General features: G+C 53.0%; 1 protein-coding gene across 5 annotated transcripts; it reads left to right on the forward strand.

The window, feature by feature from the left end:
- Nucleotides 1-1568: 1568 nt before the first annotated feature.
- On the forward strand, nucleotides 1569-59420 carry TMEM63C (transmembrane protein 63C). 5 transcript variants are annotated; one of them, XM_058567429.1, is made up of 24 exons: nucleotides 1569-1700; nucleotides 19733-19793; nucleotides 23947-24175; nucleotides 24699-24778; nucleotides 25225-25306; nucleotides 29898-29935; nucleotides 35655-35797; nucleotides 37228-37276; nucleotides 39824-39932; nucleotides 41769-41842; nucleotides 42453-42533; nucleotides 42646-42769; nucleotides 43555-43688; nucleotides 45133-45255; nucleotides 45708-45861; nucleotides 47155-47261; nucleotides 48205-48291; nucleotides 48852-48917; nucleotides 50645-50807; nucleotides 51072-51177; nucleotides 51579-51746; nucleotides 53553-53662; nucleotides 55131-55199; nucleotides 58071-59420. In XM_058567429.1, the coding sequence occupies exons 3-24, from the start codon at nucleotides 24026-24028 to the stop codon at nucleotides 58269-58271; spliced, it is 2418 nt and encodes an 805-aa protein (XP_058423412.1). In that variant the 5' UTR covers nucleotides 1569-1700; nucleotides 19733-19793; nucleotides 23947-24025; the 3' UTR covers nucleotides 58272-59420. The 5 variants fall into 5 exon arrangements, with proteins under 5 accessions (XP_058423412.1, XP_058423413.1, XP_058423414.1 ...); XM_058567430.1 differs by having other exon boundaries at nucleotides 24013-24175; XM_058567431.1 differs by having other exon boundaries at nucleotides 19736-19793.
- Nucleotides 59421-64209: the final 4789 nt, after the last annotated feature.

Below are 64209 nucleotides of genomic sequence, written 5' to 3' on the forward strand. Positions count from 1 at the left end.
ACCAGGCACTCGTATCCGCGGCTGGGCAGTGCAAACTGGTTCATCCTCTTCAGAGGACAATTTTGCACTATCAGAATTCAGACCCAGATCCAGATCCACCTAACCTTCGACTCCTTACCCCTAGGGACTTCTCCTACAGCGAACCTCACACACACGCACGAAGATATATAACCAGAGATGTTCATTGCTGCTTTGTTTGTGCAGCAAAAATGTAGAAACAACCTAACCATCCATCAACAAGGATACAGTCACATAAATTATAGTGCATTTTTCAGTGGAACACTAACTATGAGCTGCTACAAGAATAAAGGATTGTGTTGGTATGTGTAGATGTGTGATGTATATTAACTAATAAAACAAAGAGTATCGGGAATATGTTCCTGATTGGGTTTAAAATAAAGATGCAGGCATAGATATATATTTGTCAATATTTATGGAAAAATTCTTGAAGGACACAAACAGGAAACTTGACAGTGTTCATGTCTGGGAGCGGAACAGAGGTCTGGGATAGCAGGGAGAATTTTCATTGTGTATTATTTTGAATGATTTGATTTTTTTTCCCCATAAGTACGTTATTTTCAGAATTCAAAAAGAATATTTAAGAAGAAACCAATTATAAAGGGAGAATACTATTTAAAATGCCTCACCCTGAAGTTTCTTTTTAAATTCGTTTCTCAGTGGGTCCACCTCTTCTTACGTTCATAATTTGACATCTGCAAGGGCCCAAGAGATCGTTCCAATCTTTGTTTTGTCCATGAGGAAAATGAGACCTAGAGAGGTTTCAGCAAGCTTCCTGGGGTCCCCTGGCCAGTCTGTCTGCAGAAACTGGGCTCCTATGATGCTGCTTTCAGGAAAGGGACCGATGACCCCTCTATGCATGATCAAAGCTTCATCCTTGGACTTCTTGGCCCTTCCCAGCCCGTAGTCCAGCGAGTCTTATTTCCTGTGCACCCACGTGGGGAACCAGTTAAAATGCAGATTCCCTGGCACCTTCCTGGAGATTCTGATTCAGTTGGCTAGGGTAGGGCCCTTAAACCTGCATTTTAGCAAGCCCTCCTCCCCCCGAGATGAGTCTGAAGTCCTACCTGACGTCACCTGATGGTTATGGCCATCTCTGATCTTCCCAGCTCAGCCCTGCTGACAGCATCTGTGTATCTAGGCTGAAGCCCCCCACCCCAGGGAGGAAAGTGAGGTGCTCCGGCTCACCAGAGGGAAGAGGCAGAGCAGACCTAGGTGCGTGGACTCCCAGTGCAGTGTTCTGTCTACGGTCTCCCTCCCCTGGGGCCCCTGCTCTGCTGACATGAAGGGTGGCTCCCGGGTTGAGCCACTCCAGGGGTGCGCAGCTGGATGTGGAGGTGGTGGGCAGACTGGGGGTCACGGCTGCATCTGGGGTGCCCCTCCCCGCATCAGAGCTCCCGAGGCCTTGTGGGAAGATGCTGACAAGCGTGTTGGACGTAGGAGGGGCCTGGCCTGCTTGGGCTGGGGGAGGAGCCACGGGGAGGCTAGGGGAGGACGGAAATCCATGCCCACCTGCACTGAGAGTGCTTCCTTGTCTGTGCCATAGAGCCTTGGAGGAGCCACCTTCGTGGTCAGGAATCGAGTGGGGACGCGGCTGGGCCACCCAGAAGCACCTGAGGACTGATCAAGAGGAGGGAGGGCCCCTGACGGCCCATCTGCCTGAGCCCCAAACCCCAGCCCAGGTGGGTGCTCGCTCTTGCCATCATCCACCCAGCAGCGCTAAGCCCCTAGCACCAGCTCCTCCCTCAAGCCTAGGAAATGTGGCCACACCACTGCCCTTGGCCTGTGCTCCTCCCTGACCCCTCCTAAACCCACGACCTGACAGGAGGGGGCAGGAAGGGCCCAGTGCCCTCTCCAAAGGGCACTGTCCCAGGTGACCCTGGCTCCTGAGGCCTGGGAAGCGGGCCGAATACTCTCTGGCTCTGGTTAGGATGCCCCTCCCCACAGAAATACCGCAGGCTGGGCTGCCAGCTGGGCTCCTGAGTGGCTCTTGCCAGCTGACCCCGGTTTGGGACAGGCCTGGGACCCAGCCAGACACGGCTCTTCCAAGAGTCCCCTGCCTCTCGACACTTCTTCCTCGGGAAAGGATCACGACAGATAGTGTCTTCATAGACTGTCAGAGCTGGAAGGGACCTTAGTAAGATAGCCCACCCTCAATCTCTTTTTACTTCTCCAGCATTGCTTATATCAATAGTGTTTCAAATCTTGTGGCTGAGCATCTCGGAGGAATCAGGTGTAATCTCGTCAGTGCAGCACGGAAGCCCCTGGGTCTCAGGCAGCCCTTCCTGGGTTCAGCTGCCTCCTCGGATTTGTTGGGGAACTGGCTGCTCCTGTGCACGGAAAAACGAGAACAGTGCCAGGCAGTGGTAGCAGAGGCCAGCTGTGTAAGGAGGGCCTCCACCTGCCTCTGCCCCGGCTCCTCTCCTCTCCTTCCACCTACCCGGTGACTCCTAGCAGCTCATCCCCTTTGTGAAAGGGACACCGGTGGTGATCAGACGGCCAAAGCTAGAGGGTGTTAAAGCCGGGTTAGCATCCAAGTGAGGCTTTCCTCCCTATTTAGGTAAGTAAATATGTTATTAAATAAAATCAAGAAAGGGTCAGATAGTCGAGGGCAGCTATAACTGTGATAAGATTTCTCTATTTGAGAGTGTCTCTAAAATCTCTTTTCCGTGAAGAGAGTTATCCTGTATGGGCTGTGGGCCAGGAACATGGCGGTTGTTGCTAATGTCCGTAAAAGTCGTCTTAGATGTGGTTCTTTTCTGTGCAGATCAGAGTGCTTGATGTTCACATCTCCCTTACATTTCCTGGTCCGGCCTTGTGAGAGCCCTCCAGGGCCAGGCGTCTTAGCCACAGGCAGTATTTCACTTCTGTCCCTCCGGCCATGCCCACTGCCCCAGCTGTGCGGACTCTTGTTCCTCCAGTATGATTACTGTGAGAGGCAGCATCGAATAGTGGTAAAGAACTCAGGCTCGAGAGTTGAGCTCAGATAAGTTCAATTCCCAGCTCCGCCGCCTACTAGCCTTGTAATCTCTATGTACATCAGTCTTTTCGTCTGTAAAACGGGATAACAACAGTACCGTAGGGTTACAGATCGAAGTTAATAACCATAAAGCACTGGAAACATCTAGCACTCAGGAAGTGCTTAACGCACATTAGCTCTGATCATTATAAAAGCTTGTTCTCCCCCAGCCACGCTCTGCTGCCTGACTCACCTCCCTAAAGCACAGTGCCATCGTCTCACTACCCTGCTCTAAAGTCGTCCATGGCTCCCTGTTTTCTATTTAGTGATTATGCTCCAACCTGCTCTTAAAGAGCCTCAAAGACAGAAACTCGATCGTTTTCCTTCCATGTAACCAGGAATTTGTAATGTTTGCTGAGAGAGAGGGCTTCCATCTTCCAGGTGGTTGAACTACCTGGAACTACCTGTCCTAAGGAACAGAGGTGCAGGCGCCTACAGCCCCACAGCTGGGGTTTGCTCCGAGCTCCTCTGCCTCCCCAGCCGCGGCCCGGCCCTGAGCCGCCGTGGATGTGGGGCTGGCTCTGCCCACAGGTGTAGGTGTGGTTTCCCTGGGTTCGGCTGGGGATCAGATGCAGGGAGCCCTATTTTTAACTCCGGGCCTCATGGTGCACATCAGAGGGAGGAGGGGACGCCGGGCCACAGGCCAGAGCAGGCAGTGACCACAGTGATAATTCGCACTCTCCAAGGAGTTCAGGCCAGGCGGCAGACGTAACATCGTTGTCCTCATTCGTCACTGGGAGGTGGCCAAAAGCTCTGCTCCCGTAGCTCAGGCGGGAAACCCAAGGGCAGCAGAGACCACCTGTGATCTGGCGCCTTGGACAGAGAACTCGGCTGGCTCCACTCCCCGCATCTCAGCTGCTTCTCTGGCAGAAGGGAGGCCGTGTGCCGTGGAGGAATGGGCACTGGGCTGGAGTAGGACGGACCCGTGTTCAAAACCAGGCTCCTCACCTGGCGGGGGAGGCCTTGGCCATGTCAGTTAGCTTCTCTGAGCCTCTATTTTTCCACCTATAAAACGGGAGGATAATACCCACTGCACGGGGTTGATGGGAGGCCAGAATGGAGGGAAATGTGCAGAGTCCTGTGCGTGCCCGTGCGGTGGCCCTGGGTAGCTTGCAGTTAGCCTGATCGGTCCGTCAACACCGTTCTTCCAGGCCGCCGGGCGGAGAGGCCTCAGGCCTGCGCGCCTCTTGCTCTGCCTCGCTTCGCCTCCACTCCAAGACGAAGGAAAGGGTGGTGTTTCTGGCAGGGGAGGGGAGGAGGAGCAGCCCGAGTCTTCCCAGACTCCTGGCGGGGGTGAGGGGCGCCGCAGGGAAGAAGCAGATAGTTCTGTCTGCTTTTCTCAGACAGTTCGCCACTCAGCTGCTGCCAAGCTCAGGAAGCCAGGAGCGAAGTGACAGGGAGGGAACAGACCAGACACGCTGGCTCATGCAGAGCGGTATTTTTCTCTTGATTCATTCAACAAATGAACGAATTTGTTGGGATTCCAGGCACTCTGCTAGGCCCTGGAACATTCAGCAGCAAGTAAGACAGACGTGGACCCTGCCTTCCTGGAGCCTTCATTCTAATGGGGTGGGGGCAGACGGTAAACAGCATAAACTGTGGATGAAGGATGTAAGAAGGCGATCAACGCGATGGAAAAACAGAGAAGGAAAGGAGGATCAGGAGTGTCAGGGGAGTTGCTTTATTAAATAGGGTCATCAGGACAGGCCTCGCCGAAAAGGTGACATTTGAGACGCCAATTACCTGCTCCCCTTGGGAACTCCTGAGAAGCCCATGCGCTCAGAATCAGGGCCAGGTGCCTTTCATGAGATCCTAGCATAGGAGCAAAATCTAGGAGCCCCTCTAGTCCCAGCCCAGATAATGTCATGCTCTTCCTCCGAAACCTTCAATAGCTCCCTACTGCCTATACAATTAACTACAAATCATTCAGCCTGAGATTCTGGACCTCGTGGTCTGGCCCCAACCTGTCTGTTATCTTACCAGATCCTTCTCACTCCACCTTGGCAACCAAGCCAGACTACGTGCCATTTCTGGACTAGTCTTCTATCTGCTTCCCACCTCCACTCGTTTGTCCCCTCTGCCCAAACTGCCCCTGTCCCCAACTGGTTTCTGTCGGCCTAGAAATCCCACCTGCCACCTCCCTGAAGACTTCCCTAGCCTCTTGGGGCTGTGGTCTCTGAGCCACATCACTCTGGCTTGTTCCTCTCTCCTTGCGTGGCCCTTCCTCTGCCCTGGGCATAGGCACTGGTCTGTCTGATCTCTCCACCTGCTGGAAGGGCCCTGGGCAGAGCCTGCGGCTCTTCATCTCCGGCAGGTGTCGGGCTCAGTAAACATTGGCTGAGTTGAGTGTGCCCAAGCACAAAGTCCCCCAGCCACACTGGGACAAGCCAGCAGGGAGCCTCTGGCCCACTCAGACAAAGAAGGCAGAAGTGGGAGGTCAGCAGGAAAGGAGAGAGAGAACTCAAACATAAGTGAGACTCAATGGAGGAGCTAGTGAAGGAAGGGAGAGAGAAATCCCCACCATATTTTTTCCAGAGAGACAGACTGTCGGAGCCATAAGGATGGGTCTCTCTTCTTCCCCAGAAATAGCCACTGTTTCCTTCAGCATTCCAGGCCCATGCTTCCTTGTCTCTAACTAGAATACCTCTTGCTGCAGCTGGAGCTCATTTCCTCTGGTTCCATCCTCTGGATTTGGGTCACTGTTTGAGTCCTCATTCAGCACTGATCAGAGTGGCTTTCCTGACACCCCCCCCCCAAGAAGCAGGAGCGAGGTCATCATGAGGCTGACCCCTGGCCTGGGGGCTTGTTGAGGGAGCCAGCGACCCCTAGAGCCACACAGAGACTGCCTGAGGGCCAAAGGGTGGGGGTCACCATACGTCCTGGAGGTTGTACCCGTCGTCCTCAGCCTCTCTTCAGGGCTACCCTTCCTCAAAAGCAAATCTGTAAATAGAGGGCCCCCACCGCAGTAGCACTGTGACTCTCAGGCTCCTCGTGTTCCGGGCCCTCTCTGCCCCCAGGCCCTGTGAAGCCATGTGAGCCAGACCTGCAGCCTCTGCCATCTGGCTTCCACCCATCGCTGGAGCAGCTGCAACTCACAGAGCCCCCTCCCTTCGCCTCTCTCCAGCTCCCGCCTTCGAGGCAGCCGGTGTGGCTCCTGCCCTATTTAGACAGATGGGGCCAGAGCCTCGTGTCCCTCCCATTTTTGCTGCCCCAGGGGTGGTGCGTTTCCATCTGGGGGACCCGAACTCTCCCAGATGTAAGCCCTAACACAGTCTGAGCCCACCTCCCTCTCCGCATCCATGCATGATGGTCTCCTCCTGGGGTGTCCTGCCCCTGGCCTCCACATGGCAGCTCCTTTTAGGTCAGAAGCCCCATATGTGCTGGAGGCTGGGAATGTGGCTGCTGAAAGCAGACTGTCGGGCTCAGATCTCCCTTCAGTGACAATAGTTCCCATCTTGGGGTTGTGAGGGTTAAGAGAGCTCCTGCTTGCAGTCTTAGCACAGCGCCTGGCAGTAAGCCCTCAGTTAATGTGACGACTGCTAGCCATCCTTTAAGAGTTCCTTGACTACCACCTCCTCCAGGCAGCCTTCTGGATTGCCCAGGGCTCAGTCAGGTGCTCCTCCTCTGTGCTCCCAGCACACCTTCACCAGGGCTCCGGAGTGCACTTATGCGGTCTTGTCATGGTTTCTTGGAGGGTCTGTGTACCCATGAGAATCTTCTGCCTGGACTATAAGCACCTTGAGTGCAGGGAACAGAGTCTGGTGCATTATCTTGCTGAATAAATGATTTTGTGAGTGACAGGTGGGCAGCTGGGAGAGACAGACTGAGACAAGAGGATTGAGCCTGCCTGGCTGATTCTTCTAGAGCCTGTTCTAAAAAACCAGAGTGCCCACACCGTGGCCTGGGAGCGGGGGAGGAGGCTGAAGAGGACTCCCCATCCCATTATATGGTCTAATGCAGTGCTTCTCGAAGCAAGGTCCCCGGCCAGCAGTGTCAGCATCTCCCAGGAACTTGTTAGAGTTGCAAATTCTCAGGCTCCACCCAGACCTCCTGCCTCAGAAATTCGGTGGGGGGGTGGGTGGCAGTGGGGGGCGCGGCGGGGTGGGCCCAGCCATCTGTGGTATAACCAGCCCTCCAGGTGATGCCAGTGCACCGGAGTTTGAGAACCTCCGCTCTAGTGTCTAAAGTTACTCAGGGTCATAGGAGGCAGAGGCTCTCTCGGGAGTCTCTGCTCTGCTGAAAGCTTCCAACGGCTGCCAGGCTGGGCCCCGGGGTCGGGCTCCTGCTGGACCCACGCTCCTGAGCTTGAGACCCTTTTGCTGACAGGGCAGATGCATGGGGGACACTCTCCCTGCAGACCTCCCTTTTCCAGGTGGCCCTAGACCAGAGGGGCTGCTGCTCCAACCTGGCCTTGATGCTAGTCCGTCCCCACTGTCATTGACCAGCGTCCCCTTGAGGCCAACCCCTGAGCCGGGCCCCAGGGTGGACATCTGGAGTGTTAGGGCTGAGAGAGACCCTAGAGATCATTGGCTGTAGACACATATGCTCACACAGACAGCAAAACACACAAATATGCCCACACACAAATGCATAGACTTACACAACACAACATGCATACAGATGAACGCATAAACATGCACGCACCCAGAACACACACAGGCACCCCAAACCCAAATTATGGTCACAAACACATTCTCAAGCACACCCAAATACCCCCCAAAACATACACAGATACACGCACACAACACATGGTACACACACCCCAAAATACACAAACACAAATGCATAGACCCATTGTATTAGTTTCCTAGTGCAGCTGTAACAAATTACCATAAACTGGGTGGCTTAAAACAACAGACATTTATTCTCTGGTAGTTCTGGAGGCCAGAAGTCTGAAATCACGCTGTTGGCAGGGCCCTGCTCCCTCTGCAGGCTCTAGGGGAGAATCCTTGCCTCTTCCAGCTTCTGGTGGTCGCGGGCAACCCTCGGCCTTCCTTGCTTTGTGCTGCATCACTCCAGTCTCTGCCTCTGTCTTCACATGGCCTTCTTCCCTGTGTGTCTCCATGTAGCCTTCTCATCAGGACACCCATCATTGGATTTAGCGCCCATCCTAATCTAGGATGACTTCATTTTAACTAATTATGTCTGCAGAGACCCTATTTCTAAATAAGGTCAGATTCTGTGGTTTCAGGTGGACATGAATTTTGGAGGGACTCTATTCAACCCAGGACATCCACACATCCCAAAACGCATAGGGACAGAGACAGACAGACAGACAGACAGAGAGACAGACACACGTGCCCCCGGCAGGCGAGAACTCTGAGATCCTGAGGGGAGCAGAGGCCTCGAGGTCTGAGCGCCTGTTCCTCCTCTCTGCCCAGCACGAAGTGGGTCACACTCTGCTGTAGTATTTATCAGCCGGCGTGGCTTCGCATCTCGGCTTTGCTGTTTTTGTTTGGTTTGGTTAGGTATGCACAGAGCACAAAATTCAAAAAAAAAGAGAATACAATGAAAATAAGTCTTGCTCACCCTGCCTCAGCCTCCACCCTGTTCCCCTCCCAGAAGGCCGCCACGGTCAAGAGTGTCTTGGGTCTCCTTCCGGAGAAAATCCAGACGCAGGCAGGGGCACAGGAGGGGCATTCTCCGTGTGCCGTCTGCAGCTTGCTGTCTTCACTGAAGGGAGCATCCGTTCCTCTTCATTCTGGTTGTCTGCTTTCCTGTTGTTCGGGTCTCTCCCACCTGACCCAGCGCTCACTGAGGGCAGATCTGCCTGCTGTTATCTTTCCTCCCCACTTCCTAGTCCATTGCCCACACAGAGCAGGTGTTCAGTTAAGGCTGGTTCTATCTACACATCAAGGAATCATCAACAGCTGGTTGGGTCTGCACAGGCTGGGGCTCAGCCTCCCGGCTGCAGAGCCTCAGGTCTCCTGTCTCCCCCAGTGTGTGGCCCCGTCCACCAGAGCCCAGCCTGGCGGCAGAAGGAGCTGGGGTGGCATGGCACCCAGTAGCATCCTGCCTGTTTGCTCCTGCTGCTGGGCACCTTCATCCCGGCTCTAACTGGGCTGACTGGGATGGATTGGGGCCTCTGCCGAGGCTACATTTCCCCTCCCCTCTCAGTCCACTCGGGACTCCTGCAGAGGAATCCGTCAGGAAGGAGGCTGGGGAGAGAACACTGCTGCCGGCATCTTAGCCCAGGGGCGAGCAGGGAGGGGGCCTGCGGATGACGAGCCCTTTGCCCAGCCTGCTAGCTGAAGGTTTAGTCTGGACTCGTTACCACGGAGACGGAATTACGGCAATAACTCAGGGTGGAAGTGAAGCCTGTGGCTTCACCCGGTTGTGGTGGGAATGTATTTGCTCCACAACCTTCAGATATGAGATGTGCCACATTTTTTTTTCTAAATCAAGATGGAAATGGATGCCTCCGTCCAAGATTTCACCATGCCCTCAATCTACTGATTGAGCAGAGCCCCAGGAGAGGGAGGGAGGTGGGCAGGGGCCGCCCAGCCCTGAGATTGGAAGCCAGGGAAATGTCAGCCAGCAGCAGCCTGTGCTCATCTGTGGAAGGAGGCCCTTCGGTTAGAGGATTCGTAAGAGCCCCCCCCACAGCCTAAACACTCTAGATCTGAGGTCACAGGGGCCAAATGAGCCCTACTGCCAGTCATTCGTTTCTTCAACAAATATTTGTAAAGCACTAAGCTCTACCCAGCACAGCAGAGAAAATAATGAGCAAACACAGCCATGGGCTCTGTCATCAAGGAGCTTTCCGTCCACTGGGGGAGTGAGCCATTTGCTGTGTCATCCTGTAAATAAACATCAAATGTACCAGACACTAACAAAGAAAATAATACTTAACTGTGTCAGGCCATTGCTATGTGCTAGGCACTGTTATAAGTGTGTCATGTGAACTGGTCATGTAATCCTCACACCCACTCAGTAAGGCAGATGCTACAACATCTCCATTTCACAGATAAGGAAACTGAGGCACAGGGAGGTTAAGACATGGAGCTGGTAAAGAGCAGAGGCAGGATTTGGACCCAAAGTGTCTAGCTCTCCCTAGGGACCCACACCTAACTGCCACACTATGTCTGTCTCCCAAGATGCTCTGAGCGATGGAATGTGAGGCATGGAATGTGGGAGCTTGCCCTGGCCTGGAGTTCTTCCCTAAGGAAGCAGAAACTGAGCTTAGGTTAACTAGTGGGAGAATGAGTTAACTAGTGAGAGGGGGAACATTCCACGTAGAAAGACTAGCATATGCAAAGGCCCTGTGGGAAGAGGGAAGGTGGCATGCTCCAGGCACCAAGGGAAAGATGAGGGAGGCCAGGGGGTGAAAATGAGGGGAGATTTGGGTGAAATGAAGCTAGAGCAAAAGGCAGGCCTTGTTGGCCAAGTGAAGGAGGGCTACAGAAAGCCTTCCAGCTGATTCCACCACAACCCACAGACTCTTAGCCAAGGCCTTTCTCACTCTCCTTCTACAATGAGGTTGGTAAGGGCAGAGACACATCTCATTCTCCTTAGCACTCACTACCCTGTGGAGAATGCAGGGTAGAATAAGTGAGGATTAGGGGAGGAGGAGATTGCTGCGACCTGGGGTGCTCTGAGAAGGCTGCCTGGAGGAAGCAGAGTTGAGCTGGGGAAGATCACAGGCCTTTCCACAAAGGAGAGAAATGGAGGGAGCAGAGAAAGCTAAGGTCTTTGAGGGGACCTCAGCTGGAGCTGAGGCTTCTGGTAGGGAGATGGGGGAGGTAAGACTGGGGGAGGGGTCCCTGGGGCCAAGAGGCCTCCCCCTGGAGCAGACCAGGAGCCAAGAGCTCAGCTGTCAAAAGGAGCAGGGAGCCAGGCAAAAGCTCAGGCCTTGGCTTCAGACCCCCACCTCACCTACCTTACCACTGCTAGCTGTGTGACCCTGGGCAGGCTCCTCACCTCTCTGGGCCTCAGCGTTCTCATTTGTAAAATGGGGACAGTCATCACCCCTGTCCTGACAGGGCTGTTGGGGGTCAGGTGAGATGATGCCTGTAAACACACTTCATGACCTGGAAGAAAGTGCACACCAGGGTCCCCGTCAGGCACCTCAGAGACAGTCCAGAGGCCAGGCCCATTTCAGGGCCCCCACCCCCACCCCAGGAGCCTGCTATTTCTCTTTTGTTTCTTCCCCATAGGAGTCCAGGTTTAGACCACCCTCCAAATTGCCTATAGGGGCCTCAGCAGCCACCATCTTCCACTGATTGATTAGGGGTGGGGGGGGGGGCTGAGCAGGTGGCACGGCAGGCTGGCCCCTGCTTGTGCAAGCGAGAGCTGTGCTGAGGGTGGGCCACCAGGCCCCTCCCTGGTCTTCCTGCACCTGGCCCAGCTAGACCCTGTGGGGGAGGGGGAGGAGGTGGCGTCAGATTTAGGCCTTGGATCTTCTTTCTGAGCATTAGCCTGCACAGAGACCACCGGGCCCTCCACTGCCTCCCCCCATCGACAAGCGTGAGTGGGAGCTGGTCAGAATGAGGGCTCTTGAGGAGGGAAGGAGAAGGATTGATGCAGAGGAGGAAGGGAAGCTGATTGTATGTATGCCTAGAAAGATCAGGCCTTCCTTTCGAAATATGACTTTTTCTAATTATAAACACGAATACATGCTCTTATTACATAGTTTTTCAGATTGAGAAAAAATTTTAAAAGACCCCTGACAGAACATGGTCCCACCACCCAGAGATAATTGATCTTTTTTTCTATAGGTATAATTTTGTTTTTTTATTCTTTCTTTCTTTCCCTTTTTTTTTTTTTTAGAATTGAGATCATCTAGTTTAGCCGCATTGTATCTTGCTGTTTTTACTATTTTGTCTTTTAGTGCAAACAGGAGTCACCCCCCCTCCTCCCGGTATCTCCCTGAGTCACTGTCTGGCTCCCAGGGACCTGGGCGTCGATGACATCCCCACAGCTGCCTCTCGCTCCTGCCTCCAGCCCCATTTGAGCACTGTTATGGCTGCTCACTGACTCAGGGCCATGGCAGAAAGTCTTGGGCCCCTGGGTGGGGGTCAGGGTCTGGAGGGCATAGGAAGGAACTTTCCTAGTGAGGAGAGGGGTCCCAGAGCTGAGATGGGTGGGGGGAAGCCGGCCACCAGCTTCCAGCCTGGGCGCAGATGGCTACCTTCTCCCCTTGCTGCTCTCCAGCTCCCCCTGCCACCTGCAGCCTTGCTTCCCCTTTAGCAGAGAGTCCCTTAGATGTAGTACAGATCCGGGAGGGGAGCCTGTCTTCCTGTACCCCAGAAATACAGCCCTCCTGGAATGGGCAAAGCAGCTCTCTCGCCGGTTCTGCCTTCAGAGGCTGTATGATGTAGTGAAGCCAGACACTTAGATGCCAGTCCTGCCTCTGCTCTCTCCAGTCGTGTGACGTTAGCCCGGTTACTTAACCTCTTTGAACCTCAGTTTCTCTACCTGTAGAATGGGGATACTGATACCTACCTTTTAGGCTGCTACCTCTAGCTTACTTGTGAGGCATAAATGATGGTCACTGGAACAAGCATAAGAAGACACCCGGTACCATGCCTGGCCCATCACAAATGTCCACATCTTCTTCCCCTTTTTCCTCCTGAGGCCTTCTCAGGGTCTGTGCCCACTTGGGCCTGGAGTGCATTCCCAGAATTCTCTGTCAGCATTTACTTTTCTCCATTTAGCTTCTGTCTTCAGCCTGGGGGTTTCATTCCTGTTTGCTGGGTTTGCTATTCTCTGCCTTGGGGGTGACATATAACAGAGTGATTAGGAGGGGGGGGCTGGGGAGTCGGATGTGGGGCTCAGGTCCCACTGCTCCCTGGCTGCCTGACCTGGGCTACTCACCTAACCTCTCTGTGCCCAAGATTCCTCATCCATAACATGGGATAATAACAGAACCTACCTGTTCTTTGTATAGGAAGCAAAAACCACTCTAAGAACTTTAAGCAAAATAGAATTTAATACAGGGAATTACGTGCTCACAAAATCATCAGAGGGTTAGAATCTGGGTCTTCAGAACAGAGCAGAACTGACCCACCAGACAAACCAGTCCTCAGCCACAGCCAGGATGGGACTACTGGGGCCGTGAATTCATGTCCCCTCACCTGCAAGCCGGGAGCCTCTGCAGCCTGTACCATGATTGCCTCTCACCGCGCACCCCCCCCAACACACACACACACACACACACACACACACACGCACGCACACTCTCTCTCTCTCCCCTGGAGCCAGAGATCGGGCATTGATCTGCTACATTGATCTGCTTCCCCTCCTCAACACTGCTTGTCAGCAGAACACAGCCCAAGCATCAGAAAGATGGCCTCCTCCTCCCTTCCGCCTTATAAATCTCTCTCCTGTGCATCTAACTGATGAACTTGATCTGTATTCAGAGCCCCAGCTGCAAGAGAGTGTTGGAAATGTAGTTTTAAGCTTTCTAGCTTCTGCAATATAGGAAAGCACACTAGAAAGAGGTGGAGATGGATGCTGAAGGCCATCGACTGTATCCGACATGCAATCTGATAGACTCGTTGACCCAGATGATGCATTAAGAGACTTGGCACAGTGCCTGGCACATAGTACTCATTCAGTCGACGTTAGCTGTTATCCTTATTATTGGGCCGGGGCACCAGGGAGCACCCGCTGACCCTGCTCACAGAGCCCCTGCAGAGAGAGGCAGTGGCAGAAATGCGCTGCTCTGCATGGTGCTGTCCACGGTGCTGAGCGTCCGTCTGTGGGTCCCAGGGCTGGCTGCCTTGTTATTTTAGTGGGCCTGATGGCAAGGTGGAACCCCAATCTACTCACCTCATGCTGGGGCTTCAGGGGGGATTGAGTGGGCTATTTAAGGGCTTCTGAGGAAGGCTGACCTCAATCCTAGGAATGATAGAAAAGGCAACAGCCAACATTTGGGGTACTCCTAGTTTACAAAAATGCCTCTATGCACTATCTCCTTTAACTCTCCTAACCGCTCTGTCATAGGCAGGATGGACATAATTATATCCATTTTGTAGAGGAGGAAACCGAGCAGCAAGAGATTAAGTAGCAGCTAATAAATAATAGAGATAGATTCACACCCAGTCTCCTGACCCAAAATCATATGCTCCCTCCACTCCATGATGTGACTTTGGGGAGCAAGACATAGTAACCAACGATGTGCCGTGGGGAGGCAAAAATGAGTGACTCGGGTACACTCTGCACACTATGAATATCCAAATTCATACCCCAATTTTATTAGTTCCTGCCCCTGAGTTTGGCCCTAGATAAAGGACCATCTGTCTTTCATTGAGGCCTACTACATGCTGGTCATTGTGGGAGAACCTGGAAAGTATAAGAAAAAGACATGAGGGGCCGGCCCCGTGGCTGAGCGGTTAAGTGCGCGCGCTCTGCTACTGGCGGCCCGGGTTTGGATCCCGGGCGCGCACCGACGCACCGCTTGTCCGGCCATGCTGAGGTGGTATCCTACATACAGCAACTAGAAGGATGTGCGACTATGACATACAACTATCTACTGGGACTTTGGGGAGAAAAAGGGGGAGGATTGTCAATGGATGTTGGCTCAGGGCTGTCTTCCTCAGCAAAACGAGGAGGATTGGCATGGATGTTAGCTCAGGGCTGATCTTCCTCCCCCCCCAAAAAAAAAGAGAGAGAGAGAGAAAAAGACATGGGCCCTGCCATCAAGGAGCCCACAGATTTGTTGGGGAACTGGCTACTCATGTGCACGGGAAGATGAGAGGATAGGGCCAGGCAGTGGTAGCAAAGGCCACCTGTGTAAAGAGGGTGAGGACAAGATACAGACCAAGCTAGTCATTGGAGGAAGGCTTCAGGGAACAGGATTTGAGCTGGAGCGGGGGTGTAAATGCTGAGACCAAGGCCCCAGCTGAGCCCAGGAGGAAGTGGCTCAAGCTCAGTCAGGGCGGGGCCAGCAGCTCTGAGAGACAAGGGGTCAGGACAGAGGGCAGGCATGGTGCCCCATGAAGAAGTGGCCAGGCCAGTGATATCTGCCAGAGGGGAAAATGCAAGAATTTGGGGATTCCAGTGAAGAGGAGGTATGGCCCTCTGTGGATGTCTAGCCAACTTTCTACAGACTCAGAGGGAGCTGGAAGTAGGGAAGAGAGATCTCCTGAGAGGAGACTATAAGGACCAGTCTCATGAGCTGCCCCAGTGCACCATGATTTAAGGGGCACTGAGCTACCATCCCTTATCCCAAAATCTCTTCATCCTCCCTCCTTATTTAGGGGGAGTCAGAAAACCTTCTGGATCTTCTATAATTCCCGATTTAGCTGCAAATAACTGGGAATCTTAAGCTAGTGTTTCCCTATCTTGGCCTCACGTAAGAAGTGACTGGAGATTCTCATTCTTCAAGTCTGGAGTGGGATGTGATTATCTGGATCCACTAAACTTCCAGGTGATTCCAGTGTCCCAGAAAACTCAAGTTCTAATCTCAAATCCACCACTTTCCCCAGCTTTAGGCAAATCTCTTAGCCTGCTGGCAACCCAGCTTCTTCATACATAAAGTTGGGCAAACCATCTTTTGCTGTGAAGATATGGGGCGATTGAGACTCAAGGGCAGTTTAGAGCAAGGAAGGGCTTACTGATACTTAGGGGAAGATTCCTGGCCAGCTGGCATGGTGGGTAGGGAAAGACATTAGGCAGAGTGACACCCCCTTCCCAGCTTCTCCCTCTCCTCCAGAGTACCCAGCCGCCTAGCAGTGAGAGTGAACCTGAGCCACTGAGCTGATGTCCTGGAAAGGGTGGAGGGGAGACCTGAGAGCAGGGGCCATGGAAGGATATGAGGAGAGACCCAGACAAGAAGGGGTGCCCATGGTCAGGAACTCCAGTTTATTTAAGGTCCAGAGCCATGGAAATAATGTTTCGTGTTGTTAACAAAACGGTGATGAATTATTGAAGAAACTGAGAAAGCCAGATGGCAAGGAGGGTGGGCAGGTGCTGTGGCTTTGTGCACTCTGGGGGTCACAGGGTTGAGAGAGGAGTTGGGAGTGTCACCCCACCCACAGCTTCTTCTCCTAGGATGTAGCTTATGGCTATAGTGATTTTCTCTCCAAATCAAAGTGCAGGCCCTATGGACCAGCTCCTGAGAACTCATGGGGAGGCTGGAGCAGAGTGGGCTCTGGGCAGTGCCAGGAAATGCAGGCTGTGTGGCTGCAGGCTGTGTCTCTAAGATATCTGGAATCCTAGGTCCAGCCTGGCCCTCAGACACCTCCCACTGAAACCCCTCATCTTACAGATGAGGAGACTGTGGCCCAGAGAAGGGAAGGCACCTGCCCAAGGCCACACAGGTGGACCAGAGCCCAGCTTTCCTGGGGCCCCTCAGTCAATAGTACTTTCCACTGCACTATCCTGAAAGGCTGGGAAAGGTTCTATCCCTGGACTGGGGCTTGAGCGAGGTCTTCCCCTTCCTCTGCCCCCTGCCCAGCCCTGCCAGCCCAGCAGAGGCCTAAAGGGCTCAGGAAGTAAGTAGCAGAGCAGAGGGTTACCAACTGCCCAGGTTCAAGGGACAGCTCTGTCACTTACTAGCACTGTGACCTTGGAGCAAGTTATTTAACATCTCTGGGCCTTAATTTTCTCTTTCATCTAAGGATGATCCTAGTACCCTAGGGTACTTGTGAGGATTAAATGAGCTAGTACTTAAATGGGAAGTGTTTATCCTATGGTAAGTGCTCAGTAAATATGTTTGCTATTAATAAAATTGGCCCCTCCCTAGGGCCTCCTGGACCACCCTAGCTCTGGGATTTGGTCTCTTCACACAGAGGACTTGGCGTTGAGATGTCCAGCTCGCCTGGAAGGATAAGTGGGGAGCAAAGTGCTGGCCTGGCTAGTTAGGACAGCAGTAGCTGAAGCCAGGCCAGGTCTTGGAAGCCTGGGAATGAGTGATGGGTCAGAGCAGTGATAAAGACAAGGCTAATTCTTATCAAAGCCTTTGCCCAGTTGCCGAGGAACAGTTGGCCCAGGCCTAGGACCACTAAGCCTCCAGCTTTTGCCATGGGAGGCTAGAATGGGGGAGAAATGGGAGAGGAGGAAGGCCACGCACTCCCCCATGAGATAGGATGTGCAGCTGAGGAGAGGACTTGAGAATCCTGACTCACCAGCCAGCATTAACACCATCTCTTGCTGCCCCTCCTTGGCCCAAGAGCCAGGCTGACACTTGCTTTTCATGCACAGGAAGAACAGAGGCAACAGCCACCTACAGGCTGCAGTTTGAGGGGTACTGGACCATCCTTCCCACACTTCACATCTCTCCTCTTGCCTGTTCCAGAACAGAGTAGGTGGAAGGAGGCTAAGAATGGTCCAGTCTGGGCCCCTCACCACCATCTCACAGATAAGCTGATGACGATGATGACAGTACTGGCTAATACTGAGCACATGTATTTCTCAAGCACTGTGTGAAGGGCTTTATGTGAATTATCTTATTTCATTTTCACAACAACGCTGTGAGACTGTTATTATCCCCACTTTCCAGATTTGAAAACCGAGGTTCAGAGAGGTGAAGTCACTGTTCATGGTCACACAGCTAGCAAGGGTGGATCTGGAATTTAAGCCCAGACAGTCTGGCTCCAGAGAGCCTGCTTCTCCCCACTGCCCTGCACAGCCTCCCTGTGCTCTGTGTGAAACTCAGACTCCAAAGAGAAGAGTTCTCTGAGCCCCCGTCACTGGGCAGGTTATGCCCCTGCTCCGTGTTCCTTTAGCATGTTTAGATTTCAAGTGTCCTTCTCTCCCGTGCTGATGCTTTGATCCCCAGAAAGCTTTCTGCCCCTCTCCCTCACACCCAAGAGCTAGCTTTCCTTCCAGAAAGAAGGAAGGTCCAGGCATGGCTTAGGGGTGAGAACAAAAGGCGGGCGCTGCTCTATGTTTCCACGGCAACAGCCTCCCTCATTACTGCCTCTGCTTGCTGCCGAGAAAGCTGAGGAGGGTGGCGAGGTGGGGGTGAGGCTTTCTTCTCTCTTTTTCTTCCTCACCTCCCCGTTGGGCAGGGCGGCCAGGTGAACTGAAAGCCTGCGCCCGACCCAACCCCGCTGGATGGATTTCCCCCACTCCGAGCTTAGAGGCTGGGACCTTGTAGCTGGGGGTCCTCCCAGGCAGAACAGCAGCGTGGGCCAGGTCTCCTAACAGCATTCCTCTCCCCAAATCCCAAAGGCTGTGAACTTGCTGAAAAGGACCTCATGTTTGTACTTCCAGGGTCTACACAAGGCCTGGCAAGAGTACTTACACAATGAATTCTTGTTGAATGAATGAATAAACAAGTGAAAGACAAACCAGTGATCCATCCTACACGCTAGCCATGACTGTTCCTTTTTACTTTCCCAAAACGCTATGCTGTCTCCCCTCTGGGCCTCTGCCAACACGATTCCCTCTGCCCACATTTCCCCACCACACTGTGCTGATTCCCACACATCGTCACGTCTCTGCTTGGAGGTCACTCCCTCGCAGAAGGCTTCTCTGACTGCTCCAGAGTGGTCCCTCCTCATGGCTCCCTTTACCTGGCTATCAGGCTGTCGGAGTGTGCGGCAGCGTGTACCTTGCGTGCTTGCGTGTCTCCCCAGTGAGTCTGGGAGCCTCGTGCCGTGGGAACAGGGTCTGCCAGGCCCCCAGAGCCTGGCATGATGCCTGGCTCCTGGTAGCTACTCAACCCTCCTTTGTGGAAGGAAGGAAGGAAACGAGGGAGGGTGGAAAGAAAGGAGGGAGAGAGGGATGCTTTTGGAGTGAGGGAGAATGAGAGAGAAAACAGCAGCATCTAGTACTCAAACCTTCTTAGAGCCAGATGGAAGCCAGAGCTCTTCACAGCCCAGGACCCCATTACCTTCCCTCATCATGCAGAGTCTTAACCAAATAATAACAACAGTCACAAGTGCTATGACTGGGTAGCAGTTCACCAAGCACTTTCACATCCTGGGCCTGGTTCTGGTCCCCAGCAGCCCTGAGAGAGGCTTGTAAGCTGAGCCCCTCATTTTAAAGGTGAGGATTCAACAACGGTGCTGGGACAACTGGGTATGCACATGCCAGAAGACAAGCTTAGACCCTTACCTCACACCAATGCAGAAATTAACGCAAAGTGGATCATAGACTTCAATGGAAGAGCTAAAACTATAAGATTTTCAGGAGGGCAAGCCCGTGGCTTAGGGGTTAAGTGCGCGCGCTCCGCTACTGGTGGCCCAGGTTCGGATCCCGGGTGTGCACCGATGCACCGCTTCTCCGGCCATGCTGAGGCCGTGTCCCACATACAGCAACTACAAGGATGTGCAGCTATGACATACAACTATCTACTGGGGCTTTGGGGGAAAAAAAAAGGAGGAGGATTGGCAATAGATGTTAGCTCAGAGCTGGTCTTCCTCAGCAAAAAGAGGAGGATTAGCATGGATGTTAGCTCAGGGCTGATCTTCCTCACACAAAAAAAAGATTTTCAGGAGAAAATCTTTAAGTCCTTGGGTTAGGCAAAGGTTTCTTAGATACAATACCAAAAGCATGGTCCATAAAAGAAAATTTGATAAATTAGACTTTGTCAAAATTTAAAACTTTGGTGCTTCAAAAGACACCATGATGAAAAGACAAGCGACAGACTGGGAGAAACTATCTGCAAAACAGGCATGTGTTGAAGGAGGAGCATTCTGAGCCTAAAAATGAGGAAAGGGCCTCTGAGGGCTGATGCCACCAGTGAAGCCGCCCTGGGTCCCTAAATCTCATGGTCTCTCCACTGCATTTGTTCTTTTGCAGCAGTCCCGTAGCTGACTGGGCCTCCAGGCGTGACTTGAACCCTCACTGAGAACTGACTCAGGTAGGAAAAGCCTCACTAAGGTCTTCTGACTCGCGGGCTTCGCCTCACTCCCTGATCTTCCACCTGCTTCCTCAGCACGGGCTCCCCCCAGTGGCCACCAGCAGAACTGTAGCTTCCTGTCGCAGTTCACCCAGAGCCTGCGGCGGCTGAGATGCCTGCCCACTCCACCAAGAGACCCCAGGAAAGCCACTGCTGCTACTCTGACCCTCTGGCAGAAGGCTTACTGTTAAAATGTACCGTGTTCAATGTAAACTATTATAAGTTTACATTTGGCTAAACATGTTAGTGTAAATGAGTTAACCAGCGACCTGGGGTAATAAAACTGTGGGCAGCCTAGGCAGAAAGAGGGGAGCAGAAAGTAAGAAAGCTTAAAAAGACAGGCAGGAGACCCCCTGCTCCAGTTAGATGCTAATCCAGAGGGTACAAGGGTGAGTTCTTGTGCTCTCCTTCCTTGTTCCGGGACTAATCTCATGATGCCCTCTATCCCTATTTTTGTGAGTTAGCACAAGGAGCCCCAGACTCCCAGGCCACCTCCCCTCTGCAGTCCCTTTACCTTTATTCCCTTCCTCATCCCCATCTCCCACCCCTCCCCAACTCCTGAAACCATTCCCCTGTGCCCCCTGGAACTCCACCCGCTTTCCATTTGACAAATATCTATGTGATACTTCTTGTGTGCCAGACGTTGTTCTCCACGACTGACAAATCTCAATCCACTTATTCCTCTTAACAGCGCTGTGAAGTGGTACTAATTGCTAGCACCATCCCCATTTCAAGATGAGTCAACTGGGGCTTGGAGACCTTAAGTAGCTTGCTCGAGGTCTCCAGCGAGCAAGTGTTGGAACCGGGATTCAGTGTCACAGAGCCCACGGTGCCCAGAAACACCCCAGCCCCTCGGTACCTCATCTTCTCACTGGGAACTGAACCCCAAGACTCCCCAGGACCCCAGGACCCTTACCGCCCTCTCAGGGTGGTTTCTGTTTCTCTTCAACACCACTGGCCTGGGGCTGGGAGAGACATCTTTCTAGCCCCTCGTTGCAACTTCCAGGCTCTTCTTCCTTCCTCCCCACTAAAGCCCCCAATCTTGGACCCGCAGGTGTCAGCCTAGACATCCTGCTCCCTATCTTTTTTACAGGCATCGACTCCTCCCCGAGATCGCTCCCCTTCTCTGAAAAGTTAGTTCCCGCCTCACTGTCACTTGGTACTGTTCCCCTCTTCATTCTAACTGATTTCAGTCTCCACATATCCCCAAAGATGATCCTTCCAACACACTGTCCTCTCGGTTCCTTGATCCCCCTGCTCAGCCGCTAACTCCATGGTCATGCCCCAGACCTTATCACTACCCATAACTGCAGTTGCTTCTTCATCTCGGTGTCACACAGCTCATTTACCAACAGCCGCTTCCTATCTGTCAGCTCACACCCTCTAGTACTCAACAATCCTCTACCCCCTGGAACTCCAACACCTTGCAGTATTCCTCACCCATCTCAACTCTCATCTCTCTCCTTACCTGGCTCAAATTCTATGGCCAATCATTAAAATTACTCCCTTGCATAGTCCTTCAATCCTTGTGTCTCATTCTCATATTTGCTTGGGAAAACCTCTACTCCAATTGAATGTAACTCTGCCTCTTCCACACCTGCAGCCACACATCTGCATACAGCTGGGGAAATGCACAGCGAGTCTCGCTGCTCCTGTTGTAAATTCAAGACCTGAACCTCAGTGGTCGTTAGTGCTCCCTGGCAATCCTACTACATCCCCCTAGTCCATTCACTTGCTCACTCCTCTAGACTTCTATTTCTACCTTTTTTCCTGTCTTCAGACATACCACACCTGCCCACCGCCAACATCATGCACTCATCTGAGACCTTCTTCCCTCTTTTACGGGGAAAATAGACGTGGTGGGAGAGAGCGTTCACAGCTTCTGCCAGCACACCTGCTTCCCCTCCTGCTGCCACGGGTCAGCTCTCTGGCTCTCGCTGAAGGCCATCTTCTCCACCTGTGCCCTAATTCTCGACCCCTCCCCTATCTTCACATTGCTCCCGCGATCCCCCCTCTCTCCTACATGCCCACATTTTTATTTTCTACTCGATCATTCCCATCAGCATGCAGTGTGCTGCCATTTCTCCATCCTAACCACCTCCAGGTCTTGTTACTCTCCCGAAGAGTTGTTCATGCCCTCTGGCTCCAATCTCTCTCGCACCTATTCTAGTCTGGCCACTAATAACCTCCACATTGCTTCAACTCTGCTAATTCTCCGTTGTCATCTTACTTGACCACATCAACACAAGTGGTCCCTCCTCCCTTCTGGAAACGTTGTTTTTATTGGGCTTCCAGGATGCCACCCTTTCCTGCTGTTCCTCCTTCCTCACTGCCTGCTCTTCTCAGTCTCTTTTTCTGTTTCCTTCTCATCTACCAAGCTCTCTAGATTGGAGCATCCCAAGGCTCAGACCTTGAACCTCACTCTACACTCACTCCTTCAGCGATCCAGTCTTGCGCCTCGAACAGTCGTCTACATGCTGATGACGGTGACAGTTATGTCTCCAGACTTCTGAATTGTGAACTCACATATCCAACCTCCTGCTCGACATCTCCTTCGCACGTCCGGGACCCAACTCCTGATCCCCCACCACCCTGCACTTCACATCGTGTACTTCCTGTCTTTCCCCTCCAATAACAGTGCCTCCGTTGTTCCAGTTGCTCAGGCCAAAAACCCCAGAGTCATCCCAGACTCCTTTCACACTCCCCACCCAATCTATCAGCAAATCTTGTTGGCTCCACCTTCAAAATATTTCCAAAATCTGACCACTTCGCCACCTCCACTGCTTCCGTCCTGGTCCAGGCTACCATTATCTCTTGCCTGGATTGCAACAAATTCCTCCTAACGGACCTCTTTGTGTCTACTTCTCTGCTTGCCCCTGCCCCCATTTATTCTCAATGCAAGGGTCTAAGTGATCCCCTTAAAACCTGAGTCATTTCATGTCACGCCTTGGCTCAACCTCCCCCTCCCTGTGCCCTTGGCTCTCCCCTGTCCAGCCCACTGGCTGGTTATTTGCTCTTCCTCAGTGCTCCAGGAAAGCTTGCACCCCTGGGCCTTTTGCTCTGCCTGAGTGCCCTTTCCCCCATAGCTGCGTGGTTTGAGAGGTTTGCTCCCTCTCTTCAAGTCTTTGCTCAAATGTCATCTTAGTGAGGCCTTCCCCAATCACCCTCTTTACAATTCTAATCTCACCCTCGTCCTGCACTGCTTCTCCCACTAGAATCCCATGAGGGGGGGTTTATTTGTCTTGTTCACGGATGCATCACCAGCCTTCATCTGGCACGGAGCAGTTGTTCACCAAATATTTGTTGAGTGATTGAATGAACAAGCCTGCGTTTCTTGAATGGGAGTAAAGAGTTTCTAGGGTGAGATGAGGGCTGGAACCAAAACGAGTGATCTTTTGAAATCAGAACAACCTTGCAGATAAGTCCGAGCAGCTACCAGTCACCTCCAGTTTTCGCCTGCGCTTTCCACTGTTATCCATGCCAGAAGAACACTGATGCCAGCGACCGTGAGCCCTGCATTCGAGTCTTACCAAGATGCTCAGGCTCAGGATTGGCTCAGGCCCCGGGGCAGGTGCTGATCTCCCTGGTTAGGTCGAGGTAAGACAGTGACGTTTACTGAGTCACTGCTCTGTGCCAGGCACTCTACATCCCTACCTAATTTAGTCTTAGGAGCCATTGCCTGTCCTGGAAAGTGGATCGGAGCATCGTAGGATGTTAGAGATGATCATCTTGAGCCCTGTCTGCACGGCATCCCATGAATGCAGTGGTTCCATCCTCCAAACCAAATATTTCTGCTCTGAGGCCTGACCCACCTTTGTGAAGTTTCTTCATTTATATACAAGACAGGCTTCATGAAGGTAGAATTAGGAAGACCCATGTGGATGTGCATTTTACAACTCTTTTTGTAAGCGGATGAAGTGGTCAAAATAAGAACTCTCGCAGGGAATCTGGGCTCTTCTGTCATCACAGCCCTGGGCTGGGGGGAAGCTGTTCTCTTACAGGGTAGGGCTGCGGGCCATCTCAGCGCTGACCTGCTGCCTTGACCAGCTACAAGCTGGCACTGGGCACTGGGTCTGACGCGCACTCAACACACCTCCCCCCAACTCCCCGGTAGGCTTCTGCGTTTTACATAGTGAAGGGGAGCCCTCGCATCTGAGCTGGACACCCCGCTGTTCACCAGGGAGCCTCCCAGCATGGCTGTCTCGCCAGGCGACCTGAATGTGGTGGGAAAGACCAAGAACATGACGGTGGATGACTGCTTCCACTCTCGGAACACGGTCCTGCAGGGGCAGCCCTTTGGGGGGATCCCCACTGTGCTGTTCCTCAACATCACCCTGTGGGTGGTGAGTCCGGGGCACTGCGGGGGGCAGACAGGGATGGAGCAGTGGCCGCGGTTGTCCAACTGGACGCCAGCCACAGTGGCGGGAACTCCCTGAACGTCAGTCCTGCCCAGGGCGGCCGGGGTGGGTGGGCCTTGGGGAAAAGGAGGCTGGAAATAAGGGCAGAATTGCTAAGATTCTCTTTCATGCGCCATTGTTCACAGGCCCACTGGCCAGTGCCCTTGGGCCTTCCTCTCTCCCTTTGCTGATTTCTTCGAGGAGTATTCTTGTCCAATAGTTCTAAATGCCCTTCGTGCCACCAGCACCTTCATTCAGCGAACTCTGAGCATCTACTCTGTGCCAGGAAACTGCTGGGCACTGGGCATCCAGAGTTGAAAAAGGCATGGCCCTACCCTGACCGAGCTGGCCACCTCGTGGGGGAGCCCCAGGGAGCCCCGGGGCCCTCAAGAACAGGGCCGGCTGAGGGCCGGCTGAGAGGAAGGCATCCATCCGCTTTTTTGCCCCATCTCGCCTTTCTGGCCTGTAGGTCATCATTTTGATTTACTCCTTCCTCCGGAAAGCTGCGTGGGACTACGGGCGCCTGGCTCTGCTGATACACAATGACAGGTGAGGAGAGACTGGGGACCAGGATGAGCGAGCTGCTTGCTCCTGTGGGGGACGTGCCACCATGACCAGGACATGGCTCTGACCAGTGCCCAAGCTGCAGCAGGTGTCCCATCAGCAGGTGGTATATCGTCACCCATCCCTGCCCCTGCTCTGGCCCTCCCTGCACGAAGGGACTTGGAGGGCAGCCATCTCTGGGCATGAGGCCACTTTTTTCTCAGATCTCAGACTTTCTGGATCCCATGACTCCCAAGATGCATTAGGCACCTGACAACAGGGGTGGTTATTGTCTGTACCCAGAGCTGTGTGCTCAGCAAACGAGCTGAGGCGTGTCTGCTGCTGGGCGAGAGGGGACTGCAGCCCTCGGCCCAGGGAGCGGGAGAGACCGCAAGGCCGGCACCTGAGGCCTTTTCTCTCCTTTTCTACCCACTGCCTTTCCGGGCTGGCAGCCTGACCTCGCTGATCTATGGGGAGCAGAGCGAGAAGACGTCCCCCTCGGATATTTCACTGGAGATGGAGCACAAGGACAAGGTGAGTGCTGGGTCCTGGCTCTGGGCAGGCAGCCCTGGCAAGTGCTGGAAGGAGCATGCTCATAATCAGGGGCTGTGCAGTCAGCCAGACCCAACCACTTGTAGCAGTGTGACCTGGGACAAATTCCTCAGCCTTGCCAAGCCTCCATATCCCCATCACAAAGATGGAAATATTAACCATCCCCACCTCCTAGGGTGCCAAGTAAGCGTTAGCTAATTCTAATATTTTCAAGGGATTTTTGAAACTAATTTTCTACTCTTCTCAAACCTCCATCTGTTCTCACTGCCCCAAGCCCCCACTCTGAGCCAAGGACTCACCTCCCACTTCACATAGAAGATTCGAGACATCAGGCAGGGATTCCTTCAACCTCCTGCCACCCAGCTCCTCCTGATGGAGCCCGGTCTCCTCCTTCCGTCCTTTGCCAGTCCTCCGCCTGAACTTCTTCATTTATTCAGCCAGTTGCTGCGGCGCGCCAGCTGTGTGCCAGCCACAGGTCTGGGGACTGGGGACTGGGCAGTGAACAAAACAGACCAAGTCCTGCTGCCTGGCACTTTCTTCCCGGGTGAGAGACACTCAGACAGATGCAGATGGGACGCTGGTAAGTGCATGAAGGAGGCGAGGCGCAAGGAAGGCACTCAACAGTGACGGAACAGAGCTGGAGTATTATAGATGGTGGTCAGGGATGGTCTTGGGCATAAGATGACGTTTGCGTGGGGACCTGAATGCAGAGAGGGAGGGAGCCGTGAGAACTTCTCTTGCACAGCACACCCCCCATGACTGTCTGTCTCCTCTGCCCCGTCACCGCTAAACTCCTGCAAGAGTGGTCTAGGCTGGTTGTCTCCATCGTCTCACCTCCCACTCACTCCTCAACCCCCTCAAATGTGGCTTCCAGCCCCACCACTCCACCCAGACAGCCCCCAAGGTCATCAGTGGCCCCATGCTACGAAATCCGATGGACTTTCCTCGGTTCTTATCTCATCTCTCAGAAACATCTGACCCCATAGACCACCTCCTCTTCTTGAGCAGGCCTTTCCAGTTGCTTCTACAACATCATACTCTCTGCATTATCCTTCTGCCTCTCTGTCTATTCCTCCCCTGTCCCCTTTGCAGGTTCCTTCTCCACACGTGGAGTCCCCACAGCTGATCCCAGACTCTCCCCCTCTTGCTCTCCACTCTCTGTTTCCCGGGCAATGTCATCTACACTCCCGACTTCAATCGCCACCTCTATACTCATCCCTCCTGACTTCCATCTCCAGCTAAACCTTCCTCTGGGCCCCAGCCCCATTTGTCCGATGGCCTTCAAACTATCTCCACGTGGAAATTGTAAAGGTGTTGCTGATTCAATATGTCCACAGCAGGCCGTGATCTCCCTCCACCTCCGCCTGCCCCTAGATCTCCGGTCTCAGACTCTTCCCACCACCTACCCAGCTACGCCCCTTGCTCTTGCCCAGCCCCCAAGCATGGCCAGTTCATTACCAAGCTGTGTGCTTTTACCTTCCCAGCTTTGTTTCTCTCCCACCATCTCCCAGTCTAAGCCTCCATCAGTCTCTTGCTTGATGATGGAGGTAGCCTCTAACTGATCTCTTTAGGTCCACACTTGCCCCCTGCCCCATCCAGAGCGATCTCCATGAATAGGGACACCCATTCCCCCATGTAAACCTTCAGTGGCTTCCTAATGCTCTTGGAGTAAATTTGCAGCTGCCTTGCCGTGGTCTCGTGGTTTGGCCTCTTGCCTACCTGTTGTCTACCTTTCTCCTTCCAACTCCCCCACCCCCAGCCACATTGCCCGTCTTTTAGATCCTCAAAAGTGCTGCCCCCTTTCCCCTACAGGGCCTTTCACCTGCTCTTCCCTCTTCCCCTTCCCCTCTGGCCCCTCTCTGAGTGAACGGAATCACCCTTTGTTCAGATTTCAGCTCGAGCACCACTTCCCCAGGGAGCCCTGTCCACCCCATCGGGGTCCAGATCCTTTGTTATACACTCATGGAAAATGTATTACTCTTCTGTGGCGCTCCTAACCCAGGCCGTAATGATACACCTATGCGATTGGTCTGGTGTGTCTGCTTCCCCCAGCGAGAGCAGGAGCTGACCTGGTCTTGCTCGCTGCAGTCCTAGCGCCCAGTCCGGCCTGTCATGTAATTAGCATCTGATACATATTTTTCGGATGCAGTGAGTCAGTAGAACCATATTCCTTTTGTTATCATCCCTCTAAGAGACCGGGTCCCCTTCCCGCCAGGATCTGCCCCGTACAGAGCGGGGAGCTCAGACAAGCTCATCCCTTGGGGCTTTCTCCATAAAATACGGACAGTCACACCGGCCTTGCAAGGTGGCTTTCAGGTTTATTTTTAGAAACGTCACTTTAGTTTGGGTTTTTTTTGTACAATGACAAAAAGGTCATTTTATTTTAAAAATATCTAAGAAGATAAATCGTTATGGCAGCGATGGGGCTGTCAAACTGAAGAGTGTAGAAGTTAGACAAGGAGGGAGTGTGAGGTGAGGTGGCCCTGCCGTGCTCCAGCCAGGGTGGTGGGGCCTCTGCCAGGCTGAGTGGTGTGGGCAAAGCAAAGGGGGTCTCACCATAGTGCCCCAAGCAAGTCAGAGCAGGGGTCATTGCCCCCTGTGGCGGGAGTGGGGAGGATAGGGCCACCAAGATAGGTGCAGTGAACTGATCGCTGCCACTCGGTCTTGTCAGCAGAGCTGGCTCCTGGGGGCTGGTGACCGTTTCCTGCAGGGGCGGGGAGAAGAGGGGAGGTGGCATCTGCTTCTCAGGCCGCTGTGTGTGTGTAGCATGTGTGTCTGTGAGAGATGGGGCGGGGGAGATGGTCCACACATGCTCGTTCATAGACACATCTGTGTCTATATGATTTTCATGGGCACATAGGCCATACTTCTACTCATGACCTCTGCCCTTTCCTGGACATCCTGTCCTGTGTGAATTCCAGGGCGTGTACGGGCCATGTGTGGTGTGCATCTGTCTTGGAAGGGGTGGACGTGATTCCCGGGAAGGTGTGTCCTCCACCATGCATAACCACTAGAGGCCATCAAAAAACCTACTTGCTCCCGTAGTAAATTGCACCCGTTTGCCCAGAGGTGGGCCGTGGAGAAAGACTCCATGCAGGGAGGGGTGGCTGGACTCTCAGCCCAGCTCTTGTCTAGCAGTCCACCCCTCCCTGGAGACTTTCCCAGTCGCTGCTGCCACCATCGTGCTATTCCCCTTCATCATTCTGACTCATACCTGGGCATCTGTTTTCCTTTTCTTTCCCCAGGATATAGCTGGGGAAATGGTCCCACCCAACGTGGACACTCCCCAAGTGGGCATTCCCACTGTTGGTCAACCCAGCACAGGGAGGGGGACTTAGAAGGCGGGCCTTATGCTGAAGGGAGCAAGAAACTTCTTTCTGTTTCTTGCTTGCCTGCCCCTGCCCCTGCCCCTGCCCCTGCCCCTCATTGCTTCCTTTTGGGATATACCCCTTCCCCAATCTGTGTGGTTCCAGGACTGTCAACCAGGTGGGCCTGCCTGGTTCACTGATGTGCTCGCGACCCAAATGGGGCCAATCAAGAGGTGCAGCCTTTTCCAAGATTTTGCTAAACCCTCCGGGATCCCGGAAGGAAGTGTGCACCAGGGTAACTTAACTGGCTACCAGATCTGGCAGCTTTTAGAGCCCTGGTCCCAGCCCCCTTCATGCACACTCTTCCCAGGCTGACTCCCTCTTTAGGCCCTCCCTGCACCTCCATGGCCAAGGCTGCCTTTGCCCACCACCTAGAAACTCCAGATAGCAAGACCCTGAGAGAAAGCATAATCAACAGGACTTTCAGGTGCAAGAGAAGAAGACCAGCTCAAACTAGTGTTGAAACAAAAGGCTAAAGTGTGGCTCGAGTGTGGAGAAATCCGAGGGAAGTGGCTGCTTCAGGTACAGGTAGATCCAGGAAGGAAGTCTAGCATTACCACCAGGATCCCCTCTCTGGTCTTCTGTCCTCTGAGCTGGCTTTTTTTCTCAGACAGGCTTCTGCATGTGGTATCAAAGATGGCACCACGCCACTGCAGGCTTCGTGGTGTTTACGGAGGTGCAAGAACTCAGAGGGGGAGAGACCCACTGTCCCAACACCTGTATCAATCCCCTTAAGAGAATTTTAATTGGCCTTACTTGGGTATGCTCCCATTGGTCAACTGACCACTGGTGGTAGATGCCTACTTGATGGACAGCCCCCCAGGCCATATGCATGGGGTAGGGGTATTTCCCAGAAGGAAGCAATGAGGGACAGACAGAAAGCAACAAATGTCCACCTCAGAGAGTCCTTTCTCTCTCTCCAGTCCAAAGCCCACCTTCTAAGTCCCCATTTCCTGTAACAGGATGCCAGGTGGCAGGAGTGTCAATTCACTTCTCTCTCCACAGTCACCAGTGATTCCAGACCGAGCCCGCTTCCTTCCAGGACACAGGCTCTTTCTTGCCCTCTCTTGCCAGGAAAGGAGGCCCCGTCTGGACATAGCCTCATTCTGCCTCGGACGACCCACCAGCTGCTGCCTGGGCTACCAGAGCGGGGTGGGGCAGGCCCGGCCTGGATTTTCTCACACTTTCTCCTCCTTTTTCCCCAGGGCTTCTATTCCTGGTTCTTCAACACCATCACCATGAAGTAAGTGCCTGAGCTTTCTGGGCTCGTGACAGCAGCGTTGCCTTCTTTGGGGGAGGCCTGGGGTCAGAGTCTCCTGCCCTTCACTGCTGGGCCTGGGCCTGAGTTCTGTACCCCACCCTCCACTCCCCACGCCCCACTGACCACCTCAGCGCAGCACAGGCAGTGGATGCTTTTGGGGTTACATTGGTGAAATGGGAACTGGACGTAGCCCACAGCCCATTTTATCTCTGCCACAGCCCTCAGGAAAGGACCACTTTCACATGCTTATAAAAATGCTTTTATGAACTCCACACCAGGGAAAAGAAATCCTTCCTGCATTGCTGTTTGCGTTATTTCTGTGAACATCATTCATCATATTTGTTGAAATGGAAAAAAAAAAAAAAACCAGCAGGCAGAAGGGCAGGCTTCCTCTCTCAGCCTCAGTGCCTGATTACAGAGAGACAGCCCTTGCCCTCCTCACCTTCTGCATCTCATTAGTGCCAGACCCCACTTGGCAAGGAGACAGACCCCAGGTCTCCTGTTTTCTTCTGATTCCCCCATACCAGCCAGACACTTCAGCTGAGGATACACTTATCAGAGCTCTATGCCCCCGTGTGTGTACACACATGTGCATACACATGTGCGTATGCACCTGCATGCACTCAGGCGTGTGCACACATACACGTGTGCACACAGCTCTGCCTCCACCTCAGAGTCCTGTACGTTCCTGGGCTCTCCCTTCTATCCCTCATCCCTCTCGCCCATCCGGCAAACCCCTCCTCCAGGGTCCCTTCTTGCCTGGCGATGCGTGCCTTAGGGTGTAGCCTCGCCGCTCCTCAGAGGCCACCTGCACCAGGGGGCCTGACTGGGCCTGCTATTTGCTTCTTCACAAAGGTTCATAGGACACTTCCTCCATGTGCCTCCACGTCCGCCATTCAAGGGCCTTGCTGGGAGCATCCATACATTGTCCCAAGACCCTGCCCCACCCCCATGAGCCACACTGGGGCACCTCTCTTCCCCCAGACCTGCCAAAGGACCGGGGCCCCATGGGGGCACAAGGCACCCTGACTGGGCCCTGGGAATCCCAAGCGGGACTTAGGACCATCGGCCTCTGGTGTTTGAGCCCCAGCCCCACTGAGGGGACTCCCCATGGCCTTGGCCTCCGGTCTTCCTTCATCATTCATCAGAGTCCCCAGGAAGTGACCCAGCTAGTTCGTGTGTGGTTCAGGGATCCTAGCCACATGTGGGGGGAGTGGAGAGGAGACTTTTATTTCCTGGCACCTTCTCTGGTTTTGCTTTAATTTTTAAAACACGTGTGAACTCACATAAATACATTTTAAGAGAAACATGAAAGTCCACCTCCTGTCTCTCATGCCCCTCTTCAGAGCCCCCTCTGCAGAGGCAATCCCTGTCAACGGTTTCAAGGGAATTTTACTTTTTACCTTTCAACAAGCATTTACTATTTTTGCATTTTTAAAATAACAAATAATGTGTATGAACATTTGGAGCTTATTACCCCGAGAGGCTGTATGGGCTGGCTGTAGGTTCCTGGGCTTAGCAAATTCATGAATGATGAGCAGGGGTGTGATGGCAAATTAGCCAGCCCTTTGCATGGGAAAGAGGGAAGGAAAGCTGGGACAAATGGAAAGCAACAGTCCCATCTGCCCACACTGACCACATCCGTAGGTCTGGGAGAAAAGGCATCGCTTAGGAAAGTTTGAGGCCTTCTGGATTTTTTCTGCTGTCTGCTGACATGTCAATGGGTATATACAGGGCAGGAAAGAAAGGGTCTGTGTTGGGGGGAGTAGCGGACATGCAAAACATAAAACTTCGTGTGCTAAGTGTCTGTGGTGTGCATGTGAGTGTGAAATGAAAGATGCGTGTCACTGCATTGGTGCAAATCTGTGTGTGCAGCTGTTCGTGTGTGCACACCTGGACCTGCAGATCAATGGGAGATCAGTGTACACAGCTGTATGTGTGTCTGTGTGAGGATCCTCTTCCCCCACCCCCACCCCACCCAAAGGCCCCTCCATCAGGAACACATCATCCAGGAAGGGAGGAAGGCTGGACGTTGCACTATGAATCCTGTGCCCTTTGGGAGCAGTGTCTAGAAAACAGCTGAATACATTTACTGAGCAGGGACAAGGAAGCCAGAGTCCCAGTGCACAAAGCCCATGCAGTCCAGTTGGAGAAGCAAAAGTAAACAAGACTCACTACATATAATTCATAATGGGGAGGTTATAATTGCTGTGCAAAGGGCATTTGGGAGAGTGAGAAATTAATTCCAACAAGAGGGTTCAGGAGAAGCATAGTTTTGAGCTGGGTCTTGGAGGACAGGAAGAATTTGTACTATTGTGATGTGGCAAGCCCATCAGAAATAAAGGACTATGTGAGCAAAAGTTTGAGGCAGAGATGGCAGGGAGTGTCCAGAAATGGTAAATGTTCTGATGTGGCCAGAGGCAAGAGTACATGGCAAGAGAGGGGCTACAAGATTGGGCCGGAAGGACCAGCTGGGACCTTGACTGCCACACTGAGAATCTTGGGCTTTGATCTAGAGGCAGTACAGAGCCAATTACTATTTTTGAGCAGAAAACTCAGGATGATGTCTGCTTGTAGACAGGAGTATGAGGGGTGAATGGCGGTTGGGAAAGTCCAAAGGCAAGGTGAGCAGCTAAGGAGGCTATGCCATTGTCCAGCTGAGAGGTGGAGGCCAGTGTCCAGCCGAGAGGTGGAGGTGACCAGGGAAATAGTAGGGAGGAGGCACAGGGGAGGCAGGTCATGGGGCTACAGTCAGTGGTCGTGGTTTCCACCTGGCTTCCACCTGGTTAAGAAAGAAGGAGAAATCAAGGTCTGATTTCTGGGGAGGATAGTAATGCTACTAGTTGGGAGATAATGAGATATGATGATGAGATAAAATGAGTTGGGAAAATGATGAGATACGGCCAGGGCAAGCATGTGAGTTGACCAGCAAGCTGTTGAAAAAACAGGATTAAAGCTTAGGAGAAATGTGGGAGCTAGAGATTTAGACTTGGGAGATGGGTACACAGAGGTGGTAGTTGAAGTCATGGAGCAGATGGGTCACCCAAGGGGGCAAGATCAAAAATAGCCAAAGGGAGAGCGTAGTTGGGGCAGGAAGAAGAGGTGGCGTCCTCTAGGGCCTGGGCTCATGGGAGCCAGGCAAGTGCGAAGCTCCAGAGAGGCTGTGGCCAGCAGCCTCCAACATTCGGAGGTTGAACGGAATGAGAGCTGAGAAGAGGATGTCGCTTTGGTGATTTGGGTCTCCATTGGGAGTGCAGGCCCAGGATAAGGAGATGTCCAAGAAGTAGAGGCAGAGAAGGAAGGTCACCTTTTTCAAGTGGTAGGTAGGAGGACAGGGGTAAAGATATTGGATAGAACTTGAGGGGAAGCAGGCCAGGGGGTGGATGCTTGAGGAGATTCTTATTTTATTTTGAGTAACACATGAGCACTTGACCCTGGCTGTAGTTTAAGGGGAAGAAGTGTGGGTGAGTGTAGAGAGAGGTAGATGTTAAGTCAAAGATGAGAGAGAAGGACAATGGACACAGCAATTCTCCAGAAAGAGATAGAGGAGGGAAAAAGATTAGGGCAGAGATGAGAATTCATTGTTGAGGAGGAGGTGATTGGCTGGACCGTCACGGTGGCAGCATTTTAAAGAATGGCGGGAAGAGGAAAGAAGTGAATAGAGGAATATAGACAGACTCAGAGATACAGTCTTCCCTCAGACTGTAATCTAGGCTGCTGCATACAACCTGAGCTTCTGGTGGAGCTAGAGCAATGGGCCCAGTGTGGGAAGCAGGAATTGCCTTGCCAGGAGGGAAATTCCTGTGTTCTTGGTCTCTTCCAGCCCTCTGCTCCCTCCACATGATGGGAGGCTCTCTCAGACCTCGCCCCGCCTCAGCCACACTGTTTCTGTCAAGTGACCAGATCTTGGCACCCCAAGCCCACAGCAGGACGCTCCCCTGTTCTCCCTCTCTGACACGCAGCCTCCTCAGCAGTTCTCATCCACTCCATTCTTGGGATTTAATTCTCAAGTCTAAGGCAGGAAATATTTTAAGTGCTTGCAGTTAAAAAAACCAAGAGCTATAAATTCCCTAAATGGGGATAGTGAAAACCTTGAAGATATGCTCTTTGTAGTATTGTTTAAAAATAAATCTGAATCCTGGACTGAATACTAGAAGCTGCACACAACCTACAAGCCTGACCAGAGGACAAGGGTGAGTCAGCCATGGCATGTCCACCAATGGAGTAGGGAGGCCAGCATGGCGCTGGGCGTGAACCAGTGCTCCATAAACGGAGGCCACTGTCACCATTATTATTGTGCAGCCAGGAAAACATTTTGACAAAATGTAAAATGCTCAGAAAAGGCTTAAGATTAAGTGCTAAGCAAAAGAGCAATTCACCCAAATGCTGTTTACATTACAGTCACTGAGTTAAACCAGCACGACGACAAGAAGCTAAAGGAAATTGGCCAGAGTGCTTCATAGTCATTGTCTTAGGTTGGATGAGATTGTGGGTGAATGATTCTCTTCTCTTTTGTATTTTCCAAAGTTGCTATAATAAGCATGTGTTGCCTTTAGATTGTTTTATTGAAGTATAACGGACACACAGAAAAGGGCACAACCAATAAATGTCCAGCTCAGTTATCACAAGGCAAAGCCTATGCGACCACTGTCCTGATCAAGACCTAGGACATGGCCAACGCCCCGGAAGCCCTCCTCCTGCTCCCTCCCAATCCCCATCACCTCCCCCTCTCCAAAGGGAACCAGTATCCTGACTTGTAACTCTATAGTTTAATACTGCCTATTTTTGAACTTTGTATATGAAATTATACGGTGTATATTGTTTGTGCCTGGCGTCTTTCACTCAGCGTTGTGTTTGTAAGGTTCAGCTATGACTGGTCATTCATTCTTATCTCTGTAGAGTATTTCATTATATATATATTACATTTATTCCTCACATATATATATCTCTCTCTCACAATTCTGGTGTCTAGTCCACCTTTGATAGACATTTAGGTTGTTTCCAGCTTGGGGCTGTTATAAATCATGCATCTATGAGATTCTTATACATGTCTCTTGATGCATATGTGCATGTATTTCTGTTGGATATAAGCCTAGGACTGGAATTGCTAGGTCATGGGGTGTGCATATACTCAATTTCCATTGATAATGCCAACTGTTATCCAAAGTGGCTGTGCCAGAGTATGTACCCATGAGTGTGGGAGAGCTCCCAGTACCCCATACCCTCGCCAACACTTGGTATTGTCCAACTTTCTAACATTGGCCAATCTGGAATTGTGGAATGACATGTCATTGTGGTTTTAAGTATTCCTTTTTAATTTAAGGAATTAAAAGAAACAACATGTTTAAAATGTAGGATGCATCTTGACATCACTAGTGGTTTGTGGGGTGCCTGCACCCTAGCAATCACTCAAAATGTTTGAAGAAGCAATAAAAGACTGAATGAATGCTTGATTTCAGGAGTGCTTCTGGATTCCTGAGTGTGTGTCTGTAATATAGCCTCTATCTTTGCTATGCCTGTGAAATTCAGTGAAATATATTCAGACGTAACAGAGGCTTTGAGAAGAAGGGTGATGTTTCTAAGAAAAATTAAAACGTGAGGGTAAGGTGGTAATCTTCTCTCCCTTTCCTCTACCTCCCCCAACTTAAGCTGTGGCCACACTGGCTCCTGAGGAATGTCCTTGTCCGTGTGTCTTTTCCAGGAATGAAGATCTGATTAGCAAGTGTGGAGACGATGCCCGCATCTACATCACGTTCCAGTATCATCTCATCGTCTTTGTGCTCTTCCTCTGCATCCCCTCCTTGGGCATCATTTTGCCCATCAACTACACTGGAACTGTCCTGGGTAGGCAGAGCTCAGCGGGCCCTGGGCCTGGGCCACTAGACCTAAGAGGCAGCCTGGTAGGCGGGACAGAGCTTAGGGCTTAGGCGTCTAGAAATCTAAGTTTTAATTCTACTTCTCAAAATTAGTTATGTGACCTTAGGCAACCCGTGCTTCAGTTCTCTTATGTGGAGACTGGAGATGATACCTCCTTCATCACAAATTTGGCCCAGGGCCTGGCACACAACAGGCACGTGATAGTAATTCAGTCTGGAGCTGAACGTTTATCCATGACCCCACACCGCACCTGGCCGGGTGCTCGCGGAGGCCCTTTTATGACATGTGACCCACTGCAAAGATCCCTGAACCTGATTTCTCCCTGTACCCACTTACAGACCATAAGTGCAGAATTTGTCTCCTAAAGCGTCTACCCACACTTGTTACAACAGGGTGAGTCCTTTTGACAAAATAACGTCGTGAGCAAGGGCTTGGGCTTCAAAGACAGAAAAATCTTGGTTCTCCAACTGTTACCCACATCTACTTCCCAGACAATACCTTTGCCCAATCTAGCAAATTATTTCATCTTATATTTGGCAAACCTATCTCCTCAGGCCTCGGTTTCCTCGACTGGCTTGGGGATCAGGCAATAGTCTATGTCAATAGCCTGGCGTAATGTCTGACATAGTAGGTGCTCAGTGAATAACAGCCAGTGTTTCACTTAGAAGTACAAAGACGCATAGAGCTGTGTGAAGGCTGTACAATTAGGTCATGTAGTATAGCACCTTAAATGCCCAGGTGGCAGCCAGCTTTACCCTGATCGCTCAGGTTTCTACCTGTTTCTCCTCGGCCAGGGGTAGCACACAATGCCCATGCCACCAATTCACCACTACCGGAGTAAACAGCTTCTGAGCCCTGTCTTTCCAGATTCTCATCCTGAGAGCTAGTGTGTTGGCAATGATAATACAATGCAGGATTTCTAGACACATTTCATAAAACCTGGAGATGTCTACACCAACAAACTAATACACTTAGCCAGAAGGATTTACTCTGTCCAAATGAGGCAGGGTCACATTTTCCGGAGTTTCAGGTTCTTGCGATTGTTGCCAGTGGTGACAGTGTTGCTAATTTCATCATTCCGCTCATGGCGGGGTTGCCGGGTTCCTCCAAGAAGCATTGACCGGTGTCTACTATGTGCCAGCTGTACACTGGGGATGCCATGCCAAAACTTGGTCTTGCTTCCCTGCCGAGGAGCCCCAATCAGCAGACCCAGGGAGAAGAAGAGGCCTCTGCTGTTTTTTTGGGATTTGGGGCCAAGCTCTGGGGAACTAGAAGGAAGAACAGGACGTAGACAAGCATCTCTAGACCCCAGGCATCCTATCTGGAACCTTGAATTCTGGCGCCCCCACACTAATCAAGGAGCCAGGCTTGAGGTCAGCCACTTTCTTCTCTTTCAGAGCGGAATAGTCACTTTGGTCGGACCACCATTGTCAATGTCTCCACAGAGTAGGTACCTGATCCTCCTACCTCTCATTCTACTGGCTGGGGGCATTGGTGGGTAGAGAAGGTCCAGCGTGCAGGTCCATAACATGGGCACTGCTTTGCTGATAAGAAAGGCCTGGTGTCTTTAGGAACCCAGGTCTTGAGTGGGATGCCAGAATTTGCATTCTCTTGGTGGGGCAGGACTCTCGGTGCCTCAATGTCTCCATCTCTGTAATGGGAGGGACTATCCAACTAGCCACTCCTGAAGACTTAGAAGGATGGTGCTATTTGCTTAGTATGTCCAGCTCCCAAGAGGCAAAGACCCTGTAGCAAGTAGAGGTTTAAGGTATTGTTTCCCTGCTCACAAAATAGGTTCAGGTCAACCCTCATATAACGGAGTGAAGCACAGACCTCGTTCCCACAGTGGAGGGACCGAGAAACTGCGCGACTGGGGCTCATGCACCACCTCTGCCATTAGCTGGCCCTGTGTCTGGGGCAGTGTATCCTCCCCAGCTGAGCTTTATTCCTCACCCGTGATTGGAGAAGAGCTGTCGGGCCTGCTATCTAAGCCCCTCCAGCCTGCATGGAATCCGGGACCCATGGATTTTAACATCAGCCAAACCAACTGGTGGCTAAATCAATGTGTACTGAGCCGGATGCGGCCCTGCTGGTCCACGCTGAGACAGCAGGCCCACTAGGTGTCTTGGCCAAGCCGACTTCCTGACAGAGCTGAAGCAGCAGCTGTAGCAGGGGTGAGGGGGGATTCACACACTCCTGCCGCCCCCTCACCCCACCCCTGCCCCTCTGCCTCCGTACCCCTGCAGTCCATCAAACTCCAAAATCAGCCGAATGGGGCCATGGCTTCCTCTCACCTCCCCTTTCAGCCAGCTCCTCCCACAGAGGCTGCTAACACCAGAGCAGAGGTTACCAGTACCTCCCTGGCCGGCCACTGGTGCAAGGGGCCTACACCTTCCCGACAAGAAGTGGATCATAATAGGGCAGCAAAGAGCCCTCAACAGCCATGAATCCATACTGGCAGAGAGCTGGAATGTTCCTTAGAGACCACATCACCTTGTCCCCTCTGAGGAATCTGAGGATCGAGGTGTCTAGCTAGGTGGGGGAATGTTAGGCGGAATGTGAGGCACTGGGACAAGTGGTGAGGAGATATTTTGAACAATGCAGCCTTTCTCCTCAAACCGCACCAAATAAGGTGGGCCCTATTTCTGAATAGCCTTCCTGGCCAGATGCCAAAGCCCAAGAGCCACGTTTCTTCCTAGCCCAGGGGAGGCCCAGCGAATCCGCTGGTCCCTCCTTCCTCTGGGTCTGCGCATGGCCCCGGAGTCCCTCACCGCAGAGGTGGGGCGGCCCCTCCGCCTGGCTTGCTGGGCAGCTGTGGGGGCCTGAGCCGCAGCTGCTGGCACACAACATAGTCTAGGTGCTTACGCAGCTCTGGGCTCACCTCCCCATGCTGCCACCGCGAGGAGTGACCTCAGGCAGGTCACCTGCCACTCTGGCCCTCACTTCTCTATGGGTAAAATGAAGATAGTCACAGTACCACCCTCACATGGTGTGACAGTCTAGTGAGAAAAGGTACATAAAGCACCTAGTCCCACCTGGGTCTGGGATATAGTAAGCACTCAATCAATGCCAGCCTTTAAGCTGGAGTGCGCCACCCCCTTCTTACCCCCGCCATCCCCTTCCAAGGGGCCTGAGTGTCTGGTGGAGTGACCGGAGGCACCTGAATGTCCAGGAGGCACCTGAGGGTGGTCCGAGGGGAGACTGTGTGGGGTGGGAGAGGGGATCAGGGGATATTGTGTGGGTGGGAGAGGGTGATCAAGGGAGACTGTGCGGGATGGGAGAGGGGGTCAGGGGAGACTGTGTGGGGTGGGAGAGGGTGGTCAGGGGAGACTGTGGAAGGAAGAGGGTGGTCAGGGGAGACTGTGGAAGGGAGAGGGTGGTCAGGGGAGACTGTGGGTGGGAGAGGGTGGTCAGGGGAGACTGTGTGTGGGTGGGAGAGGGTGGTCAGGGGAGACTGTGGGTGGGAGAGGGTGGTCAGGGGAGACTGTGTGTGGGTGGGAGAGGGTGGTCAGGGGAGACTGTGGGTGGGAGAGGGTGGTCAGGGGAGACTGTGTGTGGGTGGGAGAGGGTGGTCAGGGGAGACTGTGTGGGGTGGGAAAGGGTGGTCAGGGGAGACTGTGGAAGGAAGAGGGTGGTCAGGGGAGACTGTGGAAGGGAGAGGGTGGTCAGGGGAGACTGTGGGTGGGAGAGGGTGGTCAGGGGAGACTGTGGGTGGGAGAGGGTGGTCAGGGGAGACTGTGGGTGGGAGAGGGTGGTCAGGGGAGACTGTGGAAGGGAGAGGGTGGTCAGGGGAGACTGTGGGTGGGAGAGGGTGGTCAGGGGAGACTGGAAGGGAGAGGGTGGTCAGGGGAGACTGTGGAAGGGAGAGGGTGGTCAGGGGAGACTGTGGAAGGGAGAGGGTGGTCAGGGGAGACTGTGGAAGGGAGAGGGTGGTCAGGGGAGACTGTGGGTGGGAGAGGGTGGTCTCACCCTCCTGTGTCTTGTTTCTGGCAGGAGTAAGGTCCTGTGGCTGCACAGCTGCTTCTCCTTCTTGTACTTCATCACCAACTTCATCTTCATGGCTCATCACTGCTTAGGGTTTGTACCCAAGAAGAGCTACAAGGTGAATAAGTGGAAAGAGCTACCAGATCTGCCCCCTCCCGGCTAGAGCCCATCCCCAGCTGGACCATTCCACTCCCAGCTGCAGAGGCATCCCAGCTTAGCACACTCTGCACACCTGTGGGGCACAGTCTCACCTGTGCACCCCCGCCCCCCCCCACCCCCCCCACCCCCCGCCCACAGTCCTGGTTTTAAACCACTGAAACACTTCCAAACCGGTTGGTAAATAGCTGTTCCCAGGTGCCTCCTAGCCCTGCACTCCTGCTGCCCTGGCCTCTCTCCAGAGACCCCTGGACCTCCCCACCATCCACAAACTAAAGGGTTAACAAACCCCCGGACCAACAGAAAGCCTCCATCCTAAGTGATCAGTGCTCCCTGCTGAACTGCTTGGTAAATATTTTGACTAGCCTTGCCCACTCCCACTGTGCCCAAGCTCCTTGCCTTCACAGTCTCTGAGGTCAGAGACCCCACGTCCTGCCCCACTGTCTTGGTTTGGCTTACCCCCATCCCATCTCCCAAGCAGATCCTGAGACGAGGATTTGAGTAGCACTTGCTTATTTGGGAAGTGGTCCCAGGAAGGACCACTATGGGGGTGGGGCTTGGGACTGGAAGAGAAGACGGATGGCAGATAAAAGAGAGCGGTAAGGATCAGCTCACCGCTGGGGGCAACCCATGCTTAATCCCCTGGGAGCAATGGGAATCAGAGCAGAAAGTGCAGCGTGGAGTTTTCCCAGCCTAGGGGTGCAGTCCCACCAACTCCCTGTCCGTCACTGCTTGAGGGCTGCATTTGGGGGCTTTAACTCTTTTCCATGCCTTGCTCTGCACGTGAGCTGAGCACACTCCCAAGACCCAAAAGAGCACCCAGGCAGTGGGCGGGCACGTCTCTGGTGTTTGAAGTGCGCAGGCGCCTTTGGGGGGTAGAGATGAGCGCCAGGGGCCCCGGGCAGGCACCACAAGGGAAGGGGCGTGTGGGCTGTCCAGGTTCTGGTGGGAAAGGGAAACAGTGAAGAGGAACATCCTTGGCTCCTGTCCTCAGCCTTTCAAAGGTTCAGTGGAGTGGGATCAGCTCCTTTAAGGCTGTCCTAAAGTGCTGTTTTACTTTACCCCGCCCCAGAATCCAAATCCACATATACCCCTGAAAGGTTACCCTGAATGCTTCAGCCTGCCAGCCATGGCACCCCTGATGACCAGTCTGGACTCCAGCTACTTCAGCTTTCCTTCTTGTCACGAGAAGCTTCTGCCAAGACTCCTGTCTCTCGCAGCACAGATTGTCACAAGGTTGTCACCCTGAGGCAATGGCTCAGGGAGACATTCCCCACTCACAGAAGTTCGAAGGGGTTTCCCCATCCCTTCCCCAGAGTCTTGCTCACCTCCCAACTCCCCCGCCCAGTCTCGTGTCAGGGACAGCCCTAGTGATGCAGGACTTCACGTGGAACAGGGGAGGTGCAGGGAGACCAGGGTCATTGCCGGGCCGTGTGTTCAGCAAGAGAGCTTGAGCAGCCCTTGCTGGTCATTGAGCTCCGGTCCTCCACCCCGGCCCTGTCTGCAGCTCCCTCTCTTTCTCCCTTGACCACAGCCGTCCATGGCAGGGGGCACACAGCAGGGGGCAGGGGCACAGAGAATAACAGAGACATGGTTGCTGCCTGCAGCTGCTGACCTCAGGGCCGCCTGACCTCAGGACACAGGCCGGGGAAGCTGGCACTTGGCTTATCCAGGCCAGGACACAGCCTGGTGTGAAAAGAAGGCCTACTCCAGAAGGTTCTGGGCCACACAAAGACCCAGACATCCAGGAGTCCTGTATGAGTACAGTCTTCTTTCTCCATTTGCCCTCCACATCTAGGTCACAAGGACACTGATGATCACCTACGTCCCTACAGACATTGAAGACCCAGAAATCATCATTAAGCATTTTCAGTAAGTGAGTCGGTGAGGTGAGGATTGCCTCCTCCCAGTAACCCAGCCTGGACCCTCATGTGGGGAGTGAGTTGGCACAGGATAGTGGGGCGAGACACACCCTGGGGGGTGGCTTGCCCTGCCCTCGGCTCAGGATCAACCTTTCAGGGTGGGGGAGGCTGTGGGGCCAAAGCAGGGTTTCTGAAGTCAGGGATTTCCTGCATGGCATGGGTGTGATGGGGGATGCTAATTTTCCTTTCCCCAATTGCTCCAGCTACAGAGCCCAGGGAGCTCCTGGACCATAGTTTTCTAGAGCAGGTCATCTTGTGACATCTTTTGTGATCCAAGTGCATAGCCCCAGGAGCTAACTATCTCTCCATGAGCAGCAATTTCCAGCTCTGCTCCCTGGCCCTGTTCAGGGTCATCTGAGAAGGATGTAGCAAATCTCAGATTACCAAGGAGCAACCTTGAAGTTCAGCCTTAGGAGCAGGGGATGGATTCTCCCATCCAAGAACTGAGAACCATGAGAAGCTGAGCCACCCAGCCCTGTGGGCTGTAGCTCTGGGCAGGGGCTGGGGTGGCGCATCCGCAGCCCCACAGGTTGGCTCAGCATCTGTGTTTGTGGCTGCAGTGAGGCCTATCCAGGGTGCGTAGTGACCAGAGTCCACTTCTGCTATGACGTCAGGACCCTGATCGAATTGGATGATCAGAGGTGAGGCTGCGGTGGGGCCTGTCTGGATCTGGGGTGGGATAGAAGGGGAGGAGATGGCTCTGCTGGCCCCTGACCACAAGATCCTTCCCCCACGTTGCCCGCTGGCTGACAGGCGCCACGCGATGCGAGGCCGGCTCTACTACACAGCCAAGGCCAAGAAGAACGGGAAGGTGATGATCAAGACCCACCCCTGCTCCCGCCTGTGCTTCTGCAAGTGCTGGACCTGCTTCAAAGAGGTAACTAGCATAACTGGCACGGGCGCTGGGGGACATGGCAGAGGAGGGGTTGGGGCACTGGGTCTCCAGGATCTGTCCAGGGTTCTGGGCAGTGCCCCTCACTCACACCCTCGGGCCCCAGGCCCCATTCGGGTCTGTTCCCATGCTGTGGCACCTGGCTCCTCCCTTCCTTTCCACCTATCCTGCCCCCCTGTGAGCACATAGAGGAGCTGGAGACTTTCTTGGGGCCACCTCCAGAGTGACCCAGGGAGGCTTCCTTTTGCCCCCTTCTTGTCTTGGGTGGGACAACCAGAGAGAACACAATAGGCTGCTGTAGGCCACCAGGCCTCAGGCATTCAAAGAGCTAGGACAGGAACATCTGAAGGCAGTGGGCTCCATCTTATCACCTAACCACTGTAGCTAGAAGACTTGAACACCTGCTCTGGGGCAGCACTGGACTCTAGTCATCCCTCTTTCCTGAAAATGCTGCAGACACATTCTGTCACTCCCCTGGAATCCACCCCAAGTCCAAAAGCCCCCCTGGCCCCCAACTATGCCTCACTTTCCCCAGATCTAAGAGCAGGGAGCTAACTTTGGAGTCATAGCCTCTTCTTGTTCTAGAGTTGGGATCTTGGTGCCCACCTGGGGTCCTGAGCCCTTTGCCAGGCTTCCAAGGGAGCTGGGGATGGAACCAAGGCCTCAGGCCCACTGCCCCTGGGCTGCTGAGTGGAGAGAGGCCTCGTGTCCAGGCGAGGCCTCCCTGGAGCTCTGGCCTCTCCAGCTCTGAGGGCCACATCTCGCCCCAGGTAGATGCGGAGCAATATTATAGTGAGCTGGAGGAGCAGCTGACGGATGAGTTCAATGCTGAGCTCAACCGCGTTCGGCTGAAGCGTCTGGACCTGATCTTTGTCACCTTCCAGGATACCAGGATGACAAAGCGGTGAGTACTAGGGCTAGCAGTTTGCTGCGCCCAGCCCAGCCCCAGGAGTGGGCCTCTGCTTCTCTGAAACCACCCTCTTTCACCCCCATTCCAGTCAAGGGGAGGAGGAGAGAGAGCCTTTTCCAGTTTGCCATATTCTGACCTCCGCTCAACCTTGCCATGCTCCTCCCAGGCAGCCGCCATCTTGCTTTCCAGAGCATGGCCACCTCTGTTTTCCCCTAGCTGCCAGGCTCAGCTTGTCTGCAGAGATGCCCAGGCCCTGGGCTCCTCTCTCTCCTATGTCCTTGCTTCAGCACAAAGGTGGTCAGAGTAGCCTTTGACCTCTTGGTTTTTCTTCCAAGACAGGAATGATACACATTTTTCTCCCTCATTACACGTGCCCCTTCTCCTCACCACAAGTGACAGAATCAGGCTAGAGAAGCTCTGCTTGCCGTTTCTCCTCTCCTACTGCAGGTGTCCCCAAGTTCATAGCCTTACAGCCTCCTCTCTCCTCTGCCCCAGCCTCTGGCAGCCCCACCTTGATAGGGACTGGATTAGGTCCACTCTGGAATGTTCTGGAAGAATCCTTAGGACTGGGTCAAATAGGTGAGAGCCCCCTGAATCAGTCTCTTGAGGATTGTGGAGGCCCTTCTCTGCCTGAGGGAGCCCCATCACGCACAACACTTTGTCCTCGCCCACCCCAACCCTACAAACGCACAGTGGAACAGCCTAGAATTTAGTTGTAAACAATTGTGTGCAACTTTGCAAAAAGTCATTTACACTCTCAAATTTTTTATCGGTCAAATTTTTCTTCCCTGTCCACCTCCCAGGGTTAAGAAGGGATATGTGTTCTATAAAACACATTTAGTGCACATGTTATATAAAACAATACACCTAAATAAGACAATACTCTTTATTTTCTGACTCACTGTCACTTGGTAGAGAGGATCTTAATTACAGCAGAAATGTGAATTGGAAGACCAAAGACGAGGCTCCAGTGCCAGGACCTGCCCCTCACTGGTTGTGTCTTCAGGCACCTCCATTTAGTAATCTGTACAGTTGGGATTATATTAATTGCCACTTAGCACAGTGTCGGGCACACACAAAGAACTCAATAATTGGTAGCTATTAATGTTAAGAGGAAGCTGAAATTAGTGCTCCCCTATCAACCTCAAAGAAAGAGCATGTCTTTGTGCTATCACTGCTGTTAAGGGGAAAAGACATTAACTGAGAACTGTGTGGTCCCCTGCCTTCCTGGGCAGTCCCTCCCTCTAATGCTCCAGGGACTAGGCCTTAGGAACAGCCCACCTCTAAGGTCCTGGCTTATCCAAGCCTTCAAGAATCCCTAGGAAGTGGATGAGCCCCCACTGTGGGATGGCCACGGTGGCCCTGGGACCCTGGCATGGACCCCCTCAGCCAGTCATCCTCACCCCCAGAACTCTGTCTCCTCCCTGCATCTCCGCAGCATCCAGGATGATTACAAATACATCCAGTGTGGTGTGCCCCCCCAGCAGTCCTCGGTGACCACCATCGTCAAATCCTACTACTGGAGGATCGCCCTTGCCCCACACCCCAAAGATATTATTTGGTAAGCCCCCTCTGTCCCTCCCCTCTCCTTTGAGCTCCTTTGAGACTGAAGAAGGCAACAGGGCAGAAAAGGAATTGGGGCCTGTTCTCCAATTCATTGCCCACATGTGGCTTCCGCTGGGCTGGGCCACGTCCTCTCCTAGCACCACAGCCTCTGCCCATCCCCAAGCCTGCCCCACCACAAGCATGGAAGGCACCCAACCCTTGGGGAAAAGGTTTCCCTACAGAAAGATCTCACGTCAATTTTTTGGCTCACCTATGGGATATATTCAGAGCCCTTACAAATGGTATGACTGAGGGAAAGGTCCAGGCATGTTGGTCTGGGCCCACAGGGCTGAATTAGACCAGGGCAGCCTGGGTCCACGGCTGGCATGCAGGAAACAGCATGTGGGCTTTATCTAAGGGCTGGGACCTGAGGTCCTATGTGCGTCTCCCTCCTCCATCCTTCCCCAGGAAGCACCTGTCTGTCCGCCGCTTCCATTGGTGGGCCCGCTTTATTGCAATCAACACCTTCCTCTTCTTCCTCTTCTTCTTCCTCACCACGCCTGCCATCATCATCAACACTATCGACATGTACAACGTCACCCGCCCCATCGAGAAGATGCAGGTGCCTCCTCTGCTCAGGCCAGGCGTGGGGGCCCCAGGGAGATGAAGGAAGAACTCAGGCGAGGATGGGATGGGGGGCCCACGGGGACGTGGCTCCAGAGCCATGTAATTAAACATGGAGGAGGTGGCGGCGGTGTAAATGGTGGCGTAGAGTTTCCTTTGTTCTAAAGGGGATGAATGCGGGCGTTGCCCATCTTAGGGACTGGGGCTGGAGAGGAAAGGGAGAGTGGAGGGCTGCAGGCAGGTTCTGGGGTGTGTTTGGGGGGGATGGGTGGTCCAGTCAGGTGTGGGCTGGGAGGGCTTCTTTAGATTGGGTCACCCTAGGCCAGCTAGAGCTACAAAAGGTGCAGCAGAGGGTGTGGCAAGTGTGACAGCTTTGTTCTCCCCACCTTCTCTAGAGTTGGGGGTCCCTGGGTTGAGGGATAGGGTTGAGAGTGGGGAAGAGAAAGGTAAGTTCCAACACAGCTCTCCAAGAAAAGTGGGACCTCCAGAGCTGTCTCCACTTCCCTCACTTCCAGACACACCCACTCCAGGCTGGGAGCGCTCGGCCCTGCAGGAGCTGTCCCTGAAGGGAGAGGATGCTTCACACTGACGGGGGAGTTCAGAGGAACTGAACTGGCCCATTTCCAAATTGTACAACCTCAAGCCTATTATAATGGGCGCCGAAGGCCCCTCCTTCCGTATTATCCCCATCCCTATTCCAGCACCACACACACACACACACACACACACGCACACACACACACGCACACACACACGCGCGCGCACACACACACGCACACACGCACACACACCACTTCTGCTGCTTACTTTTGCCCTCCTATGTCAGCTTCACGATAGGCCCCAGGCAGGAGCACCACAGCTCCCTGGGGATTCTTCCTTCACATCCTCCCCCATTTCCGCCACTTCTCACACATCACGATAAAGGCAGTGTCATCTCCCTGAGGTATGAAACATGAGTGACAGCAGTGGGCTCTGGCCTTAAAGTGAACTCACTGGGGGAAGCCCAGGCTGCTCCCCCAGTGACCTCAGCATAGAAGGCCTGTGCCCCTCGGGGATGCCACTTGACCTTGGGGTATCAGCCTCTGCCCGCCCCCAGCCAGGCAGACCTCTGACCCAGGAAGACGGGTAGAAATGCCAGGCCCACTGCGCAGCCTCAGGGAAACCGGCCTGCTCTGGGACTGAGCTGGAGGAGAAGAGGCCAGGGGTATGGGAGAAGGCAGGGGTGGCCTAGAAGGGGCAGGGTGCTTCTTGCATTGATGTCTCTCTCTCCTCCTCTGCTCCGCCCCTACAGAACCCCATCGTGACCCAGTTCTTCCCCTCCCTGATGCTGTGGGCCTTTACAGTGATATTGCCTCTGATTGTCTACCTCTCTGCCTTCCTCGAGGCCCACTGGACCAAGTGAGCTGCTCTTCACCCAGCCCTTCCCCTGCCCAGCCTGGTGCTCGGGGCTCCCATCTGGCATAAGGAATGGAAGTGATATGGGATGGCTTTGATACCCGAAACCATCCCGAGAGAGGGGACTGGGTTGTCTCTGGGCTTCTGGCCTCAGGGATGCTGAGATGGGGCCAAAACCAAGCTCTCCTTTGAGTGCTTCCTCAGCCTGCAGCCATGAACTGAGAGGATGGAGCTGCAGGCAGAGGTAGGCAGTGCCAGGAACTCCAGGCAGAGGGCACTGGATGAGAGGAAGAGAGCAGGACTTGTCTGGAGAACATCGAGAAGGCTGCTTTGGCCGCAGCAGAGGAGCCATGAACTCAATCTGACTGTAGACCCAAGCAGCCCACACAGTGCCCCCATTTTAAACAATCAGGAGCAATTTCCCATGTTAGCCCTGACAGGTCCATGGTGGTAGCTATTTGGGTAGAAAGTATTTGTCATATCCTTGGGCAGGTGGACTTGCTTCGGCCTGAAGGCTGCATGGGTCTCAAAAATTATTTCCTGCACCAAAATTTCTACCATCCTACCAGGCAGTAAGCCAGGAGGTTTGTCCTCACAGAAATCCTTACTGTTTTTTCCTCTGGCCAAGGACAGGGACTTTTGTTGATTATTGAAACTCTGCAGGCATTCTGAATATCATTGGTAATGTCCCTTTAACAGAGATGTCAAATATATGGCACATTTGTCCCCTCCCTCCCCTTCCTGTGCCCAGGGCAGACATCACTAGTTGATCATGCTGTTCTTTCCTGCTGCTCTCCGCCTCAGCACAGCTCACAGTGCTCCACGGAGATGGCATTGGTTTGCACTATTAAACCAATTTTCTAAGCCAAGTGGCTGTCTCTCTCTACTTCTTCATTCTGTAGTTAAGCTTTTGGTTCTTATCATGTCTCCCTCTGTTTCCTTCTAGATCAAGTCAGAATCTGATCATAGTGCACAAGTGCTACATCTTTCTGGTGTTCATGGTGGTCATTCTGCCCTCTATGGGACTGACCAGGTACCTCACCTCGTTATCCCTCCTCTCAGCCAGGCTCCCCCTAGAGTTGGAACCTCCTCTTTCAGATACCGTAGGCCTACCTGTGGTTGCTGCAAAGCCATTCCTCAAATGACAGTCCAGTGCCTGTCATGAGCCTAGCATGACCCAGGTATCACGCGAACGCTAAGTGTCAGCCATGAACTCTGCCCTCAAAGAGCTTATCATCCAGCTGGGGAGACAAGGCATGCCCACCAGCTAACTGACAGCCCAAGGCGGGGAACATGCAGCCAAGGTGCAGTAGAAATTCAGAAGAGAGAAAGAGCACTGGGAGAAATGGCTGGCGAAGGTTTGCTGGACGAAGTGGCCTTGAGCTGAAAGGCCAAAAAGTTAGGGGCAGGGGTGGCCCAGCGTTAAGAAGGAGGAGAGGCAGTGTGGACGGGCCAGCTGGAATGTTAGAATGCAAGAGTCTTTGGTGATTGGGCAAAGGATGGAAGGAGGGAAGCCAGGCCAAGAGGAATTGAACCCCAGGCCTTAGCTTATAAATTCATTAACTGAAGGGCATGCCTTGTTCTCACTTCTAGTCTGGATGTCTTTCTCCGCTGGCTCTTTGACATCTACTATCTGGACCAGGCTGCCATCAGGTTCCAGTGAGTACTAGAGAGCATGTTCCAGGTGTACCCCCAATGTATACCGGGGCTTCTGTGGGCTCACACCAGGTGGATATGTGTATCCTTTATCTGCTCACACAGGTAGAGATGAATGCATGTAAACACTCCATTAGGCAGCCTCTTCACCTTTCCTGTGCCAGATTGCCCCTTTGGCAATCTGGTAAAGCCCAGGACCCCTTCTCTGAATGAAGTTTTTGAAATAACTGTAAATTCACAGGAAATTGCCCCAAAAATGTCCTGTGTACCCTCCATCCAGTTTCCCCCACTGGTAACATCTTACGTAACTATAGCACAATATCACAACCAGGAAACTGACACTGATACAATCCACAGAGCTTATTCAGATGTTGCCAGTTTTACATATACTCTGAGTAGAGGTCTTTAAACGTGCAAAATACGTGGATTACAAAGAAAACCAATTATACTGAAATGTAGTTATCAAAATATTTTAAAAATCAAACTTGTAACAATCTTTATTAACACATTTAACAGGACAATGCATTTTAAATATAGGCAAGCTAAAGTTACATTTTATTGTTTTAAAGACATCATTGTGAAAACTGATGTTACTTAGCTAAAAGAAGAATATTAAATTGGAGCAGTTGGGAAGGCCTTTGACAAGGCAACATGCAGGTCGTGTTGACAACCAGCCAATTTCAATTTTTTGGTTTTTAGGGTAACCAGTGTTGGAAACCTAGTTTTCAAAGATGTAATGTTGCAAACGACATGCAAACTTTCATAGCTTGCTTTATAGAGCAAGGACCAGAATGCTTCAAGGTTTCTGCAGTCAACTATAATTGTAATAAGTTGATTTTTCTTTTTCCTCCAAGATGAATGGATTCATCTTTGGCTAGGTCAATGTCTTCAACACTGTTAATATATGAGAAAGGAAAGAATTGTGAGTCCATGGCTCAGCTTTGATGCCATCAAGAAAGAATAGTTTTTGAAGGAGTTCTGGAATATGTCCAGGGGCTCACAGATTTCTCTTTCCATGGAAGTTGAAAGAATTGTGTAGATGGGGACACTGGGAAGCAACAGAGATGTCCGGGTCCCTAATGTGAGAACAGGCAGCTTGGCCATTAGGCGGCTGAATGACTCCTAGTTGAAGTTGCAGATACATAAAATACAGGTCTGCAGATAGGAAAATGTCAATCATATGTAATAACCACCATCAATTTGAAGTGATGAGCCCAAATGATCATCAGCAATAGACGTCAGCAATAACTACATCTGACTTCAATTGGTGACGGACGCACAGCCACGGCTGACACTGCTGTGGTTTGATGCCCACGTTCTTAATTGAAGGAAATGCTAAATTGTAGTTAGAGGTTAGTGAAAATAAAGATATATTTTTTGCCCTGTTCAAGGTCACATATCCCCAAAATTGTACTCATGGGCTCTCCAGGTTCTGGACACCCAGGTCAAACACCCTGCTTTAGATCAGGCCAGTGTATGGTATCTCCTAACACATCCACACTTTATGTAGACCATCCCCATCCCTGCTCAAAGGGCCGCTTGTTAAACTGGGCTGGGAGCACACGTATATATGAAACTTATTCCCCTGTCTCTACCTCCATCCCTCGTCCCCACTCCCTCGGTTCCTTTCCTCTCTCTCTCTCTCCTCCGCCCTCCCAAATCTCTGCTCTTTCCCTCTCTCCCGGCTTCTGCGGCTGTCTTCCATTCTCCCTCCCCCGCCCCACACGCAGGTGTGTGTTCCTGCCAGATAATGGTGCCTTCTTCGTCAACTACGTGATCACGGCAGCTTTGCTAGGCACAGGCATGGATCTATTGCGCCTGGGGTCTCTCTTCCTGTACAGCACCCGCCTCTTCTTCTCCAGGTCGGAGCCAGAGAGAGTCCACATCAGAAAGGTGAGGGCCAGGCGCTTCCCTGAGCACAGGCCTGGAAGTTTCCCTGGGAGGGTGTCAGGAAGGGAGCCTGCTGGAAGCACTGAGGGCCCTGAGTTGGGAGGCATGGTGCAGCAGGGTGGGTAGGTCTTGGATGCCAGGGTTGGAAGGAAGGCTGCCTCCAGGCCTGAGCTGCCCCCCAGCTCCCAGGGGATGAACAAGGAGCCACAGAAGCAGCCAAGCCAAGGGACCAGGCCACCTTGGGGTAACCCCTGCCTTCTGCCCCAGAACCAGGCCATTGACTTCCAGTTTGGGCGAGAGTATGCATGGATGTTGAACGTCTTCAGCGTGGTCGTGGCGTACAGCATCACCTGCCCTATCATTGTCCCTTTCGGTGAGTCATCCCTGAGGCCACCCAGGGCTTCACACCCTCCAACTGGGAGGAGTTGTTGATCCCCACAACATCAGGCCACCTCCTGGAGCATGAGGAAGCCTGGGACAGATTGTTAGCAGGGTGGGGAGGTGCCAGGGCCAGGGCCAGGTCAGGGGGGCTCAGGTTGGATGGCTGTGTACATAGGATGTTTGCTGAGTGAATGCGTCTTCACCAAACTGGCAGAATAGGATCTAGGGGCTCAAGGTAATCTACTGGTCTCAGAGGTTGGCACCACAGGGCACCCACAGCCTTGGCCCTTGCTGCTCTGACAGACCTGAATCTGGCTTCTCAGGCCTGTGGGGGCCTTGGGACAGCACAGGTCTTGACTGTGCTGAGTGTGCCTCCATCTTCCGGCCCCCCAGGGCTGCTCTACCTGTGCATGAAGCACATCACGGACCGCTATAACATGTACTACTCCTACGCACCCACCAAGCTCAACGAGCAGATCCACATGGCCGCTGTCTACCAGGCTATCTTCGCGCCACTCCTGAGTCTGTTCTGGATGCTGTTCTTCTCCATCCTACGATTAGGTAGGTACCAAGCTGGCCTGGCCACGGCCTCTGCCTGTCCCCGCTGCTCTGTAAACCCCTCAACAACTCTGTCAGAGCATAAAAAGCCGGGGAGGAGCAAGGTGCTGCTCATCGAGCATGGCCGAGCCCAGTGGCTTCTCTAGGCCTAGAGGGCTTGTATTAGAGACTCAGCAGACCTTTGAAGCTAAGAGGAGGGCTTGGACCAACGTGGTCCAAATGGTGTGCATTGTGGTTTATAACCCTCAGGACAAGAAACATCGTGCTCCTTCATTCTAACTCGAGGCAGGCAGGAAATAAAATATTAGCTAACAGACTCAATTCCCATGACATTCCCCCTGGGATCCTAGAAGATGCCTGGTCTTATGGGCTGCCAAAACCTGGAGGGGGATGCCGAGTATGTCCCAGCGGCCAGCGTTTCCCCTAGTCTTGGCTGCACAAAGCTGCTGTCTCTGCCCAGGCGAGCTCAGAGACACCCTCACAGTGGAAGTCCCCACAGGCCACAGACCGGAATCCCCTCTGAGGCAAAAAGCTCACACTGACCTACCCATCCTCCCTCCTCCCCCTAGACTGTTTTCTGTCTTCCCCACACACACTGGCCTTCCCTCAGGGACATTGACCTTAACCTTCTCAGAGGAGTGGAGAAGGGAAAGTCTGTATTTTCTTATTCTCCCTGTCACAATGGCCTCTGTCAACAGTCAGCTCTCTGTTATTTGTGTGCATTATCTATTTGTTGACATCCCCAATTTCTTATCTCCCTAGTCTTTCCCTGCCACCTGGCAGACTTCATTTTTTTTTTTATCATGCTTTCTTCTTGATATAAAGGACTACGTGTTTATTATCAAAAACAGGAAAAATTGAAAGATCAAAATTTGAATGACCCATCCTCTCACCCAGAGCTTGATGTCTTTTGCTCCCAGACCTCATTCTGTGCATTTGTTTTGGGGGAGGGGGCAAAGCAGGGGAGAGTTTATTGATTTATCGTTACTTTACAAAATTGTGATATCCATTTTATGACATTCAGTCCTGTATCCTGAGTTTCTTCACTGAACATTATGTTCTGAGCAACTTCCTGTGTTATTAAAATACTATTTGAGCCCATGCCTTTTAACGGCTGCACTAAATTCCATCCATTTTAGTCAGTTCTCCCCTGTTGGATAGTGAGGTTTACCATTTTTTGCTATTATAAAAACACAACGCTAAGCATCGTTATTCAGTAACCTCTGACTATCAAGACTGATTTTTAGTATTACCTAGTTAGATGACTACTGCCATGAAAAAGTTACCAAACATCCCCAAATGAAATGTAAATTGATGTTTAAATTCTGGATTGCTTTTCAGTGCCATTAGCACAGATAACAGAGCATGCTCACTTCAAAAGGGCTTACAAGGCAAAGTGTGGGTCCAAGATTGTATTTTGGGGCAGTGGCATAAATAAGTAACTCAAAGGTACTTCCCAGGGACCGTGAGATGGGAGGTTAACTGATGGGTCAAGAAGGACATGTTTAGTGGGCACTTAACTGGATATTTAAGTCAATTAAAATTTTTTTTCATGGAACCCACAAGATGCCAAATTCTAAACTGGTCAAATAGAACAGATGGATAATATCATTGTGTCAGGCTCATTGATCCCAGTTGTTAGGAGCAGAATTGGGCAAGGCCCTCTGCCCCAGGCTCTAAGCCCCTCCAGAGGTGCTGAGGTGGTCCCCAGGCATCTGTCAGTCCGAGTGGCATCTCAGCTGGCGGACTCCTACCCATAGCTCCAGTCCTCGAGCACCAAGCCCCACAGCCTTTTCTTCTCCTTGGCAGGTCCGCTCCACACCATCACCTTGTTTTCCCTCTCCACTCTTATCGTTTCCGTGATAATTGCCTTCCTTGGCACTCTTCTGGGGAAGCTTCGGAGGGCATCTGACTATGAGGTGAGTTGCCAGCCTGCCTTTCCTCCGCTGGTTATCCATGGCCCCTGGGGGACACAGCTCTGGGACAACCTTCTGACCTGGGCACCTACCGCAACATGGAGCTGAAAGGTTCTTGCCTTTCTCTCTGGTTATGAGGTGTGCAAACTTAGTGTGCGTGTGTGCCTGTGTGTGTGTCCTTGCACTGGCCCCCAGAATGACACTTCACGGAGTGGGGAAATTGAGAAGACAGCTGTCCTCTCCTCTTCCCCCCTCTGACACCTCCTCCAAACAGCAGGCTGCCAGCTCATCCTCCTACGACGTGAGCTTGTCCAGCCACTGAGCTGTGAGCACCATTCCAAGGGGTGGAGGGTTGAGAGAGAAGACGGATGAAAGAGTGAAGGGTGGGGGTGGTAAAGGATGATGACCTGGGATGGAGGGATAGTCATCACACTTTTAAAAATCCCAGGATATTGAACTTGAGGCTGTCTGGAGGGAGGCATGGCTCTCTGGGCACCATACCTCTTTCAGGTCTTTGCCAGTGGGGCCCAGCCAATTATTGGAGAGGGGAGCCAATCCATGCCCACTGAGAGCCATGCCACTAATGCTGTGTGCTCTAGATCAGCATCTCCCAAAGTGGGGTGTCTGTACAGGCATACCAGAATGATTTCCAGTGGACTATAACATTATTTTTTATTTTTCATGGTTACACATTTATTTTTCTAGTTAACCTTCTGCTTATGGCAACTGACACAGATTTTCTGTTTATAATAGTGAATTGTTTCCTTTTTAAATAAATTTATATAAAGAAAAGAAAGTTGATTTAAAATGCTAGCATCCTGCTGAGTCAGAGGAGGCTGCCTCTTGGAAAAGGATCTTCTTGCTTCTAGTGGCCCCGTATCTGGGGCCCTGAGCACAGGTGCCCACTGCCCTCTCTAGCTGTCCCCCCTCCTCCATCCCTTGGCCTGAGTGCCATGCTAGTGAAGGACCAGAGTGAACAACGCCTCTGGCTCTGTCTTCCCAATACAACCATGTCATGTCATCTGGTTGCCCAAGTGTCCACTCTAGAGAAGGAAGATGACAGGGGATCGAGACCGTATTGCTTTAGGGAACCTAGACCCTTATCTTGTTCCTGAGATAGAGGGGAAATTCTGGGAGGAAAGAAGAAAGAGTTGAAGTCAAAGCTTTTCCTAGAGTTAAAGCAGGCTCATCTTTGAACCCCAATCCCAACCCTGCTTACTTCTTCCCATTATGGTCCTTGGGAATGGAACATTCCAGAGGATTCTCCTTAGTATCCCAGTCCTCTCTCTGTCCCCCTGGGCTTCTGCCTTACCAGCTGGGCTGCAGGTATGGAAAAACTAAAGATGAATTGAGTTTAAGGGGAGCAAGGGGCCCAGGTGCAGGGTCCAGGCTCCTCTGGATGTGGAGAGGGAGGGGGCAAAGGGCAGACACCCCCATTCTGTGACCTCCCCATCTCTCCCCCATGCTGCAGCCCGAGGAGGAGATGGAGACCGTGTATGACATGGAGCCAAGCAGCACCTCCTCCACACCCACCTCCCTTGTGAGTCAGTGCCTTCACCCTGGGGGACAGGTCAGGAGGGAGGTGCCTACAGGGGTGGGCTACTCCAGCAGCGTTGTGGGGGGCACCAGCATGTAGTGCATACCCTGGGTATTGGGAGGAGATGGGGCCTCTGGGCTCCCTCCTCTGATGCAGCAGGACTTGGCCCAGGTCACATTGCTGCCGTGGCCCTGGCTGAAGGGCCGGGAAGATAGAAGATCCAAGATTTCCCCGACAGACTCTAGAAGGATCTCAGAGAGGAAGAGAAGTGTCAGGGTGAACCCAGCCACAGCGAGCTCAGTCGTGTAGACGCAGGGACATGCTGGGGCTCGGCCTCAGGACCGAAGGCTGCCTCCAAGGGCACAGGTGCCAGGCAGAGCGACGCAGACAGAGCTGCAGGGAGCTATTGGAGGTCTGCACTAAATGGTAAGGCAGGGGCCACGCCGGATGTATGAGCCCGTCAGCATGTGAAGAGACGAGGCAGGACTCAGACTGCAGGGGTCCAGCAGGCTGGGAGTTGGCTCCCACACCATGGCTCAGCCTGGAAGGGCATGAGCACTCACCCACATCCCAGCCACAAGCGTGGATCCAGGGCCACTGATGCGTGCACTGAGCTGGGTACCGGGTCAGCCCATGTCCCGCTGCCAGGGCGCCTTGGAGGAGCACTGAAGAAGGGCACCAGCCAGCCTAGGCACTCAGGGAAGGCTTCCAGAGGAGGGGACATCTAATCCGACTCCAAGAATGGGAGTAGGGGTTGCCAGGTGGAATAGGGTGTAGGGGAAGAGCATTCGAAGAAGAGGATCAGCCCATGCAAAGGCCCAGAAGAGAGAATCTGGAGTGTTTGGGGAACCGAAAACAGTTTGTGCCCTGGTGGAAATGCAGAGTGGGTGGCAGGGCCCAGTGAGAGAGGAGGCTGAGTTGGGTGAAAGTACATAGACACAACAGTGGGTGGACATGCCCACTCTCGGTGCACTGAACCACAGGTCTGCCTCACTCTGAAAAAACCATACATAGAGGAACAAATTGTCTCTGGGAGGTGGCAGGGGAGAAGGAGCTTCAGTACTGGAGAGACTACAAAGGTTTCAAAGCAGGAAAGTCTCTCTTCACATAGCATCTCCCCTGGGGCCCGTCCAAGATGACCCCTCTGGAATATTGTTAGCAATCAGTTATTGAAATCTTCTTAGGAACCTGAGCACTTTGTCATTCTCACCCTTGATCTTTATGATAAACTCACACAGTAGGTGTGTTTATCCTCATATTACTGATGGGGAAACTGAGGCTCAAAAAGGTCAATAAATTTAGACCCCAGGGCACTACTGAGCAAGGAAGAGGCAAAGCAAAGTTTGAAGCAGATCTCTCTGACTCTAAAGCCTGAGCTTAAAAACAAAATTACTGGGATGGATTTTTTTAATCTTTCATTATTACAACAGTGGTATATGAACACTGTAGATCATTATGGTGAAAAAACAGATAAGCAAAAATAAGAAAATAAAAAGTCCATATTCTCACCACCCAGAGATGACCACGGATACCTTAGTGTATATTCTTTCAGGCATATATATAATTTTTGGTAAAATGAAATAATACTGCATACTGTTATATAACCTGCATTTTTTAGCTAACAATCTTCATCTTTCCATATATATAAATTTTTACCTCTTCGAATACCCAATCCATATTCAAATTGCCCTAAGTGTTCCAGAAATATCTTTTACAGCTTGTTCAAACCAAAGTCAAGTCCAGGCTCTGTGCTAGATTAATCTGGCACCTGTGCATGTCCCTATAATTCTAGCATCATCTCTTTGTTATGACTTATCGGAGAGACCAAGCCAGTAGTCCTGAAGAATGTCCCATCTTCTGGATTTTTCTGGCTGTTTCTTCATGATGACTTACAGCAGCTTCCACCATCTCCTGTATTTCTTGAAAATTAGAAGTTAGATCCAAAGTTTTGATAGATTCAAGTTCAACACTAGGGGCTAGCACACCTTGCAGGCAGTGCTGTGCATGACACCAGGAGATACATAATACCCCGCTTATTCCCATTAGTGATGCTAAAGTGACTCCCTGATTCGGGGGATGACAGCTGGCTTCTTCCCTTGTTCAGTTACCATTTTTCCCCTTACGACCAAAAGGTCATCTATGGGGTTTACTTTGGCCTTATGCAACTGTCTAGATTCTTCTGTGGGAAAAGTGTTCCCTCATCAATGAAGGCTGCTTGGTTTCACTGAAATGAATTCCTAGAGGAAAGGTTTAATTCTATTCCATAATTACCTATTTTCAAAATAAAGAGTTGGCTTAAAAGCCACTTCAAAAGATGACAAACAGCCCTGTCCCTAGTCCTTCTGTGTCTTTCTATTCTGCTGCCCTCCCAGGCATTCCTGGAATCTGTCTTCGATTTGACAGGTCACATGACCAAGACCTCAGAGCGCAGTCTCAGTTTCAAATCCTGATTCACAGGCCAACCAATGACACAGCCCGAGGGAGTTGTGGATGCACCTCTGAAGCTGTATTAGAAAGTGCACTAGCTCAGGAATGGGGGTCTCTCCAGACCCCAGAGTAAGGGAGCCTTGTGTCATCTCCCCTGGGTTCAGCCTGACATGGAACCAAGAATGAAGGGAAGATGTGCTGAAGGAACAGGGGGCTAGGAGTTAGAAGACCTGCACTAATTAGCTCTAGGAGCTCAGAAATGCTCATTAAATGATCAGGAGCACCTGGGCGGGTGGGCTGGCTAGGACTCCAGTGGCTGGGGAAGAAGGAAGGATCCGTGGCTTAGAGCGGCAGAGGCTCTAGAGGTGGGCATGAGGGGAAAGGGTATGTCCACGGCCCTGCCCCAGATGTGACCTCGCCCCTGTCTCCCCTCTCTGTCCCAAGCAGCTGTACGTGGCCACTGTGCTACAGGAGCCAGAGATGAACCTGACTCCAGCCTCCTCCCCGGCCCGGCACACCTACGGCACCATGAACAGACAGCCGGAAGAGGGAGAAGAAGAGAGTGGTGTGAGGGGCTTTGCAAGGGAGCTAGAGTCAGCCCAGTTCCAGGAAGGGCTGGAACTGGAGGGCCAGAGCCAGTACCAGTGACCAGGACCCGAGGCCTCCACCTGGCGACTCCAGTTGGGAGTGGCGGCCAGGGAAGGGCCCGGCAGAGGGAAGCAGGAGGGCAGCCCGGATCTCCCCACTACCTCCTGCAGACTTTGGGAAGGCCCCAGCGGAAACATCTACCACCCTGGCTATTGGCTGCATGGAGGCCCCGACCTGCTGACCAGCTAGAACGGGAGGTGCTGGGCAGTGCACAGGGACCCCGGGATGGGATGGAGGATACAGGCAAGCACCACATCTTAGGAGAGGTAGCTGAAGCCCTCGGCACAGAGACTGAAGGCTGGGGGGCCCTTCTTGGGGTCAGGATGGAGAAGATGGGCTTAAGGGAGGAGCAGAAAGAAGATCATCGAAGACTCTCTGGGGTCTTCACCACCCTTCCACCAGCTGCCGTGCCAGGGAGCTTCTGCTGCTGCTCTTACCCCCTCCCCCCACCACCACTCCTGGCCCATCCCTCCCCTGCAGTCTGAGGAAGCAAAGGTATGTGTGCTGGGCCTCATTGATAAGACCTAGATGACCGCCTCATCCAGGTTTCCCTGCATGGGGGTTGAAAAGAGAAAGTTTCTGCACCACCCGGGGCAAGGGGCAGCTAAGACCATAGGCCTGAGAGGAGGTGACTGAAGCCCTTCCTTTTCTTCTGCCCCTCATCAGGTGTCCCCAGGAGTAGGGTAGAGGCCCTACTCCTTTCTATTCTTGCAAGGGTAGCTGGGACATGGTCACTCGGGGCTCATTAAACGGGACCTGTGTGCATTTTGATGACGGCAACCTCGGCTGGTTACTATAAGGTGGGAGGGGCAGAGGCAGAATTCATGGGGTGAGGGTCTTCTCCCAAAACACTGAGTGACGGGAAACCAGATATACCTCCCCATGCCCCAGGGCCTAATGAGAGGGCCCCAAGGTCAAGGATGTGGCCACTCAGAGCTGCCCCTGCCCCATACCCACCTAAGTGCCTGAGCCCCAATGTGACCAAGGGGGGTGACAGCTTAGGGTAGGAAGCCCATGCTTTGAACTAAAGGTACTGGCAATTCCCTAGCCTCCAAGTAGGACCCTTCCTCTCCTCTTGGGGGCCTCTCTACACCTTGGACTGAAGACCATTCAAGTGGCCTCCAGCGTGGTTCTGACTCAGATACGCTGCTGGGGGTGGGGCGGGGCGGGGGTGGGGCCTACACCCTCCGTGGAGAGGCCCTTTCTGGCAGAGTAAGTCTGGCCTCTCAGGGCTGCCACCACCGGAGGCCTGGAGGAGCCGAATCCTGAGTAGGAACAATGCTGGTGACACCCAGCACCTTTGCCACAGGCAGGGGGGTGCAGGCCTCTGCCTCTGGGGACAGGCCCCCATCAGGACCACCAGGCAGCCCCGCGGGGGAGGACACAGAGAAGGGCCGGCTGGGGCCTCATGGACCAGAATGAGCCAAGTCGAATGGGGTCTGCGTGCTCTAGAGCTCTTCTGAGCTCCCTCCTCCAAAGGTCTGGGTCCCTGCAGCCAAGCTGCTGAAGGTGGGCCCCATGCTCACCTCACCTGGGCGTTTCCCAGCGGGTCGCAGACACATGGGTGCCCCTGATCTCAGATCACCTGGGCCTCGTCCCTGCTCCACCCTTGCCCACATCCCAGCTCCAGAAGCTCCAGGCTTCACCCTAGATGAAAATAGTGCTCGAGGGGTAAACATTGCCATCCTCCCAGGGTTTGGCCTAGACTTTGGCACGAAGGATCTTTCCAGAGAGCTTGAGTCAGCTGGGGAGGAGGCAGTCTCTCCCACTCCTTGTCCAGCTAAGAATAAGGAGGAAATTATACCCAGCCAGTCCCTCATTAACCCTGGCCCTAGCCTTTCACCAGCCAACAAGAGGAAGGGTCTTTTCTAGAGCAGAGTGGTCAGGGGTCCAGCAGGGAGCTCCAGGCCCAGCCCGACCCCCAGAATGTGCACGTGGTGTGTGGTGGGGAGAGTTCTGCCAGGAGCTGGCCTGCAGGCTCTCTCTCTCTGGGCACTACTTGCTGGCACCTCCCCCGGTCTCTGCAGCCCCCGCTGGACTGTTCCTGCTGCTTCCACCACCGTCCCTCCTCTGTCCTCCCCCTGCCCACCTGGCAGCCTGTGGAAGCTGCATATGGAAAGGGACGCAGTGGATGACATGGCAGCATGGCTGGGCGGGCTTCCCCCTCTGAAGTTGGGTCCAGTGCAGTCTGGTTCTGAGAGAAAGTGGTGCGACTATTGGGAAACTTCCAGAGTCCACTCACTTCTCTACTCTTTCTGGAGACCCAGGGCAACTGGCAAGGCCCCACCACAGCCGTTTGACCTCCCATGGTCACTGTGGGGGGGAGGGGTGTGGGCATGCTTTGCTTCTTACGCACCATGTCCAGGCCCTCCCCGGGCCCCTTCCCTCGGGCCTGCTCTCTCAGCCCACACCTGTCTCACCCGTTGGCTCCACCTGCTACCATCCCACCCTACCCCACCAGCCCGCCTCCCAGCTGCCCCTCCCCCATCTGTCCACCAAAGCACCCCATCTCAAACTTGATCCTTTCTGGAGGGAGCTGCCTCTGGTGGGGGAGACCTGGTATTGCCTAGAGCCTCTGAGAAGTGCCCCACTGGGCCTAGAGCAGCTCCATGCCTGCCTGCCTCTTCCTCAGATGCTTCTGGAAGCAAAGTGCCTATCAGCAGCATTGCATCCTCTGGGGACCCTGGTGAGGGGGGTGAACTTCCCTTGGCCACCACCACTAAAGGAATGTGCCAGAATGCCGAACCTTCTTCTTATTAATGCTATGACCGTGCCTTGAATAAACAAGTCCTCCCAACCTCTGCTGGCCTGTGCCTCTGCATCTGGAATGGCCCAGCGGGGCCTTCCCTCCACCTGGAAGGAGCCAGAACTGCTAAGGGATGAACCTCCCTGAGGTTGCCAGGCTGGAGCATCACACCTTGCTTCGTGGCTTTAGGCCCTGGGGCCAGAGCTGCCCTTTCTGGGATTCCCTCACCCCTAGGCCTTCCCTGGTCCACGTTCTCACAGGGGAAGGCCTGGCAAGTGCTGCCTGGACTGCTGGAGAGATAGGAAGTGAATATGCCTCATTCTTTTGCTGTGGATGCTCTGAGAGCTCCATGAGCAGCAGGGGAGAACTTTCTAGTCTGTGAGCTACTCAGGAAGCCATCAGGGCAGCCTCCCCTGGGCAGCAGAAGCCCCAGGGCGAGTGCTAGGCCCCAAGAGCAGGCCATTGGCCAGGCTAGCAGCTAGGATTGACAAGATGAAGACTTCAAGTGGAGGCCCCCAGAAAGAGAGGCAGGCAGGCCTCAGGTCTGCACCAGTCTCAGCCAGCAGCACGAGGGCTGGTGGTGGTCGAGGAGACGCTGGGCATCAGGGGAGTATGGGGGGCTGCCAGGTCAAGCCTGGATGGGATAAGAAACACCCTCTAGCAAAGGCTAGTTATGTGTGCTGTTGCACCCGTGGCAAGGAGGAGAAAAATTCCCTACCCTGGGGGACATGTGTCCTGGCCTAGGAGACCGGGGTTCTGGCCTTCCTCTTGCCAGCTTGATGACCCTGGGCTGGTACCTCATCCAGAACGTAAGGGTAGGAGGACATGAGGTCAACCACTCTGGCTTATTACTAACAGAGCAGATTCAGCTGGGGGGGGGACAGAGGGAACAGGGTGTGTGGAAGGGGGAGCTTCCTCCCCCACTGGTCCCTGTGAGGACAGAGGACAATCTCAGGGGTGGGCTGCCCAAGAGCTGCTCCCCAGCCCCCCACGCCAGACCCTCTCTTCAGGCTTTCACAGTCCATCAGTGGGCATGGGTCCAGGACCCATCCCCTTGACCCCTCTGCCCTCAAAGCAATTATTTTCCAAGTCAAGTGAGATGAAATCCACGGGGGCTGCTTCAGAGGACAAAGAAGTATGAAGACCACCCTGGCTGGGTGTTGGGGGCTGTGCCCTGCTGCCTGGAAACAGGGGTGGGCTGATGGCTGCTGTAGGAACAGGGGCCTTTTCCTAGGATCCACGACCTCCTGCCACAAGAGCTGCCGCGCAGGGTCTCTCCCAGGGGCCAGCAGTCTCCAGGGTCCCGCAGATCACAGGCCCTGGTCCATTCCTCAGTTCAGACCTCTCAGGGGACTTTGCTCAGCCAGAGAGAGAGATGTAGAAAGACAGATGGACAAAGAAGCTGAAGAGGGAGGGCTGCATCCCCACACATGCGCAGTCCTGAAGGGAAGATTGGGTTGGTTGATCCTCTCTGTGCTCAGCAGGCCAAGAGGACTGGCGGCCTAGAAGGTGGATATACCTGGGCTGGGGGCGGGACTGGGAGACAGGCCAAGAGGAAGGCCTGGTGCCAGGGAAGCCCAGGATGCCGGCTTGATGGGGCTGTGCCCAAGAGCATTGGAGCACCGACTGACTGCCGTGCTGGGCTCCACAGGGCTGGGGAGGAAGGAGGAGGACCCTGGGCTCTAGGAGGCTCTGCCTGGAGGCCAAACCTGGGATGGCTGCGGGCACCTCCAGGGCTGGCTCCCTCCAAAGGCATCATGCTGGGGGAAGCTCATGCTGGCCCGACTCCAGGTTTCGAGTCCACTCTGTGGCAGGCCCCAGGGAGGCACAGGGGCGCCTGGCTTACGGGAAGGTAGTTCCAGACTTTCTCCACAGAGGCTGTTTTCTGAACATGGGATGGTTCCCCGGCCTCGACAACCAGCAGCCCAGCATCTCTCAAACCTCAGGTGCTGGGCTTCTCCATCCCAGCTGCAAATGAGAGTCTCCTGGGAGATTGTCAACAATCCCCATGTCCAGGACCCATCCCTGAACACACCAAAATTTCTGGGGTGGGTCCTGGACAACCCCATTTTACAAAAGCCCGCAGGTGACTCTAGTCTGCAGGGAGGATTGAGTGGGCAAGGCTGTCGAGGGTAAGGAAACAACAGCTTCACGCCTCTGGAATGGGGGAGGCTTCAGCACTTCACACTCAGGTGTGAAGGCACCTGTGGCCCTGCAGCCTGTAAATAAGTACAAATCCACCGGCTGGGAAACGTCTCCTCCCTTCACTCAGCCTCCAGGGAGCTCAAATGTCAGGTGCCTGGTAGGTAATCAAAGGTTAGGCCCAAATGAACATTTGCCTTCTGGCTTATAAGGGATTAATACCAAGCACTGGCACCACTTCTGGTGCCATCATCTTACTCTGCAGTAAGTACTACTGTTTGGGCCGGAGAGACACACACGGGGCCTCAGGGGTCACTTCTGGCTACCTGATCACCTTCAGGAAGGATTTGAAGAATTTCCTCTTCCCTCCCCTCCAAACACAGGCTTTCACGTCAGCCCTCCCATTTCAAATGCAAGATTAAAAGTGCAATAAGCAAATTTATATAGTGGGATATCGGTAGGGATAAGCACTTTGAAGAAAACATAAAGCAGGATGGGGAGGAGGAGTGACTGGAGATGGGAGGACCCAGGACGAGCTCTGTGGGGATGAGCCATGTGAGCGCCTAGAAGCTGAATGAAGCCGGTGCGGCAGGTCAGGAGGGCCTGAGGGAACAAATGCAGGGCCGAGGATCAGCGAGGAGGACAGAGTGGCTGGGGCAGAGTGAGAGGGAAAGAGAGGAAGGAGGTGAGGTCTGAGAGGGCGACAGGGCTTTGTAGGCCACAGTTAGGACTCTGGGGTTTACTCAAGTGATATGAGAAGCTACTGGAGGATTCTGAGCAGGGGAGCAACATAATCCCCGTAGGTTCTGAAGCGATCACTCTAGCCACAGGGTGGGGAAAAGATGGAAGCAGAAAACCCCGCTGGGGCTCTGTTAGAGGCATCCAGGAGAGAATACAGTAGCTCAGACAAGGACAGGGCAGTAAACAAGGAGAGAGAGAAATTCACAACAGGGTCTGAGGATTCACAGATGGATTAGATGTGGGGTCTGAGAGAAAGTAAGGAAGTAGTAAGAATGATTCCCAGTTCTTCAGCCTGAACAACTGGGTGAA

The sequence above is a fragment of the Diceros bicornis genome, chromosome 24 (assembly GCF_020826845.1).
Source record: "Diceros bicornis minor isolate mBicDic1 chromosome 24, mDicBic1.mat.cur, whole genome shotgun sequence".
Taxonomy (NCBI): Eukaryota; Metazoa; Chordata; class Mammalia; order Perissodactyla; family Rhinocerotidae; genus Diceros; species Diceros bicornis.

What these genes read in the sequence shown, in the direction of transcription:
- TMEM63C (XM_058567429.1), top strand. Translation starts at nt 24,026, where the DNA reads ATGGCTGTCTCGCCAGGCGACCTGAATGTGGTGGGAAAGACCAAGAAC. An exon ending in GATACCAGGATGACAAAGCG is followed by an intron (nt 43,689 to 45,132) that starts GTGAGTACTAGG and finishes GCATCTCCGCAG; the next exon opens with CATCCAGGATGATTACAAAT. An exon ending in CCTCCACACCCACCTCCCTT is followed by an intron (nt 55,200 to 58,070) that starts GTGAGTCAGTGC and finishes TGTCCCAAGCAG; the next exon opens with CTGTACGTGGCCACTGTGCT.